This window comes from Electrona antarctica (genome assembly GCF_951216825.1).
Source record: "Electrona antarctica genome assembly, chromosome: 4".
NCBI lineage: Eukaryota > Metazoa > Chordata > Actinopteri > Myctophiformes > Myctophidae > Electrona > Electrona antarctica.
Window position 1 is genome coordinate 15,769,240 of NC_136809.1, and position 58,101 is coordinate 15,827,340.

General features: G+C 45.7%; 3 protein-coding genes across 5 annotated transcripts; all 3 read right to left on the reverse strand.

The window, feature by feature from the left end:
* Nucleotides 1–14,071: 14,071 nt before the first annotated feature.
* On the reverse strand, nt 14,072–42,458 carry kdm2aa (lysine (K)-specific demethylase 2Aa). Of its 3 annotated transcripts, none has more exons than XM_079498602.1 (28): nt 42,316–42,458; nt 35,291–35,429; nt 35,101–35,179; nt 34,426–34,472; nt 34,047–34,231; nt 33,560–33,666; nt 33,331–33,424; nt 32,852–33,005; nt 32,380–32,495; nt 31,940–32,066; nt 31,054–31,310; nt 30,502–30,579; nt 29,320–29,447; nt 28,850–28,973; nt 27,894–28,022; nt 26,432–26,515; nt 25,260–25,541; nt 23,377–23,406; nt 22,992–23,097; nt 22,236–22,582; nt 21,637–21,777; nt 20,776–20,932; nt 18,742–18,907; nt 17,867–18,106; nt 17,307–17,470; nt 16,666–16,812; nt 15,914–16,132; nt 14,072–15,384 (listed from the first exon to the last, which is right to left on the reverse strand). In XM_079498602.1, exons 1-28 carry the CDS (start codon nt 42,319–42,321, stop codon nt 15,203–15,205), a joined length of 4,035 nt encoding a protein of 1,344 aa, XP_079354728.1. In that variant the 5' UTR covers nt 42,322–42,458; the 3' UTR covers nt 14,072–15,202. The 3 variants fall into 3 exon arrangements, with proteins under 3 accessions (XP_079354728.1, XP_079354727.1, XP_079354729.1); XM_079498601.1 differs by lacking the exon at nt 42,316–42,458 and adding an exon at nt 40,776–41,463; XM_079498603.1 differs by lacking the exons at nt 25,260–25,541; nt 42,316–42,458 and adding an exon at nt 40,776–41,442.
* A 696-nt stretch (nt 42,459–43,154) lies between these two features.
* On the reverse strand, nt 43,155–49,551 carry stx3a (syntaxin 3a). The gene is made up of 10 exons (XM_079499271.1): nt 49,206–49,551; nt 48,545–48,622; nt 48,111–48,210; nt 47,767–47,841; nt 46,731–46,801; nt 46,432–46,540; nt 45,624–45,697; nt 45,041–45,175; nt 44,433–44,543; nt 43,155–43,744 (listed from the first exon to the last, which is right to left on the reverse strand). Exons 1-10 carry the CDS (start codon nt 49,233–49,235, stop codon nt 43,667–43,669), a joined length of 861 nt encoding a protein of 286 aa, XP_079355397.1. The 5' UTR covers nt 49,236–49,551; the 3' UTR covers nt 43,155–43,666.
* Nucleotides 49,552–53,569: 4,018 nt separating this feature from the next.
* Nucleotides 53,570–56,284, reverse strand: LOC306921169 (phosphatidate phosphatase LPIN2-like; the record flags this gene model as incomplete). The annotated part of the gene is made up of 1 exon (XM_079498281.1): nt 53,570–56,284. Exon 1 carries the CDS (start codon nt 56,279–56,281, stop codon nt 53,570–53,572), a length of 2,712 nt encoding a protein of 903 aa, XP_079354407.1. The 5' UTR covers nt 56,282–56,284.
* Between the last annotated feature and the right edge of the window lie 1,817 nt (nt 56,285–58,101).

Sequence of the window (58,101 nt, forward strand, 5' to 3'; positions counted from 1 at the left end):
TTAAAGAGAGGGAGGGAGGGACCTGTGTGTACGTGTGTGTGTGTGTGTGTGTGTGTGTGTGTGTGTGTGTGTGTGTGTGTGTGTGTGTGTGTGTGTGTGTGTGTGTGTGTGTGTGTGTGTGTGTGTGTGTTGTTAAAACATTACTATAAATATTACTGAAAAAGAAGGTAGAGCATGTAATGCAACAAATTGTATTGTAGTCCATATGAGCTCAGGACCCCCAAATGTGGGCCATCGGTGCAGTATACCATGATCTGGGGAGAATCATTATCACAGTAGTACTCAAATCTTTAGAAAATAGCTAATCTACAAGCTCACAATGCGTCGCGATTGGAAATACTCGGTAAAGTACAAATATCTCAAAATTGTACTCTAGCACAGTAAATACTACTTAGTTACACCACTGTCTTTTAAGCAGTGATTCTCTATACCTTTTTTATTTCAGGGACTATCTATCTCGATCCATGTTTGACATATGTATGTAAAACCTAGTATTTCACACAGTTGGGTTTACAGAGGAAAGCTTGTGTAACATATTTCGTGAAAAACAGAAGTGAATCTTGTGTAATGTTTGTATAGTCACTATGTTGTCACCGCCAACAATAGATTATTTTTGTTTTGTTTAGCTTTTTTCCCCTGAAAAAGCATATAGTCTGAGCTGTATATATGCCCACCATATTTAAATGAAAGCATATAGTCTGAGCTGTATATATGCCCACCATATTTAAATGAAAGCATATAGTCTGAGCTGTATATATGCCCACCATATTTAAATGAAAGCATATAGTCTGAGCTGTATATGAAATGAAATGAAATGAAATCTATATTTACCCAGGGTATCTGGGCTAAGCTCAAGAACTTGTTTCCAGCCAGGCCCTGCTCATATATGCCCACCATATTTAAATGAAAGCATATAGTCTGAGCTGTATATATGCCCAACATATTTTCAAAGAGAACAGCTCAATAATAACCCATTTAAGTTTTCTGAAATAAATATTTTCACAATTTTTCAAAAATAGCAGACCTACAAGCTCGTAGCTATGAGCTTGTAGATCTGCTATTTTTCAATAGCTAAATTACAACATAATGTTTAAAACACCAAAAGGGGTTCCCGCCCCAAAATGGGATAACATAGTCTTCATTCGGTTCTATGCTTAATGTAGAAAGGTGTGTTTTGGTGTGTTTTGGCATGGGGGAATGGAGTTATCTCTGGTCCATAGTGTTGGTGTGTTTTGGCATGGGGGAATGGAGTTATCTCTGGTCCATAGTGTTGGTGTGTCTTGGCATGGGGGAATGGAGTTATCTCTGGTCCATAGTGTTGGTGTGTTTTGGCATGGGGGAATGGAGTTATCTCTGGTCCATAGTGTTGGTGTGTTTTGGCATGGGGGAATGGAGTTATCTCTGGTCCATAGTGTTGGTGTGTCATGGGGGAATGGAGTTCTCTGGTCCATAGTGTTGGTGTGTCTTGGCATGGGGGAATGGAGATCTATATCGACCTCACTCTGACCGTCACTACGGTCATAACAACGAATGATGCCCTCATCTTCCTCTTCTCGAGACCAATATATAAAAAATGTCATGCCCACATGACCCGGGGAGGCGGTCTCACCGTATAAATTATGCCCGGTGAGGGCGGCTCCGCCTCTTTGCCTCTCTCGCCTCATGAGACCTGTACGGTAGGTGAATGGTATCGTATCTTTTGAGATATATATATACTGTTAATGCGGACTGCTTGGTTTTCGCTAGTAGTCTTTTCCACACTCACTGCTTTGGTAACCCGTACACTTCGGTGCAGGCGCCTTGCGTCCCTGTGGGTTGCAGTGTTGTGTGACTTTATAGCCTACTGTGATTGTTTGCTAAAGCTAAACACGTTGTTGTTGTGTATACTTGTTTTGTTTGGCCTACAGGGTTTTTCCCTTCAGTTAGGCTGCCTTAAGAGTTCCGTTTGTTGCGGAACGGCCGGGATACGGCTACTTATTTTTTTGTTATTGTTGTACCCGTTGTTGCGCTGTCCGCAGCTGCGGGGGTTAAGTGGAGGCTCCATCCAAGTTGGTGGTAGTCCTGTCAATTCCGCGTGGGTTCGCATGCGATGTAGTTATCCACACTAGTATTTCTAGTAGAGTCACAACGTGATATTTTTCTTTAACTTGTCCTCCCTCCATACCGAGTGTATTGTGAGTAGGTGAGAAGAAGCTGTTTGCTTCAGTCACGTGAGTTCCCTCAGACCGCTGTGCGCAGCAGGTGGGATTTGTTTTTGTTACTTGCTATTCTGCTATTCCCTCTCATACGTTCGCGTATAGTGAGTAGACGTTTTGATTAACATTGTTATTATTTTGTGCATAGGCCTACTGCTATTTACTACCCCTGGTGCTACGCTGTCCGCAGCTGGCAGGGTTTCTTTTTGTTGCGTTAATTATTCCCTCTCATACGTGCGCGTATAGTGAGTAGACGTTTTGATTAACATTATTATTTTGTGCATAGGCCTACTGCTATTTACTACCCCTGGTGCTACGCTGTCCGCAGCTGGCAGGGTTTATTTTTGTTGCGTTAGTTATTCCCTCTCATACGTTCGTGTATAGTGAGTGGATGTTTTTGATTAATACTGTTATACATTTGTGCATACTGCTATTCGCTATCCCTGGTGCTACGCTGTCCGCAGCTGGCAGGGTTGTTTTTGTTATGCTAATCCCCTCTCATACGTTTATGTGTAGTGAGTGGGTATTTTGAGTTTCGCATATTATTACCCCTGTTACCACACTGTTCGCAGCGGGTTGGGGTTTGCGTTTTTCTGTTCCCTCAAGTACGTGCGCGTACGGTGAGTAGGGTTGTTTTCCTTGTATATTGCGGCCCCTGATACTGCTGTTCGCAGCTGGTGGGGTTCCTGCATATCCCTCGGGTGCGTTCGCGTACTGTGAGTAGGGCGGTAATTGAGCTACTATGGCTTCCTACGTCTGCTGCTGTTGTCAGGCAGCCATGGACCCCCGTGATGGCCACCGGGAATGTCCCGTTTGTTTGGGCAGAGCCCATGTGCAGCGGGACGTTGAGGACCCCTGTAATGCTGCCATCGACTTGCCCTATGCCGAGAGGGCTCGGCGGGCAGCGCTGGGGGGGGAGTTGGCTCCCCCTGCCCAGGAACCGGTGCTTGGCCGGAGTGACAGGCTTTCTAGAAAACGCCATCGGCGTCGCTCAGGTGACCATGATTATAGGAGGTCTCGTGAGCACACCTCTCGGGCCCCTAAGCGTTCTGCTCACCCCCAGGAGGTCGGGGAGACGCAGGGTGCCACTCAGAGGGAGATTTTGGCTGCTATTCAGTCCCTCAGTGAGCGGATGGGGAGGTTTGAAGCTGAATGCTCCTCAACTGCGGTGTCACATGAGACTGTGTCCTCGCAGGCATCTCCCTTCAGGGGGGTGCCTGGCCCGGAGGATGACCCAGATGTGCTTTACATCCATGCGCCTGGCTCCCTTACTGGCAGTGGTCTACGTTCGGACCACGCTTCAGTCTCAGGCAGCACCAGATCTGCGCTCTACGAGGAGGAGGTGGCAGAGTCCGCTCCGGACGTCTCGGCTAGTGAGACGCTGGTGTCGCACGTGTTATCGGCAGCTAAACTATTGGGTATGACACTTACAGCCCCGAAGTCTGCCTCTTCGGCGGGTGTCTTCAGTGCGGTGTCCCAGGCTCGCTTGTCCCCTACTGTTCCAGAAGCAGAGGGGTATTCGGGGATGCTAATGACTAACTGGGGGAAGCCTGATAGTGACTCCTTATTTAATGCTGGGTGCAGGGGCCTAGCAAAGATGGCTTATCCTCCCGAGTCCGGCTTGGGAGACATGCCACCGGTCGAGCAGGGCATGGCCGCATTGACCGATCTTGGCCCTGACCGAGTTACCACTGTCCCACGTTGCCCCAGTAAGCAGTGCGAAAAGACGGATCGTCTGGTGTGTCGCACGTACAATTCAGCAACCCGTGCAGCTCGCTCGGGGAATGCATTGGTCCTCCTCTTGGCTGCTTTAAGTAAGACAATGGGGGCGGAGGACACAGACTCCCGGTCCCTGATAGATTCCGCGGTGTTGGCTCATTCTCAGCTCACGCGGGACATTGGCGCCACCATGTCATCAGCCATGTTGGCTCGTCGTCAGGTCTGGCTGGCTCAGATGCGTCTCCCTGAGAACATCAAGAAAGAGCTGCGGGAGAAAGCAGTTGTGCCGGGCCATGTGTTCCATCCAGACTTCCAGGAGACACTGGACAGAACTGAACGCTGTGCTCAGACACGGGAGAGCGTTCAACGGTTTCGCCGGTCTGTTACCTCCAGACTCGGACCACGGCGTTCTTATCAAGGCTCAGGGCCCCACCAAGGGTCCTGGGGGCGTGGCAGGCACCAGGATGAGGCGTTTCGGGCCCCCAGTTCGGCCGCCCGGCAGCAACCTCACTGGCAGCAAGGTTCTAGATCCCGAGCCACTAACAGAGGTGGCCCTCAAGGGCGTCGCCCCCGCAAGGGCACAGGGCGCCAAGGGGGCTCTGCATGAGAGTTCGGGGCCGGCCGTCGAACGTCTCTCCCGGCTTTGCTTGGACAGCTGGGTAGAGCGTACATCAGACCCCTGGGTACTGGAGACAGTCGCCAGGGGCTACAAACTCCAATTTCGACGGCGTCCCCCCCCCCTTTTCAAGGGTCCGTATGACTCTGGTCAGGGACCCTATCCAAGCACGCGCGCTGGCGGAGGAAGTTTCCACCCTGCTGCAGAAAGGCGCAATTACAAAGGTGAGTTCAACCGATCAGAAAGCAGGTTTTTACTCAACATATTTTCTGGTGCCAAAAAAGGACGGCGGGTTTCGGCCCGTCCTCGATCTCAGGTGGCTAAACCGGTACATGAAGGTCCTACCTTTCAAGATGTTACAGACAAAACACATACGCCAGTCCATTGGTCAGGGAGAGTGGTTCGCCACTCTCGACCTGAAAGACGCGTACTTCCATGTCCGCATTTGGCCGGGTCACAGGCCCTTTCTCCGCTTTGCCGTTCAAGGGCAGGCCTACCAGTTCAGAGTGCTCCCATTCGGGCTGTCATTGTCTCCGAGGGTGTTCACAAGGGTAGTGGCGGCCGCTCTGTACCCGCTTCAGCTTTCAGGCATGAAGGTCCTCCCTTATCTCGACGACTGGCTGATCGTCGCACCGTCTCGCAGCCAGGTTGCGGCAGACACAGAGCAGGTGTTGTCTCATGTCCAGTCCTTGGGTTTCCGAGTGAACGTAAAGAAAAGCAACCTCGAACCCAGGCAACAGACAGGTTTTCTCGGCCTGTGTCTCAATTCAGTGACCATGGTGGTCTCTCTGTCCCCGGAGAGGGTTCTACGGATCCAAACACTCCTGCGCCACTTCCGTCTCGGCACGCGTGTCGAGATGGTTCTGGTCCAGCGGCTGTTGGGGATGATCGCATCCGCCACAGCAGTCGTCCCACTCGGCCTGCTCAGGGACAGACCTCTCCAGAGGTGGCTGAATTCATTCGGCCTCGATCCCAAGCGGGACCGGCATGTGAAGCTGGTGGTGACAAGGCCTTGCCTTCACGCTCTACGGCCGTGGAGGGACTGCACGATGCTGACACGAGGGGTCCCGCTTCGGGACCTTCCGTTCAGGAGGACTGTGGTGACGACGGATGCCTCCCAGACCGGCTGGGGAGCCGTATGGGAAGGCAGGACAGTGAGAGGTCAGTGGGCGCTTCCTTGGATGTCCGAACACATCAATGTGTTGGAGCTGAGTGCTGTTCACCTCGGCCTCAGGGCTCTCCTCCCCTTTATCCGCGACAAGCATGTCCTGGTGAGGTCAGACAACACTTCAGCGGTCTATCATATAAATCACCAGGGGGGCACGAAGTCACTTCGTTGCCTACAGGTGGCTCAGGAACTGTTGTGGTGGGCCGCGCCTTGCTTGGCCTCCCTCAGGGCAATCTATGTGCCGGGAGTAGTGAACACGGCAGCAGACCTTCTGTCCAGGTCCGGCCCCCTCTCCGGCGAGTGGAGACTTCACCCACAGGTGATCTCACAGATATGGACCCGCTTCGGCCAGGCCCGAGCAGACCTGTTCGCCTCTCGAGAGAATGCTCACTGCGAGCTATGGTTCTCCCTGACGGGCCAGGGGGGCCCCTTGGGCCTGGATGCTCTGTCAGAAGAGTGGCCGGACGGCTTGATGTACGCTTTCCCTCCACTGCCCCTGATTCCTCAGGTGTTGCATCGGGTGAGGCTGGGTTGCTACAGGATTCTGTTGATTGCACCCCGATGGCCAGGGAGACATGGGTTTCCAGACCTCCTTCAGCTGGTTCAGGGGTCTCCATCGCCTCTGCCGGCCAGAGCAGACCTCTTGTCCCAGGCAGAGGGTCAGATTTGGCACCCCAAGCCGATGACTCTGCAGCTCTGGGCCTGGCCTCTTCTGAGCCCCTCCCTCAAGGGCTAGATGAGGCCGTCCTTGACACAATGCGTAATGCCAGGGCGCCTTCCACCCGGGCCAATTACGACCACAAGTGGAAGTGCTTCTCTGCCTGGTGTGCTGCCCAGCAGGCGAATCCTGTCACCTGCAACGTATCCCTGGTTTTACGTTTTCTCCAGTCCCTCTTGGATGCTGGCAGAGCAGCCAGCACCATCAGGGTGTATTCCGCCGCTATTTCCCACCGGCATGAGGAGGTTGATGGGCTACCAGTTGGTAGGCATACTTTTGTCACTCAGTTCATGGCTGGTGTCAAGCGGCTACGCCCCGGACGGGCCTTGAGGGCCCCTGCTTGGGATCTCCCTCTGGTACTGCGGTCCTTGATGGGAGCCCCGTATGAGCCGATGGATCAGTCCGATCTGAAATCCCTCTCTCGTAAGACGGCACTTCTTTTGGCGCTTTCCTCTGCCAAACGCGTCGGTGAGCTGCAGGCCTTGTCAGTCAGCCAAGACTGCATGAGGTGGAAACCCGAGGGCACAGGGGTGTCGCTGTGGCCTAACCCGGCATTTCTGCCCAAAGTAATTACTCCGCAGACGGTGAACCGAGTGCTGGAAATTACGGCATTGCGTTCTGCTCTGGGCCCCCAGGAAACTGTGGAGGGCCTTTCTACATTGTGTCCAGTCCGAGCACTTCGTGCTTATGTGGATCGCACACAGGCCATACGAGGCACAGGCACGCAGCTGTTTGTCTGCTATGGGGGCAGGAGGTTGGGGCTTCCCTTGTCCAAGCAACGGCTGTCGCATTGGCTTGTGGACACAATCTCGGCGGCCTATGTTGATCTAGGCCAGCCGGTCCCTGAGAATGTGGTGGCCCACTCCACAAGGGGGGTGGCCACTTCTTGGGCTGCACTAAGTGGAGTGTCCATGGAGGACATTTGTGCAGCGGCTTCATGGACTGTGCCTTGCACATTTGCGAGGTTCTACAGACTGAACGTGGAATCCCAGCTATCGCTGGGTTCCACCGTCCTGCTTGCAGCTGCCCAGCGAGATGGTGATGGGGCTGAGTACCCTGTTCCTCGCGACCCGGTTGGTATAAGTCATCCGTTGTTATGACCGTAGTGACGGTCAGAGTGAGGTCGATATAGATCGTAAGTTATGGCTATAACTATGGATCTATGAGACCGAACGATGACCGCCACTATCTCCTGTCGCTCGGAACGTTCTGAGGCGTTCGAGGCTGGAGGCGGAGCCGCCCTCACCGGGCATAATTTATACGGTGAGACCGCCTCCCCGGGTCATGTGGGCATGACATTTTTGATATATTGGTCTCGAGAAGAGGAAGATGAGGGCATCATTCGTTGTTATGACCGTAGTGACGGTCATCGTTCGGTCTCATAGATCCATAGTTATAGCCATAACTTACGTTATCTCTGGTCCATAGTGTTGGTGTGTCTTGGCATGGGGGAATGGAGTTATCTCTGGTCCATAGTGTTGGTGTGTCTTGGCATGGGGGGAATGGAGTTATCTCTGGTCCATAGTGTTGGTGTGTTTTGGCATGGGGGAATGGAGTTATCTCTGGTCCATAGTGTTGGTGTGTTTTGGCATGGGGGGAATGGAGTTATCTCTGGTCCATAGTGTTGGTGTGTTTTGGCATGGGGGAATGGAGTTATCTCTGGTCCATAGTGTTGGTGTGTCTTGGCATGGGGGGAATGGAGTTATCTCTGGTCCATAGTGTTGGTGTGTTTTGGCATGGGGGAATGGAGTTATCTCTGGTCCATAGTGTTGGTGTGTTTTGGCATGGGGGAATGGAGTTATCTCTGGTCCATAGTGTTGGTGTGTCTTGGCATGGGGGAATGGAGTTATCTCTGGTCCATAGTGTTGGTGTGTTTTGGCATGGGGGAATGGAGTTATCTCTGGTCCATAGTGTTGGTGTGTCTTGGCATGGGGGGAATGGAGTTATCTCTGGTCCATAGTGTTGGTGTGTTTTGGCATGGGGGAATGGAGTTATCTCTGGTCCATAGTGTTGGTGTGTTTTGGCATGGGGGAATGGAGTTATCTCTGGTCCATAGTGTTGGTGTGTTTTGGCATGGGGGAATGGAGTTATCTCTGGTCCATAGTGTTGGTGTGTTTTGGCATGGGGGAATGGAGTTATCTCTGGTCCATAGTGTCGGTGTGGCATGGGGGAATGGAGTTATCTCTGGTCCATAGTGTTGGTGTGTCATGGGGGAATGGAGTTATCTCTGGTCCATAGTGTTGGTGTGTCTTGGCATGGGGGAATGGAGTTATCTCTGGTCCATAGTGTTGGTGTGTTTTGGCATGGGGGAATGGAGTTATCTCTGGTCCATAGTGTTGGTGTGTCATGGGGGAATGGAGTTATCTCTGGTCCATAGTGTTGGTGTGTCATGGGGGAATGGAGTTATCTCTGGTCCATAGTGTTGGTGTGTTTTGGCATGGGGGAATGGAGTTATCTCTGGTCCATAGTGTTGGTGTGTTTTGGCATGGGGGAATGGAGTTATCTCTGGTCCATAGTGTTGGTGTGTTTTGGCATGGGGGAATGGAGTTATCTCTGGTCCATAGTGTTGGTGTGTCTTGGCATGGGGGAATGGAGTTATCGCTGGTCCATAGTGTTGGTGTGTTTTGGCATGGGGGAATGGAGTTATCTCTGGTCCATAGTGTTGGTGTGTTTTGGCATGGGGGAATGGAGTTATCTCTGGTCCATAGTGTTGGTGTGTTTTGGCATGGGGGAATGGAGTTATCTCTGGTCCATAGTGTTGGTGTGTCTTGGCATGGGGGAATGGAGTTATCTCTGGTCCATAGTGTTGGTGTGTCTTGAGCATTCGCGAAATATTTCGTTTATGGGAGGTTTCCTACTGGCAAACGGAGCTGCAGAACTTCATTTATGAACTCCCACAGGGATCAAAAGGTCCCTGCGGGTTTAAGAGATGTGACGTCAGGCGCTGTGCCCCCGGGGTATAGAAGGCGCGCCTACGTCACCAGCTCTCATTCGGAACTTTTTTCTCCTGCCAATAGCAAGACAGAAGGGTGTTCCGCGAAATATTTCGCTCACTTACTTAAATAACCATGGTTACTAAAGTAACCTTAATGTTATTTTAAGTGAGCATTCGCGAAATATTTCGCTTATGGGACCTTATCAACTCCCGAATCCTGAACCAACGAGTGAATGTTAGGACCGGAGGTAAAAGGTGGGCTGAATGACTACAATGGTCATTTGCCCGGTCCCTGGGGAGATGTACAGGTTAACTCAGAGTGTCGCCTGAGCACACCAGTGACTCACTGGTGTGTTCCGCAATCTCACACTGGAGGGCTGCCATCTCATGGTTGAGGCGGCGTAGCTCTGCCAGCTGAGCTGGAGTGGAAGAGTCCTTCATCTCCAGGAGGAGAGCCTTAACAGAGCCCTACAGGATGGCAATGGCGTTGGTAGCCTTGGCTATGAAGCTCATGTGGGCATGGAGCCACTTGTTGAGCTTGGAGGCCTCCTTGTCCATGGTGCTGGTGAAGGCTGGTTCCCTCTCCAGCGGGATGACCCTGGGAGCCTGAGGGTTGGCTAGGTAGGCGGCCATTGCCCTGTCCATGGTGGGCATAGCGAGGAGGCCCATCTTGCCAATGTCCACCATGTCGGGGACCGCCTTTGTGGTGCGGTGTTGGAACTCCGCGCTCACAGAGGGGTTCTTCCAGGGGCGGAGCATGGTGTCCATGAACTCCGGGGCCTGAGGAAGCTTCTGCTTCTTCGGGGGTGGGGGGGGAGTTGGTCCACAGACATCCCCAGCCATGCGCGTGCCTTGGTGGTGCATGTTGGCCACTCTAGCTGGCAGCGTATGGCTCCCTTCCTGTAGATCAGGGGTTCTCAACCCGTGGGTCGCGACCCCTCGGGGGGTCGCCAAATTATTTTACGGGGTCCCCAAATTATTTAAAAAAAAAAAAAAAAAAAAAAGATTTTTTAAAAATGTATTTTCACGATTTTTCAAAAATAGCAGACCTACAAGCTCATAGCGCGCCACTCGGTGGCGCGCTATGAGCTTGTAGATCTGCTATTTTTCAATAGCTAAATTATAACAATGCTTAAAACACCAAAAGGGGTTCCCGCCCAAAATGGTTTAAGGTTATTGTAGCAGTCAATTTATATTGGGGGTCGGGAGGGGGCGGGGCGGGGGTCCCGAGACATTGCCAAAGCATTTCCGGGGGTCCCCGGCCAAAAACGTTGAGAACCCCTGCTGTAGATGTCCAGAATGGGGGAGTCGTCCCTCATTAACACCACAGGAACAGCAGGCTCGTCCTGCTGGGGTGGGGGGCTGACAGGTGCATCCACCTGTGGCCCCTGAGAGTCGACGTCCATGTCATCGTCATGGAAAGTGACACGTGGATTGAGCTCGTCATAATCCTCGTAGTCTCTCTCGTCACCCTCATCATCATAGAAGACGTTCACTTCATCCAGAACGTGAAAGTCCTCCTGGCGATACTGGCGTGAAGGGAGCTCCTCATCAGAGAACTCACCTTCCTCTTGTTCGGCCCATTCTTGGTCAGAGCGATAGCTCCTCTGTGGAGATGGGTCGAGGCGCTCCTCCATGGCGCTGGACACTGTAGGACGCCTACCGTGTCTCGGTGCTGGTATGGGAGGGTTTCGGTCCCCAGCCCGGGGCCTAGCCTCCTCACGTGGAGGAGCCTCTGCGGGGAGAGAAGCCGGCGGGGCCAGGTAGCGAGGCTTAGCTGTAGCTTTTGGCCTAGCTCCGCAGACCTCGTAGTCGGTAGCCCTGACTATGGAGGCCTGGGAGCTAGAGACCGTAGCCGGAGCGCGGCTCCGCGGTGCTGGAACAGGCCTCTGTCCGGCTGTCGAAGAGGCTGGGGCGCTGCGTGTTAGCGGCGGGTAGTCCAGCTTCTTCCTTGGAGCGTCCCTTGGTCCCCCACCGGTGAGAACTTGGGAGGGCCAGGGCTCTCGAAGAGGAGGAGGAGGAGGGGGTTGACGGTTTGAAAGGCGTAGCTTCTTGGGCCGCCTGGCGTGCGTGAGCGGTTCCAAGGCAATAGAGACAAACAGCGTGTCCGTCGTCCTTTGCCATGGTGTTGCCACATCCAGAGACGGGGCAAACCCGCCGCGGCTCCTCTCCTCCTGTGGCTTCCTTTTTCCACGCCGAAGCAGCCTTCGTGCGGGGGTAAACCATCTTCCTTCTGAAGAAGAAAGCTACGCTACACCCAGAGCCGGACTTACCGTTGGGCTAGGGTGGGCTGAAGCCCGGGGGCCCCCGACTAGAATTATAAAATTGTAAAGTGAAATCCAATTCAAGTGAAATGTGTGTATTGTTATTGTATTTAGTTGTATTATGGTTAAACCATTGAGAGCTTCTGCCTGCCTGCCTCTCTTTTTAGGGGCCTGGGTACCCCAAAATGAAAACAAAATAGCCCACATTTTTTTCGGCCTCGCGGCTGCGCCGCTCGGCTGCGCCGCTCGGCCAGATCGCGGGACGCGCGGCTCTGCCGCACGCCCCAAGGGGGGCCCTCAAATTTGCTCCAGCCCGGGGGCCCTCAGCAAGGTAAATCCGGCTCTGGCTACACCGGCAACCCGGTGTAAGCTAAAGCTAGCTGAAGCTAACAACACGAGAAGCTAAGCGTTTTCTAAACGCTGCGCAAACAAGTTTGGCTAGCTGGCTAACTGTATTTAGGCAAAGCTAGTGTGTCGCTCGAGGCTAACACTAGTTTGGCTAAGCTAACAGCGGGAAATCTTGGCTAGCGCCGAGAAAGGCTGTTAAACAGCGTATAATTACGTGAAAATATTCAAGAAGCTTTGAAGAATGCGTCGAACCTCACGGTACTCAAGAAAACTCGTTTCTCTTGTCCGGCTTGTGAAGCTAAAACATTCAACGCACTCGAGTTCAGAAGTCTTGCAGTCCTCTATTGGCAGAGAAAAGTAGAAGTTCCGAATGAGAGCTGGTGACGTAGGCGCGCCTTCTATACCCCGGGGGCACAGCGCCTGACGTCACATCTCTTAAACCCGCAGGGACCTTTTGATCCCTGTGGGAGTTCATAAATGAAGTTCTGCAGCTCGGTTTGCCAGTAGGAAACCTCCCATAAGCGAAATATTTCGCGAATGCTCACTTAAAATAACCAGGAGGTCTATAGCTACGCGGTCTTGTGTAATAGCACTATTAGCAGCGTAGTAGTAGATCTAAACAACAGCATCTAGACTAGATCATTCGGATCCATGGTCGCTGCTGTGCTGAACGTGAACGTCATCATCCATATGAAGGAGCATTGGTGATGCTAAGCTAACGTGCTAGCAGCCGGCTGTGGTTAACTCTCAAGGACTTTGGAGTAAAGAAGGTCGCTTTAGGTTGCGTGCTGCAGAGCGAGCCCGTTTCAAAACCAAACGCGTAGTGTACGTTGTCACGATGTGTGACACATACACAATTACATACCAGATGAATATAAGTAGAATTCTAGTAAAGTTGTTTATTTGACTCACCAGCAGCTCGCTATTTGGCCTTCTAAAACAGCGGGCGATGATTGCGGAGCAGAGGAACGGACCTGGCGTGCACGGGAAGTGACGCAGGGACGCAGCTCTCTGCAGTTATTTATTTATTTTATTTTATTTATTTATTTGAGCTAAAAGCTAAAGCACGAATAGTATTCTGATGAGAAAAAAAATCCAATACACACATTTCTGCAACCTCGCCTCCTTCTCCTCATCTGTGTTATACCTGTTAGTGTTAACCTCGCGTGACCTAAAGTCTATGGTGATGCGTCGAGTTAAAGATCTAGGCTTAATAAGTGTTGAAGTGTTTAATACAAACTTTCTAGCCCAAACATTTAGACTCTCGTAGAGGTTTTTTCCGATGACGAATCGAAAAAAACCTCTACGAGAGTCTAAATGTTTGGGCTACCAACCTTCCATCATTTAGCGGGGACCTCAAGGACCCACATGTCAAAGACAAAGACTACAGTAGCCTATGTTGGATACAGTGGAATTCTATTCATGATGTGAACTGGTGGGCACTAAAACAAAATGGGCAGTGGGCACTGACTGCACTGGAGAAAAGGATATAATAAAACCATTAAATTCAAGCATAATTTCTTGTTTAAGGCTGAAAATTACCACACCAGATTGAAATAATGTCCTGAAACCTATGATTAGCGAATATAATATAGTAATAGCATGTTATACCACCAAGCCAGCTGATGGGTATCTGGGCTGGGGTTTCATGCAGGCTGTATTTTCCTATAGGCCTACACAGGTTTAATGTTTGTCTTTAGTTCAAAGTTTGTTTTGTAAACGCATTGACAATAAAAGGAAAATGTACAATGTGTCGTTTACGTCATATTGTCTCTTTGTTAATGGCGTTTAATGTTTATGTTTGCACCGTTTGTTTTACATGATAATCACCTAATCAACATGAGATAGCGCCCCCCTCACTTCACACGGGTGTGATTTTTTGAATGTGACCCTGTGTTTGTCTATTCTTGCATTCAGCCAATCGTAAGTAAGCAGGCTTGAGTTTAACAGCAGTAATAAAGAATGTCCACCAGAGGTTGCTGTGAACAATGAACTCACTCTGGTGTCAAGTGTTACAAAAAACGATATTGTATTTGTGATAGTAGCCTACTCAGTTTACTGGTGTTGATTTCTTAATTCAATTCAAACAATTTGGACAATGGACACAATTAAATCAACCACATGTTTTACAATTTATTTTTTTCTTTGAAAAAACATTGAACATATCAAATGGTCAAAATGGCAAAGTCAAACTATGACACTACTGACAAGAACTTAACTGTGTCTGTGATGTTTCAGATCATGGCAACAGAAATTGTCTTCCGTTCAATTCCACACTGAACTGTCCAAGTTTATTCACAGACCGACCCTGTACCAAACATTTTCTAGCCTTCCAATTCCTGTGGACATCTTTATAGGGAGTTAGGACAAAATACCTGAACTTTCAACAAAGAAAAACAACTTAATTCACATTCATGTTTGTGCAAAACAAGAGAACACGTGTATCCATGAACATGTATACCTAGCAGATAGTGGTCCGTTTGTTGGTATGCTGGTGGTTATTTCTGCTCTACCGACCGACTTGATTTCTTAAAATATAAGGAGACTGAAGTCTCCTTGTGATTACCTTGTGTCAACCAGTGTGAATGTAACAGTCAAATGATTGAAACTTAAGTTGTAAAAGCTGCCTGTCAGTTTAATCCTCTCCCTTGTGTCTCCCTCTTAGCTTTCCTACTGTCTGTCGCTCTTAAGGACTTTTAACATAGGCAGCAACATTATCCTTGCATACCCGTTTGGATACGCCGAGGAAACACTGTGCTCTTCATGTGAATAGATGAGTTTGTTACGTAGAAAGAAACGTCTACACAATTCAACTCCTGACACAGGCAGGCGTGGCATGAGATGCGATCAATTTCAGAGGATCGCACATGCTTGTCACTACGCCTGTCAGATTGCTGGAACTCCACTACCTGAACGCTGGCCTCACACTTCAGTCGCTTCCAGTGGGAAAAGCCCCATAAGATGTAATACTGTGCATCTCCTACACCGTTTCTCTCTCAGCTTTCCTACTGCCTGTCTCTCCTACACTGTCTCCCTCACAGATTTCCTACTGCCCGTCTCCTACATTGTCTCTCTCACCTGTCTCAGTTTCATACACTGCTTTGTTTGGAAGGAACAAACATACAAGTTGACATCCTGCACCAAAAGTCTCAAATGAATCCACACTGTGGTTCTCTTTCCCAAAATGGAGCAGAGTGACGCGGGACACAGAGACATTATGGTGGCTGTGATGACCGGTGTCACTCCATCCTCTGGATGAGTTTCTCCTCTGTCATGCAGAAGAGTGCGACGTGCGACAGGTCTGAGATGAAGGCATCGCAGCCTCGCCTACTGATGTTCTTGCAGCCTCGCAGGTCCAGGAGAAGCAGAGAGGACAGACGCTTCAGGTAGGACAGACAGCCGTCCGTCAGGTTGTTACAGCCTGGAGGGACAGGGCAGGGGGTACCATGTTTAGTTTTATACTAGCATTGATCTGAGACCCCCACTGTACCAACCACTGGAGGGCATTGATCTGAGACCCCCACTGTACCAACCACTGGAGGGCATTGATCTGAGACCCCCACTGTACGCAACCACTGGAGCGGATTGGAAGCATTAGATATGTCAATGAATGTATTATTTAAAAAATGTATATGTCTTAAATAAAATCAAGTGATCATTGTAACATTAATCAAAGTAGTTTAGATGACTTTCACTTTAAACACTCCTTTTCACAACTACTCAAGCTTGTGTGCATATCAGACAGTTTTTAAGTTGCTTGATTCAATATTTAGATGATATTCATTTGGTCAGACATGTGCCCGCCTCCTACAGTATATAACTTCAAACTCCATGTTAAGACTTAACACACGTCCCTGGTTCTGGTGACTGATATCATCCTGGTGATGAAATGGCAGACCTTCCATTTTTATTGTTATTTTTATTTAATTATAAACCAGGCTGTTACCCACCGGCCAGCGTGAGCTCGGTGAGGTTGTTGCGCGTGTGCGTTCCGCTGGCCGCCAGCAAGGCTATGGAGGCATCCGTCACCTCCTTGCAGTGGGCCAGGTCCAGTCTCTCCAGCTGAGGCATGTGACGCTGCACCAGCCTCAGCGTGGCCTCGCTGACATCCAGACCGGACAGACGCAGCGTCAGCATGTTCCTCAGCCTGCTGCGCGACGACTCTGAGCCTGGACAAGAAAGAGACAGACACGTCTTTTTGATCCAGATCTGATAGAGGTTTACTGGAATTACTTGGCAATGCTGGTAATAGTCAGGCTCACATTCAGAGACACTGAAAAGCATCAAGAGTCAAGAGTTTTGGGTCAGATACAGTTCCAAATTTTGGGAGAGTCACAGAACACCAATTATTGAAGTTTTGACCGATATGTTGCATATAAACAAAAATAACTTTTTGTTTTAGTGTAGGCAACATTGTAGTAAGATATTGTTAGAATCTTTCACACAACTGTGCCAGCTCCGTATTTGGCCCATCTGAAATCTCGCTATTCCTAGTATCCTTCAACCAATCAGGGGAGCTCTATGGCCTCATGCACATGTTCAAGTCCATAGAGCTCCCCTGACCCATCTGTTCAGTTGTTTACAATCGCTGAAAAGCCAGCTTCCTAAAAAGTTCCTATTCCACTGCTGCAAACCAAAGTTTCCGGCCGGACAATGACGGTATCTTCGTCTGTGTGCGCGTGTGCATGTGTGTGCTACTAACCCGGTGGTGAGATGATGTCTTTGATCTGTGCATCTTTGATTCCATCACACCAGCGCAGGTCCAGCAGGCGGAGGCAAGGCAGCGTGGGAGACACTAGCGCTGACACAGAGAACCAGGACAGACCGGCCACACTCAACTCCCTCAAACCTGAACACAGTGACACACAGTGGTACTGAAGCATGCAGAATGGCACAATTATGTTTAGTAGTTTGCAAAGTGAGACGACTCCAGTGCAATGCATATGTTTGCTTGTCTACAAAGGCTAAGAATATTATATAATAGAGGATATGCACATGCATAAAGTGAGTGTCAAAGTGAGTTTAACGTTGTTTAATGCAATCAGACAGGACTTTTCTGTTTGGATGTATGGGCTGTCAAGGCCAGAAAGTAGTTTTTTGCCACTCAGTAGGCATAACCTCCAGGTATGATGATGATGTCACGTGCATACCCTCTATTTTGGGTGATCCTTGACATGAAAAAGTTTGAGCACCACTGATATAGCAGCACAGGTTTTTCAGACATTAAGTAGAATCATCCTCAGGTCTTAATGGGTTAATCACTCTAATCACTCTGGATCAGCTAAATGCCTAAATGATACAATGGTTAGCGTGGTTCTAGCAGGGTATGTGTTGGTTCACTACCTGGCAGTCTGGTCAGCAGACAGTTTAGCTGTTTCTTGGCCAGGGGAGTCCAGGACAGATCCATGGAGGTGGGCTGACGTTTGATGAGTCCAGCCAGGGCGGGGTTAGTGAGAGGACTGCACCTGCTCACATCTACACGACTCCACAGCCTCTTATCAAAGCTCCTGGATGCATGGATGGATAGACAGACAGACACGTTATTATTGAGGCCTCACAAAAATGTACTGTTGTGCAAATGTAGAATGTTTTCCCCTTAAAGTAAGTGTGTGTGTGTGTCTGTGTGTGAGCTAGGAAGATGACTTAGAATTTAATAATAATACATTACTGTATATTTGTATTGCACTTTTCATTCACAGGAATCTCAGTGTGTTACATGGTCAAAACAAATGTGCTTGTGATGCAATGCGAACATATCTTTGAAGGATCTATATATTTGTTTCTTTTGTTCAATAAGAAGGCAGTATAAACATGATTTTTAATAGTTTCAGAAAATCGCATGAAGATTTTAAAAGGGCTAAATAAATGTCTATTATCGTTGTTTTTTTTTTTAATCAACGTACCATTTGTACCAGGCCTTGCAGACGGTCATGCAGGGCAGCAGATCAGCTCTGTTCAGGTACCTGAACACAGACACCCACACCTCCTTCTCGCCTCCTCTCTCGCTGCCTACATCCTTGAAGGAGGTCAAGGACATGAGGGAGTGAGGAGAGATGGAGGAGGAGGCGTGAGGAGCGGGAGAGTCATCAGAGGAAGACGAGGCTGAACGATCCTTGGCTGCCCGGTTACCCCGCAGGCGTGGCCTAGTGGACAAAACACACATTGTGGACATAATCTGGTCACAATCGACGGGGGAAGAGTCATCCCCACATTCCAAAATTAGAAATAGAATATAGCAATATTAACTAATTTACTTTCTCTCCAAAATACGTCGGATATGGTCAAATACAATGCAGGAGAAGGCCGCTGCTTTCGAATGTTGTTTTTAATGGTCCGAAGTATTCTTCAAATTATGTTTACGTTCAAGTCGGATAATTACACCTCCTAAGTTTTACTGTATTTATTTATCTGACCAACCATCTCCTTTTCTTAAAAGAAAAGAAGAATTCAGATTAAAAGGACAACTTTGCTTTTTGTAATGTAATTTCTTGGGGTCTAGTAGGACTATAGTAAATAATAATAAAGAAATTGCCGTAACATGTGGTAAAAAAAAAGAAGCACACTTGTTCAAATACCCCCGCCCCTCTGTCAAAAATAGCTTAAATCGTTAAAAACGAAAGAAAGCAGCAAATAATTAAAAAAAAAAAAAAAAAGAACACTCATCTTTTACTTTCTCTAATAACCACCTGAACCTCTGGTTGAAAAAAGCCAAAGTTGTCCTTTAAAATCTTAAGAAACATCTTACTTAGATAACAGGACATAGGGTTTGGGGTCGTACCTGCCGGGTCCTCTGGTCGTTATGCTGTCTGGGGTTCCCTCGCTCTTCAGCCGGGAGGTTTTGGTGAGAGCAGACTTGCGCTGGACGAATGCCTGCGGTCCGCCCTGCAGCGCTACAGTGGACGGTCTGGGACCCACGGCCGCCTCCAGCTTAGGCACGATGGAGCCTGGAGAGGGGGAGGCCGTGTCGTTTCAGGGTGCATTTGTTGTCGACGTATATTTAAGCCTGGTCGATTATGCAAACACTTTCGAAATCAGTAGTCCTCAAACCTTTCCAAGTACCAAGGACCCCCAGAAGAGATGTTTTGTGTTTGCGAGACATGGCCAAAGCATTTCCGGGGTTCCCCAGCCTAAAACATTGAGAACCCCTGCTCTAAAACACTGTTCTAATTCCTGAGTTCTCTGAAAAACCTATTCAAGCCGCTAGACTCAGGCCTCTTTTAGACAGTGACCATCTCCAGATAAAATGTTGCATTCTCATTATTTATTGACCCTTTACACGAGCGCACACTATATGAAAACGCTATAATGTCACTAGGTGGCGGTAACGGGCTGCCAAATAGACCAGTCACCCACGTACAAGAAGAAGAACCAGGTAGCCAGCTCCCCCTTCACGCAACGGTTCGCAACCCTATCGGGGTTTTGCTTCCAGAACACAACGTGGTTGTGGACGTCGCTCGCTGCCTGCTTTCTACTAACGCATCGAGGTGACACACAGGCTGACAGGCAGCACAGCGCTGTCATGCAAGCAGAGCGCGCCATGGGATGGTTATATATTTTATAATACATTACGCTACATAAACGCTGCTGCCACCTATCGCAAGGCATTGTATTTACATCATGGTTTTACATTCACCATCGCTGATGAGCAGCACTTTGTAGGCGAGGAGGGAGGCTTGTTCAGGAACTCCATTATATCATATATGGCTCTGCATCAATGTAATAAACATATGCGCTGTGAGCCAACGTGAGCCATGATGTCATAAGTTTTGTGGATTTACCGTTTTGCCTGTTTACATGGAGAAGGGATAAAACGGCGTTCTCAAAGATTTCCACTCTGGAAGGCGTTTTCACCTCCTGAAAATACCACATTCTCGTGTAAAGACCAACACAGTCTGTGGTGGTGGACAAACTGGACATGTACTATAACCAAGGCACTCGGGCACCCAAATCTTATCAGGCTTTTGTGAAGGTTTAGCAAAGTGCATCTAGTCGGTCGGCAGTGATTCTCAACCTTTTAATTCTAAGGATTTTATATGCGTTAGATTAGATAAGTATCCTAGATGAATACTTGGTTTCACAGCCTGTTCAACATGGAACACATAAGAACTTTTTAAAATCTATATATCTGGGACAGTGCACATTAATCAACATTTCAGTTTTCACATAAATGTAAATGAGCCAGTTAGTAAACTAAAGAGCAAATTTCCATCTGTAGTCTCTGAGCGACGAAAAGAGAGCTGAGCCAGAAGGCAAAGCTCTCCGTCTACCGAGCAATCTTCATTCCTACTCTCACCTATGGTCATGAAGTGTGGGTCATGACCGAAAGAATAAGGTCAAACACAAAAATAAGTGGCCGAAATGAGTTTTCTTCGACGGGTGGCTGGCATCTCCCTTAGAGATAGGGTGAGAAGTTCAGTCACGCGAGAGAGACTCGGAGTAGAGTCGCTGCCTCTACTCGCTGCCTCCCTAGGGCGTCTCCCTAGGGAGGTCCTCAAGGCACGTCCCACTGGGAGGGGCAGTTACTAATGTTGCTCTGGAGAGGGAAGTCTGGAGTTCTCTGGTGGAGCTGATGCCCCCACGACACGACTACGGATAAGCGGTTGAAGATGGATGGAGTCTCTGAGCTGGCTATTAAAAATGGTGATATAACCATCAATACAAAACAAGACAAGCTTGATGACCAGCCACCACTTTCCCGTCACCCTATGAACTGGCTCAGTGGAGGAGGTGAAAGCCCATTTAAAACCCTACAAAATGAGATGAGCAGCATCTACAAAATGTAGATTTTGTAGACATTACGTATAGTCAGTACCTGCTTGCCTCTTGGCCTTCTGGGGGCGCTGCAGAGTGACGGTGAGGTAGGATCCGCTCAGCAGATCATCGTTTAGGTCGGACACCAGCAGGACGGGCGGCTCCGGGTCCGAGTCCCAGCGTCCTTCCTCCTCCTCGTCGTCCTCCCCATCCTCCTCCTTCAAACACAATTTAGAGTCAGTCGTATACATACTGTATGCCACCAGACAGGCAACACAAGGCCGGTTTTCTCTTCACAAGACAAAAACGAATTACTCGAAGCGCACAATAGAATATAGAGAAATGGAAAAATTGAATTCTTTGCCACCGTTAACCAAACTTACACAGAAAGCGCCCTATTCAAAAAACAAGTAAAGAGACACCTTGGAAAATATTTGTTTTAGGATGCATGCGTTATTTATTTTTTTGTGCTTTTTAATTAGTATTGTTTTTATATGTGGACCCCAGACTACCGTGCTTTAGGGCAGTGGTTCTCAACCAGTGGTCCTTGAGGGGGTTCCAGGTGGTCCCCAGCTAAATGATGGAGAGTTGGGAACCAAAATAGACTCTTATACGGGTCCATTTCGTTTCATTTTATGCTCTCAAGAGTAAAAAAAAAGATTGTTAAACATCTGTATTACTTAATTTACAAGAAGTCTACACAATTCAATAATCTAAAAGAAGAATGTAGTTATTTTGATCAACGTTTGGTGGTCCGTGGCTCAGATGCCGAAAAACATAATGGGCCTTAAACAAGGTTGAATGGGGGTCCACGGCTAATTAATGTAATTTTGGGGGTCCTTGACATGAAAAGGTTTGGGAACCACTGCTTTAGTGCACATCTAATGGGGATCCTACCAAATAAAACCATAAAACCATGAACCTCATCTTCGTCCTCCAGCGTGTCCATCTCGTCCTCGTCGTCGAACTCCTGGTCCTCGCTGTCCTCCTCATCCTCCTCGTCCGTGAGGCGCCGCCGGCGCCTCCGTCTCCGTCCGACGTGCTGCGGCCGCACCTTCCCCATCTATGGGATGAATGGATGGGACCGTTATGTATGGATGTGGATGGAAGGGTGCTAATACATGATCAATCATTTTATTAAAAAAAAAAAAAAAAAAAAAGATTGACATAAAATTGTCAACCATTCATTGTCAATGGGAATTTAATGTTTGTGTAGGACGGAAATAGGAATTCAATGTTTGTATTAGATGAAAATCTACACTAGTAGCTGAATATAGCCCATCAGACGCTAATGTAATAAGGTTGGCCTGGGCCGTGGCTCAGCGGTCCAGGCACCTTGGCCGGTAGTCCGAGTCTGGCAGTGTGCCACGGGTTCAACTCCCGATGGCCTTCACTGCATGTCACTCCCCCATCTCTCTCACCCATTTCCTGTCAGCCTACTGTCTGTCCCTCTATAAAAAACATAAAATAAGGCAAAAGCCGCAAAAAAAGAAAGAAATTGCAACAGGCGACGTTTCTCACCTCGTCGCTCTCCTCGTCTTCCTCGTCATCATCATCCTCGTCGTCATCGTCGTCGTCGTCGTCGTCCATGTCATCGTCGTCGTCCGACTCCTCCGAGTCGTCACGCCTCCGTGGCCCGCGGGAGCCTCCTCCACGCAGCCGGACGCCGCGGCCCCGCCGCCCGCCCTCCCTCTCTCCTCCCCTCATGCCGCCACGCTTCAGCTTCATGAGGGAGGAGGAGGAGGGAGACATGCCACCTCGGCTCCCTCGGTGGGCGGAGGCTCCCCGCAGCAGGTTGCCCCTCCTGTTGGCACCGTAGCCCCGTCTGAGGCCGCGGCCGCGCAGGGCCAGCTTCCTCCTCCGAGAGGCTGCGCGGGACGACAGTGAAGGACAGGGAGGTGGGAGAGCAGAGAAGGGGAAGAAAGGGACAACGACAAAATGATGGTCACGACTCAAGAGTGTGGTCTGGAGTAAGAATAAAGAAATGGATTCATTCATGTGGATCTCAGAGTCCACACTATTCCACTGTTCCACTTGGGACCGGTGTGGCTCCAATGTGGATCTAGGACTGATGCGACCAGCCTCTAAGACACTGTTTCCCAAACATTTGTATGGGTCACGAGAGAATCGCCCTCTTTTCTTTTCGGCTTACTACATTTTAATTTAATAACGCAATACAATAATATTTACGCTTCAGTAGTGAAAGTAGCAGATCTGCAAGCTCACAATGTGTCACATGTGTAAAGCACCAATAGTCTAGACAGGCCAACCACAAACCTTCGTCGTCTTCGTCGCTGGCCGAGTCGTCGTCGTCTCGGCTGTGTCTGTGGCGTCGGAAGATCTTGGCGATGCGTGAGTCCAACAGGGTGGTGGACTTCCGCTTCTGAAGACCAGGCAAAAGCGAAGGAGGGCACAGTGGAAGACATGAGGGAGGGAACAGAGAAAGGGAGTGTTCTTAGTTTAGTAGAACAGGTAAAGAAGATCGTGTGATGGAGAGAGTTGTAATACTGGCAGAAACCTCATAATTCAACTTTATGTTTTTAAGTAAATGAAGACCGTACTTCATCATACAAGAGTGTTGCACAAAAGTAGTGAAAATAGCAGATCTGCAAGCTCATCAACAAAATATGTAGGGCTTCAGTACTAAATGGTCTTAACTTACCAGTGGTAACACCTTGTCTCCTTTAGGCGGCTATGAGGAGAGAAAACATCTGGGTGAGAGAAATGTACAGTACACACAGCAAACCACCGACAGGAGAAAAAGCCTTTCTGGGCTTCGTTCTCGAATGGCTCTTTTCCACTACAAAGCGTTAACCCAAAGCCTTCAATGTGTGGGGGTAATAAACTCACAATTTCTTTCTGAAATATTTTGAAAGTACAAGTCCTCAATTCCAAGGTTAGTACCATCACCTGAGCAAGGGCCCAAAGTAGGTTCTGAGAACCTTATGGGAAACCGAGACGTAGCGTATGATTGATTGATTGATTCTTCCGAAGAAGCCCAGCCCATATGGACTTACAGGACACTTTTTACAGTTTACATAAACAATTACAATTACAATAAACCGACATGACGGTATGTCATGTCACGCGTATGTTAACAAATCCAGAACATGTGAAATGTGTTTCACAGCACGGTTCAGTTCACTTAGTTCTTGTAGTGGAAAACAGCCATTAGTGAGAAGATCCCAGGGCTCTCTGTGTGACAGGGCATCTTTTGGGACACATACATGTATGTATGTATGACTGCTGCAAACACAAGAACAACCGACAACCAATGGATGAGCCGCCGTTAGGTTTCCTTTAGAAACCCTCTAGATCCCTCTCCCTCCTTCATCCTCCCCCTCTTCCTCACTCTCAGACAGCCAGCCAGTCAGCAAGCAGTGTGATGGGAGAGCCAATGATCGGCAGGACCAAGTTGTTTTCCCCAGGAGGACTGGGGCGGTGGAGGCAGGAGGAAGGGAGCGCCACTGTTCTTGTCAAGTGATTTAAGGATATTGAGTTAACAAAAACAAGCGCTCCTCAAACCCAACCCTCCTGGGGAAAACAATATGGCGAGTGGTAGCAACAGCAAGCGGATGGACGCGCAGTGATGATGTCACAACAAGAAGCCGTTGAGGGGGGGGAAAAAAATCGCTGAGCGAGCAGCGACAGTGACCGTTTTCCAAGCTTCAGAGGTTGTAGCACTCCGACCAACTGAGGAAGTTCCTCAGTTGTAGACAGAAACAAAGGCCCTTGAAATGTACACTTTAAGAAGTGGCCCAATCCCCAACAATAGCAACCTAGTGGCCCAATCCCCAACAATAGCAACCTAGTGGCCCAATCCTCAACAATAGCAACCTAGTGGCCCAATCCTCAACAATAGCAACCTAGTGGCCCAATCCTCAACAATAGCAACCTAGTGGCCCAATCCCCAACAATAGCAACCTAGTGGCCCAATCCCCAACAATAGCAACCTAGTGGCCCAATCCCCAACAATAGCAACCTAGAACTGTACATAGTATCACCGTGAAATGTCCACTTTGATGTTAATATTGTAGGAAGATTATGCAGGGAAGTGAAATGACTTGATAGACAAGCTGCAAAAGCAATCAGTCTCATCCTTCTGCGATGGATATTTCAGCAGTTATGTATGTACGCCTGTGTTCATCAACAATGGATGGAAATTGGAATCTCATCAGAAAATGTATCTTCTGTTTACTAAAGAGCCGTAGAGGTGGGGGAACACCGTTGCTGAACAAACACTCTAGCAAGGATTACTATCTTAATATAGAGCTTTCACTTTTTTACAGCACCTTTAACATTCCAAGGGAAGACCTTTGAAATTGTCAACGTTACTTACAACATCAATTCACTGTCAGTTAGATGTAAGACAAACGTCCAAGTTGAGCCATTTAAATAAAGAATCCCATTCTTTATGGGGATCTTGTTAGCCTCTTCTCTTGGAAACTGGGGGGAGGGGCAGGAGAAAAAATAAAAATAGCGGGGGGGACAAAACACGCAAAAATGTACGGATGGATGTAACGGAGAGTAGGCGGGGCCTCTCACCAGTCTCGAGCTGATAGGCTGAGAGGTCAGAGGGGCCGCCACCAATAGGAGCGTGGAGGAGGAGCAGGAGGGAAGAGGAGGAGGAGGTGGTGGAGGGAGGAACCCACAGCGAACCACCTCCCCGTCCTGCTGGGAGGAGCCTCCGGGGGCCCCCACGGCAGACGAGGGCCCGGGGCCCAGCCTGAGGAGCAAGGGGCCGTGGTGGGGACGGAGTTGATGCTGCTGGGGCTGCTGGTGGTGCTGGTGGGGGCTGACCACCAACGACTCATCACTGCCCGATGACTGACCCACCGGTTATATTCACATACACAAAGTACGTAAAGGAACACGGAAAAGAATAGAATTGGGAAAATAAAAGTACAACATTTAAAATCCCAAATAAACAAAATCAAATGAAAAATATACAAAGAAATGAAATAAAATAAACAATAGTCAAAGTAAAATGGGAGGGGGGCGGGGGTATTAAAAAATAAATAGTAAGTAAAATAAAAACAAGAACAAATATACCAAAGAATAAAAGACAATTACAAAAGTCAGACGGGAAACATTATATCTGTTAGTTTCACACAGTTAGGATGCATGCATACCGAGATCCAGAAATCATGTGAGATGAGACTGTGTGTCTGGTATGTTAGCATGTTTTCCCTCATTTGAAAATAAAATCAAAGAATGTAACTTTTGTGTGAGTAAATGGTTGCTTGACAGACATTGTACGTACTGTACTTGCTAGGCATGTAACGATTCACTCAACTCAGGATACGATTCGAATCACGACATTAGGTTCACGTTAGGGTATTAAGCAACTAGTCGACTAGTCGACCTTGTTGGTACTATTTGACTAGTTGATAAGAAAAAAAGAAAAAAAGTTTTATTTTTTATTTTTTATTTTTTTCCCCCGATTTTGTAGGCCTCAAGATCAGGTAGATTATAGTTATAGTCACCATGTACACAGTTTTTCAATGTACAAATATTAATTAAAATAAATAAATATTTTTTTAATTTATTTAATTCTTTACATAATAGGTAGTTAAACAACTAGTCGACTAGTCGACTAGTAAACTAGGCAACTAGTCAACTAGTAAAAATGACTAGAAGTGAATGCCCTAGTTCACGTAACGATTTTTCCCCACTCACAGGTGTGTGTGTGTCATCAACATAAGGTGGTTACGTACCTCTGGGTCAGTGATTCCTTGAACACACTTAGGACACTCCCAACAGCTGGGCAGGTCTTTATTCACCACACCTTCACCTTGGACCTGGAGAGAGACGCACAGAAAATAACATTGAACCCATTTACAGTTGGGTGCCACCGATATTGTCCCTTATCATTTGACCCATTTAGGCCTGACCTCAACATTTTAAAAAATCCTTCTAAATCCTCCAGTTTTCTGAAATAAATATTTTCACGATTTTTCAAAAATAGTAGATCTGCTATTTTTCAATAGCTAAATTATAATGTTTAAAACACCAAAAGGGGTTCCCGCCCAAAATGGGTTAACTGTCCATTTGCGAAGATCACGCAAACCTCAGCAAAAAGAAAAGGACAATATCGATGGCCTCCAACTGTAGGCCTGAGGCCGATTCTGGACAGTTTTCTGAAAAAACCCATGTTGCTATATAGTCAGGGATATTAATACAATCTGGGAATACATTTCTTACCATGAATTGTCTTCACCAATGTGTTTGTAAGGGTGTCTACTAACATACCCCACATTGGTTTCTATTCAACCACCCTAGGGGAATTTTTGACAGCTGCTGAACGTTGGGGTACCATATACCAATATATGGCAAAATGTTCTAAATTCCATGCTGTAAAAAAATCCCCTAGGGTGGTTGAATAGAAACCAATGTGGGTTACGTTAGTAGACACCTTTACAAATTGGTGAAGAAATGTATTCCCAGACATTCTGATAATATTCCCTGACTATACTGTATATTGTTGCTGTCAGACAGAAACCCTCTTTCCTCCATATTCTAACTTTTTGTGTTTTCTCGTGAATTAACATCCTACTTGACCATACAACAGGGTCGCACAAAAGCATCAAAAGTAGCACATACTCAAGCTTGTTTTGAGATTGTCGATCTGCTACTTTTGCAGATGTTTTCAATGTGTAGGTGTGAATAGTGTGTGTGTGTGTGTGTGTGTTTGTGTGTGTCTTCCCACAGATTACAACCACACACAGAGATTTTGAAAACATGACCAATGACAAAAAACTCCCATATCTGCTGGGCGAAGTACAACAATGTGCAAACACAGCAGCAAGATTTGTGAGTTGCTGTGATAGGAGAAGGATATCAAATGGAACACAACCACCCTAAAGACTAATCATTGTGTATATTCCTGCACTATACCTGCATCCAGTGATCTTGGTACATAGAAATTGATCTATTGAAAATTCTGACTTTCAAATGTACATCATTTTTGTTTTGATTGTATTGCTGTATTGTTGTATTGTGCTTTGGCAATGAGTGTTTTCTCATGCCAATAAAGCCCTTTGAATTGAATTGTGTGTGTGTGTGTGTGTGTGTGTGTGTGTGTGTGTGTGTGTGTGTGTGTGTGTGTGTGTGTGTGTGTGTTTGTGTGTGTGTGTGTGTGTTGTGCGGTACCCACACACACACGTAATCATTACCCACCGTGAGGCAGCCAGGATGGACAATCTGGGCACAGTTGGAGCATTCCATCAGCGTGAAGGCAGAGTCTCCTGCCTCCTCCTGGTTGGGCTCCTTACAGATCTCACACACCGCTGACAGGGGCAGGCCAGGCTGACAGGACAACACAACACACCACATATTAATAGATCTCACAGACCACTGACAGGGGCAGGCCAGGCTGACAGGACAACACACCACATATTAATAGATCTCACAGACCACTGACAGGGGCAGGCCAGGCTGACAGGACCACAACACACCACATATTAATAGATCTCACAGACCACTGACAGGGGCAGGCCAGGCTGACAGGACAACACACCACATATTAATAGATCTCACAGACCACTGACAGGGGCAGGCCAGGCTGACAGGACCACAACACACCACATATTAATGTACCAAATATATAAATTTTTTATCATTGGCTGCCAAATGTATTTCTCTCTGCGCTTAGCCCTTGCCACAGTGTTTTCAGAGCAAGCTCTTATTTTTTGGAAGACGGTAAATCCATGCAATGTTATAAGGAATAGCCACGTGCCCTGGAGAGATATTATGCTAATGAGGTTCAGGCAGTACTACTTGTCCTACCAGGGTCTAAATGTATGAGTAGAGGAGTAGAGAGACCTCCTCCAACCACTGCAGATGTACTCGTTGTATTTGTTTTAATATACTCTACCATATGGTAAATGGTGCATTTATGTAGCGCTTTTATCCGAAAATCCGAAAAACGCGCTCTGTGTGCAGGGAACTTTACTCTGGGGAGCCCAGGATCGAACTGGGAAGAGAACCTCACGTTCCCAAACGGCTGCTCTACCCGGCCACTCTACCCCTGAGCCACTGCCACGCCATACAGATGGGTTACACTTACAATAAGTTACGGATTGCAGTTTTAAAGTCAAATTAGAGAATACATAAAACGTCAGTCAGACACTCACAGCGAGACATTGGCGCAGGACGCAGGTCTGTTTGAGTTTCCCTGGCCCGCCAAACTTCTTCATGTCCCTGCAAAAGTTACAGTCCCCGCACTCTGTCCTCATGCACGCCTCACAGCGCTTACACCTTTAGAAACAAACACACAAGCAAACATGAAATCACAGGAGGAAAGCACAATCTACAAAGTGACTCTATGCAGTATATCAGTGGTTCTCAAACAGAGTGCGTCTCAGGGCACTGTGCCATGACACGAGTAGGTGTGACTAGGGAATTTGTGACACACATTAATATTGCTGTATATAATGCAGTAAAACTATCCAAACGTTACAGATTTGTTTTACTGTATCAGTGGTTTGTGTGCATTCAAGCTAAATAAGAGTGAGTGTGTGTGTGTGTGTGTGTGTGTGTGTGTGTGTGTGTGTGTGTGTGTGTGTGTGTGTGTGTGTGTGTGTGAGTGTGTGTGTGTTGTTACCGGACTCTGCGTCTCCTCAACACCGACATGGAGGAGGCTGGTTTCTGTGGTCGTGGGATGACTGGGGTGGTGGCTAGTTTAGGACGAGGAGGGGGGGGAGGAGGAGGGGGAGGCTGGTACCACGACGGCTGGAGGAGGAAGAGGACCAGTTTTAGTATTAAACATCAACAGTCAAGGTAACAAACAAGGTCACAGTTCAATGTACAGATTATAGATTTTTCGATCATGCTGCTTAGACTGATTATAGGTTCTTGGTTTAATTACCTATGATCCTAGCCATACTACCATTTCTATGCATTTGCTGTATTACCTCAGGTTTTCTTTGCTTAGTGTCTAGCACGGATGGGCAATTAAACATAAAATATATCAAAACAAGATTTAAAATGTATATATTGTGTCTTACTCGCTTGCTGAATGTAGTTCCAATGCTTTGTCTTCTTACACTAGACTAAAGTTTAATAAACGTATCAAAACAAAAAATAATATATAGGCAACAAAAAGGTGTGTGCAAATCAGTTTGCTTCCACCCTGACTGTTTGCTCTGACTCACTGACTGAATGACTGCCCCTGTTTCTAATCAACATAATTAACAATCAACAACAGAAGGCAGGGTACAGAAACCAAGGAGTACAATTATATTTCAAGATGGAGAACTGACAGAAATAACATCCTAAGCCTGAAAGTTTGCATTTTCACTCATTAGTGCCGGGACCACTTTTCCATTGTGTCTTATGAGCAGGTTCTATTGTGTGCATTATTAAAAGGTGTATTTATTTTTGTATTAAAAAGTTAAAGCTCTATATTCTGATAGTAGTCATTGTTATAGAGTGTCTGTTTACTAAAGGTCTAGAGAGACGGGGGAGATCCCCGTTACTGAACAGTCAGAAAATACACTTAATGTGGGCTTACAAATTTACAGTGTTCCAATTTTGCATGCTCATCTTTTTTTGTTTGGTTACGTCCAATTGAACTTGTTTATCCTGTATGAGTTCTCTCTCCTGATTGGAATTGGTATCCCGACCTGAACATAACCTGAACATAAATTATGTTTATGGGCGACCGTTGTTACTGAACAAACACTATAAACTGAATACCATCAGAATATAGAGCTAGCTCAACCTTTAATATCATCACCAGCGCAAGGGCTATGATGATTTGGATTATTTTATATGCTGTGCTCACCCTCTTGGGCCATGTGATGAGGGGTAGCCCCGTGTAGGACAGCTTGGGGATGTCATTGGCGTGTTCCCTCAGCAACGCCTGGAGGAGAGACAGAGAGGAGATGATTACAACTGTAGTCCATAAAGTATGTCAAGTTCTCCAGTGTGAGATATATGTTCTTGCATTCAATATGGTTTTTGGTTCCATTTGTACACTCTCAGAGTTAAATTAACATTGATTTTACAATATAGATTGGGGTCTATGAGATAGAAATGCCATTAAATGGGAGTCCGTATCCTGTTGCATATCAAACTGGGGGTCCTTGAAATGAAAATAGTTGAAAATCACTGCTAGAGTTGTAAAAGATATTCTCTTATGGGGCCATATATTTTGTAATGGGGGTCTGTGGGCTAATGAGTGTCATTTTGGGGGTCATTGATATGAAAAGGTTTGGGAACCACGGCTGTATACACACACACACACACACACACACACACACACACACACACACACACACACACACACACACACACACACACACACACACACACACACAGGTTGTCCATGTGGTACCTTGACATGTGCGAGCAGTGCGGGGGCGTTGTGTATTCCTGCAGGGACACACTTCTTATTGGTGGGCAGTGACTCCAGCTTTCCGAGCAGGTTCCACAGACCCTCCAGTTCGTAGGGTGTCAGATGAACTTTGACCCCAGGCTTAGCGGGCAGCTGTGACACAGCTGTGCTCTCCTCATCCTCCTCTTCCTCTTCCTCTTCTTCCTTGACCTTCACCTCCTCAGATGCAGATTCCGACGGAGGAGGCTTCTTCAGACCTGCAGCAAAGAACCTGAGGTTACCTTTAATACAATTTCTCAAGACTGCTGTATCTCTCGGTAGCTCTCGCCGGTAGAGCTCTCGCCTTTGGACCACAAGTTCATGGGTTCGATCCCGGGCACCGCCAACTCAGCGAATGAGTAGCACGGCTTGGTGCAGCAAGTCGTGCGGGTACTGGCAAGTACTGGGAGCTGATGGTAGGTGTCGCGCTCCACCTCAGCAATCCATCTCCCAGGGGTCTAGCGCATTGTAACGGGGATAGACACCCGCGTGTTACCGGCTGAAACCGACAATAAGCCACTCCTGACCTACTTCTTGCTTGTTTTTTGGAGTTGCTTGTAAACACAGCTGTTTGCGAGGTGTTTTACTGGTGACATGCAGTTTCCTATACATTCTAGTTTGAAAATGCAACACTGCCCCCTAGTGCATACACCAGTGCTACATGAAAGCGTGTCAGCAGGCAGCATTTTTCAGGCACGACACCTGTGCATTTTTACAAGCAACACTTCATGGGAATGTTTCCAGCTTGACCTTTCTATAGCCCTTACTGTACTGTACACAACACATGGTTGCTTTGGGTAGTTAGGTTTGTGCACATGTATTTTGCTGTGTGTGTGTTAGTGCCTACCAATGCCGAGGGAGTGTTTCTGGAACTCTGGTGTGAGGTAGGAGGTTTTGGTGACGCTGAAGACGTAGCGCTCCAACACGTACCAGCACATCTCATAGTAGAAGGGATACCGGAACTTCACTGGTACCTGGTCCAAACACACACACATACCATTAACCACAGCAATTGAACTGGTGCCTGGCACAAACAGACAGACAGACACCACAGCATTAACCACATCAACAACATAATCTTCATGGAGAAAAGCCAACCGGGTATTCACAGGAGATACAAATGTCTTAAATGTGTATGGTGCAAAAATAGGTGATCTATGAGCTCAAAACAGGTCACACGGCAACGCGTTTTGAGCCTGTAGATCACCTAAAAGTAAAAACTAAGCATTATTGTTGTTCATTCTATGCGAAATTACATGCGTGTACTGTGTGTGTGTGTGCTCTAACCCGCGTGCGGTCTTCGATGTTGCAGATGTTGAGCTGCATGGGGACGTTGAAGCTGTGAAGGAAGTTTCCTCCAAACACGATGGTGTCCACAGGGGTGTACACTGCATGAATCCAACCTGAATACAACACACGTGCACGCACACATACACACACAAATTGAAGGACTGTACCGGTGTATGGTGACACACCTCTCTCATATCAACAGAGAACAGTGGTTACAAAAATAAACACACACACAACGTGGTGGACCAATAAAAAGCCTTCACATTTGGTGAAGTAAATACCAAATATTAGAAATTTGTACGAGGAAGAATTTACATTTGGGGGAGGGAATAATGTATTTGAGGAGACTCAGGAGAAACACAGCTACGGTTAACCATAAGAGAGAGAGTGTGTGTGTGTGTGTGTGTGTGTGTGTGTGTGTGTGTGTGTGTGTGTGTGTGTGTGTGTGTGTGTGTGTGTGTGTGTTCACCTGAAGGAATGATGAAGGTATTGCCCTGCTTCAGTTCTATCCTCTGGCAGTCTGTGGCTCGGTCTCCCAGGAAGAGGTCTCCCTGCTTCCCTGACAGCACCCAATGCTCATACAGCTCCAGGTTGTGGGGGGTGGGGGGGATCAGCCAGAACACCTGAGGACCACAACAACCACACCATCACACTACTGAACACCTGCAGCCCATACACTGGAGATGCTACATTAGCTTGTAGATCTGCTATTTTTGGCAAACACACAAGTATAGATGTAGCCTGGAAACCAGACTAATCTCCCAGAACGAAATCCTTAGTTTGGCGATGCCAGGCTAGCATAAATTGGGCACCACTCCTGCCGCCCCGGGTCAATCCCAGTAGGTTTACTGATATAAGAAATAATAACATGGTAATAATTTAATCTTAGGCGGAAGGAATTTGATTGGCGAGTTAAAATGAAAGGCTTCCATAAGTGTGACTCCCCACCTTGCATCCACTTAGTATGTGGTACCAGACAGAAGTCCCTCCAAAATCAATGTGGAAGTCTGTGTAACATCCCTGAACACTCATTAGACAGTACCTGAAGACACAAAGACACACACATAAACAAGAGCTGTAAAATCCCCAGTGTTAAGTGTTAAGTCAGAGTGTACAAATATTTGTTTTTTGTTGTCAAATTGCAACTCTAAAAATGGATGTGGATGTGTCTTCTTACTTCTGTACTTTGGGGTACTGCATGTCTGTGATGGAGTTGGTGGAGTCTTTCTGTCGCTCTTTCAGGTGACGGGGCCACATGTTGTCCACCCAGTCGATCAGATCCACCTACACACGAATAAGATTAACAACATGCATGTGTCTGCAAGTACCTGTATGGATGTTTCACCCTGGCAGCCCTGTTAAGTGGCATGTCATAATACAGTAGGTGAACATTCAGCACAAGTGGGAAAACATGTGGCGAAAACAGCCTGTCTACAAGCTCACAACACAATGCATTCCGAGTCTGACACCTTGTGAGCTTCTAGATCGTCTATTTTCGGCAAAGGCATTTGGTGAAGAGGGTTAAACCCATAGGAGACCACGGTCAACAAAGTATACAGAGTTTAATTGGTTAAAGAAATGTGACACTGTTTTGAAAGCTCATCTCCATGTCTTTAACTATGAAAGGAAATCATCACTCGTGTGGTGACTACCACCAGTCATACCGTGTTGGGTCTCTGCACCAGGTGTGGCTGGTCCATCTTGGTGTGGCTGAACTCCAGGCTGATGACGTTGTAGAGCTTCTCCCGCTGGGACGGTGGCGTCTCGTAGTAGCGTCTCCACTGGGCCATGGACATCTCTGTCCCCTTCTGCGTGCTCACGTCCATCACGTCGATCATACGTCTGCCGCCTGGGGACACCGGAGAAGCAGTGTTGATTTTTGACAGCAAATTTTGATTTTAGTTTTAATCATTGTCTGATATCGGGACCAATTAAGGTTCTCAGGAAAAGTAAATGATCGTTCGCAACAGTGCGATATGTTGTTAATTATAATACAAATAGCTTCTCAGGAAATATTTCCGAGCCGCTGAGTGGAAATCTTACCAACGAAGTTCTTGACGTCGCTGACAGTGAAGTCTGGGCCTGGAACCCTGTAGAGTGGACAGCACAGCGACAAGGTTATACACCCAACACAGTTTCCCGTCGCACAGTACCAGGCACCATCGTTCAACCAACACAACAACACCCACAGCAACATTCATTCTCAGTGGAATGTCCCCCTGAGATTATGTCAGGACACTGAAAGGAGCAATTTGCCTTTTTTCCCCACATGGGCAATATGGACCATATGGCATCACTAATGCTCATTATGAGATGGTGTCATTTCTGTATATATGCTCTTTGTTCGTAGTTTTACTATTGATGCTAAAATCATGGCTTCTATTTCAGCATGTATGCAGCAAAACGCTGATGAAGGCCAGAGGAGCCAAAATGTTTGTCAGACTGCTGTTCAGGGCCAATTTCAAAATCTTGAAAGTGTTCGTCGTTAAATTGACTATAATTTATTTAATTAAGTTCCTATTTATCAGTATCATGATGAAAGCTCATTTTCCAACGTTGTAAAGAAAAGAATACGATGATTTCTTTTTTTTAATTAATATTTTTAAAGTGAATGTTATATTGTCATTAAAATCGTATTGTTTGGCCAATTATTTGGAGGCCCACGACGTGCAATATTCTGGTCTAGAGGACTAGTGAGTGCAGAGGATGAAGACCTACTTGATTCCCAGGCAGTCAGGCTTCTCAAAGATGATGGGATCCCTCAGCCCTCCTCTCTGGACATACTCGTATGTGAAGTCTGAAAACATGAAAGACGTCGGACGCATGTGAGACATCTGCAAGATAAACCTGTGTGTGTGTGTGTGTGTGTGTGTGTGTGTGTGTGTGTGTGTGTGTGGTATGTCTATACCTTTCCCCTCCAGGCGTCGGATCCTGTCCGAGTGGAACCTCTGGCTGTGGATCTTCTCCTCCAGGTCAAAGGTCCTCCTGCCATCGATCTCCTCATCCGAGATGCCGTCGTCATGGTAGCGCCGCCGGGTGCCCGCGCGCTATGAGGAAGAGTTGATGAGCAGAGAGGAAAAGAGAAGACAGGAGAGAGAGAAAGAACGAACAGAGTCACATGGAGACGAGAGATCAGGGGTGCGACAGTTAATCGAGCTAATCAGTTGAAATCAATGTTTAATAAAATAACATTTTCTTTAAATAAAATAATCAATTGATGGTTATTATATGGCAGGAAGGCATACGTTAGAACCGCATGGAGCCATGCAAGGGTATTGATTTTGTCTAGGGATGCATGCATGTGATAACAATTTAAATGCATGGTCAAATACAAGCTTTCATACACAATTCTAGTTGCAGACTTCAGAAAAAACAAAACCCCAATGCATTCTTATTAATACATGGTATATTAGGCCTACTGATATGCATATTCATTCAAATTAAATGTAAAGATGTAACCTTTATTTTTTACTTCACATTATTCCAACTTGTTTGCTTTGATTTGTTCCAAAGGGCTAGAGTCCCATTTGAAAGCTTCCCCAGAAAACACTGATGAAAACAAATAATCTAGCTGCTACTGGAAGAGGATGACTGTGTATGGTGGGGCAGCGAATATGGACACAACATTACATCAAATATTTTTTGCCAAATATCTCAAAAGCGATAGCCCCAGTGCTAGTGCTGCACAATTAATCAAAAAAAGATTGTGAACTAGATTCAGACACATGAGATGATGATCATCATTTCTAAACTTGAGCAAGAATTGTGCAGCATTGTTGGCTGTCCAATTCATTTTATGTTTTTGCTACAAGAGAGAGACTTTTAGAGAGGTCCAGCACATTTAACTACAGACTAAAGACAATGCATATTTGCATGGACAAAATGAGTGTGAGAATCGTAATCTCAATACTTGTGGAGGAAAATCGAGATTCACATTTGAGCAAGAATCTGCTAACTGTCTGTGGGGGTGTAGGGGGCGTGTTGACGGGTTGGTGTCACATACATAATGGAAAGATGCTACTGCAGACACGGATTTTAGTCTCTGCGCTGCTAACCAAATCAGTCTTTGGTGGTGTGCCTAGAGACTGAACTAGTCTGGTGGAAATTGGAATCACAGTAAATGCTACACTTTGAGATAAGACCAGTGAAGTTACTGCAGAGTTCCATGCCATGCGGCTGTTGGAGCACTGAGCCCCCAGGTCATGACAGATGAACAAGGGATAATCACCCTCCATCTCTGCATCAGCAAGACCCCCAATCCCCATCCCCCATTCCACCTCCTCCTGGCCACAAGCTGTCCCACCAATCCAATTAACTGAAAATATCTGGCCATTGGCCAAAGGGTGGCGCTATAGCACTCAATTGAAAATTCAAGCTTTGACCACACATAGCTCATGAACCGTTTGACCGTCAGCAATAACACTTCGATACACATATACGTCTCCTCATGCCTCCCAACGGTTTGACTTGTTGTTGTTACTGTTGTTGTTACGGTTTTGGGTGCGTGTGCGTGCGAGGGTGCGATAGCCAATCGCTACAGCGTGTTCTTATTTGACCTCTGACCCTTAGATCACCCGCCATTTTGAATTATATGAAAAACAGTTTAAATCTATCTCCTCCCGGGATCTTTGATCAAAATGCACGAAGGTTTCTACACGTGAACTTTGGACCAATACAGACAAAACATCGGAAGAACGAAAGTTTTATGAGTCAAATAAACTCTTATATTTCAACAAAGCAACACGAAGAATGTAATAATTGCTCAGATCTATTCTCCACTCCAGTGTGCTGAACAAACACTGCCTGACTGCATGCTTCATCTCCTCAAAACATTACATTACCTCACTTATGAAGTTATGACTATGTCAACACAGCATTGTCTGACAACTGACATGTGTGATGATGAACACAAAAGTGAATGCAGTTAAGCCACTTAAACCCTATTGAGCCGGAGTAGGCGAAAATATTAGTCGATATACAAACTCAACAGGTTGAATGGTTTGATGTGTGATTTTAATAAATACCACACCACACTTTTACATGATGATAATGGTCCAGCTCTCAAGCTGTCTTCCATGTGGTCCTTCCTCCATTTAGTGTGGTAAACTGTGTGCTGCTGCTGCTGTCAGGCCTAATCAATAATGTGGTCTGCTGGGCTGCGAGCCAACTCAGAGGACGCAGTGACACAGCACCTTTATAACAACGCTCACCCTCTTTGAGAATATGTCTAATAACATTCTTCTATTGACGTGACAAACCTAATCCTGCACCTAAATCTAACATAAAAAAACAACTTAAATCATAATAATAAAAAGTTGGAAAATAGCCATCACAACCTTTCCCCTTTTTTCAGTCAGGAATCAACACACGCACGTCGTACACGCATGCACTCACAGTCTCACACGGTTGCTAACACGGTATCAGCCTTTAGCATTTATCCGAGACATTTACTGTAGCTGTCACCTGCTGAATACACAAGTGTCAAGCTACATTAAGCCTGATTTATACTTCATTGCCAGACAGTATGATCATGCACCAAAAATAAAAAGATCTACAAGATCACAACGTGCCGCAATGCAATGTTTTGTGAGCTTGTGTTGAGATGACTTTATGTCCCATTGCCTTTAGGGAGTGAGCCAGTCTCACCCAGCAGTTGCTGCTATAGCACAAGACCAGCTGAGAGACAAAGTGGCCCAAGCACGTTGCTTGACAGCAAAAGACATCAAAAACAAAAAGGAAGCAACAATCAATCGAGGATGAAAATAAGTCAGTTTTACTAATACTCGCCTGAGTCGCCTCGCTTCTTTTGTAATCCACAAGTGTCAACTATATTCCTCCACTACAGATATCTTTTACCATCCATACAAGGCGATTTAACCCACCACTCTTACCCGCTTCCCCCTCATTCTCCAATGCTATCCATCAATCTGAGTGAAATCAACACTCAGGATATATTACCGTCTACTAGACTAGAGAACGAGATGAGATACGGTGAAAGTTGGAAACACCTGCCACCTTCTCTGTTTGTGTCTTTCTCTTCCTTCCTTTCGCCTCTTTCCGTCTGTGCCTCTCTTCCCACATTTCCCACTGCTGTGTTGCGGAACTCCAACCTGCCCAGTCTCTCCCTCTCTGCCACTCCGAGGGAATGAGGGAGCAGTGGCCTGGGCTGGCTGGGCTTGTTGTTATCAGTGTCCGCTGTCACCCTGCCCCTCCCACCCCTCAGTCTGTTAGCGGATCTCTGCTCCATCACTGACGTCTTAACACACAATTCTCTCTCTTTCACACACACACACACACACACACACACACACACACACACACACACACACACACACACACACACACACACACACACACACACACACACACACACCCCGCCCCCCCCCCCCCCCCCCCCCCCCCCCCTTTGGTCTTGGGCGATAAAACTTCAAGTCAATATCACTATTACACTTTTCCATGATTATAATGAATTAACTTTTTTCCCCCGGCTATTTTCAGTATTTTTTTATACGCCACCATTGTTGTACAATAAAGTTTAATACAGGGTTAGGTGGTTAATCAGACTAATCCATTTAGTATATTATTAAAAAAAAGATTTAAGCATTTCTGGATTATTCAGTTATAAGTGGGTTATTATTTAAGATTTTGGTTTTAAATATCGGTTTCAATATATTTTCAGTTAAAACCACTTAAACCTCAGCAGAAAACAGCAGATCGACAAGCTCTCTGCTTGTAACTTTCCCCACAATAACAGAAAAGACGCAGCCTATTACACACATTAATCTCAACAGATTCTATGCCATGTGTCCTTTCCTGTTGTTCATGCTTTCACAATGTTAAAGCCGTGTTGGCCGCATGTTTGATCTTTTGCACAATAACTGCGCTTGAACATGAAGCATGCTTGTTAGTCTGTCTGCACACACTCGCCTCTCTCATGTACTCATCAATGTACAAATTCACTTTCTGCCTCAAAAAATCATTTTTCGTCTGGGAAACTCTACACAAAGCCACACAGAAGCCTCCACAACTAATGAACTGTGTTACAGCACGGAAGTCAACAACTACAACTACAACTTTGGCAGCGGTGGCCGAACGAATTGTGAAGCGGTCTTGATACCGGAAGGTCGCCCGTTCGAATCAGCGGTCCGACACGTTAAAATGACCACCGCTGAAGTGCCCTTGAACAAGGCATTGAACCACTACGATGAAATGTTCTATGAGCAGGGCCTGGCTGGAAACAAGTTCTTGAGCTTAGCCCAGATACCCTGGGTAAATATAGTAATCATGCCTTTGGTCTTGGGCCTACCGGCATGTGCACTGAAGCCTCTCCAACTGATCCAAAATGCCGCAGCTCGCTTGGTCTTCAACCAGCCAAAATTCTCACATGTCTCCCCCCTGCTCCGCTCCCTGCACTGGCTCCCGGTCGCTGCCCGCACAGAATACAAAACTCTGATGTTGGCATTTAAAGCAACCAAAGGTATGGCTCCCCCATATCTTGCCAGCATGATTGAACCCTACAAACCCTCCCGTGCACTCAGATCAGCCAACGCAGGGAAGCTGGAAGTACCCTCACTAAAAACGCCGGGACAACGCTCCACACGTCCCAAACTCTTCTCCCTTCTGGCCCCAAAACTGTGGAATGCACTTCCCGTTGCAATCAGAACTGCAGCATCACTCCCGATCTTCCGCCGTAGTCTGAAAACCCACCTTTTCAGACTCCATCATGGCCCATAGCACTTACCCTACCCCCCTTAGACAGCACTTCTTAGACTTATATAGTATTTGAAACAGACTTATAGCATGTCATGTAGACAGCACAATAAGTGCATTGTATGTAGTCATAGCACTTCATAGTATATATGTACAGCATAGTATAGCATATATGTGTAGTTTATATGTATAGTGTCATTATATAGATATGTTCTAGTTATAGTTTATATGTATAGTGTCATTATATAGATATGTTCTAGTCACGTTCTTAGCTTACGCATGTTTCGCGATAAATGCATTTTTTACATATGTGATGTATTCCCATGCTTTTTGTTCTTGCTTATTGTAAGTCGCTCTGGATTAAGAGCGTCTGCTAAATGCCTAAATTGTAAATTGTAAATTGTAATCATTTCAACTACAATATAGGGCTAGGCTGTTCCCAGAATGTTCTCATTCTAAATGTGTTTTTGAGACCCAAAGCTGGGTCATGGGGTCAAACTGGTGCCAAAATAATAATATGCTTACTTTGATCCATACCCAGCGGTTTATTGTAATTAACCTAATAACCAAATCAAATTACACCCTAAACTGTATACAGTCAATGAATGTGCAATCTTCTTGGCTAGTATACAATTTGTGTGTTTTGACTGTCAAAATTATAATTTGGTTTGTGTTCAACTTACCAGCCGTCTGCTGAATCGTGCCTTGGAGTTATCCATTATGAGCAGATATCTGCATTTACTTTAGCTCTTCTTGGCGTTTATATATTTCTACAGACTGGTGTCTATTGATGATCTGTAAATACTGGTCTAATGATTCTCTAATAACCAGTAATAACGTATGTTTGGTACCTGAGAGACAAGGAACTGTCCAAGTCCTGAATATGCAAGTTAAGACAAAATAGGTTGTTTAAAAAGTTACAATGCAGACGGATTGTACTAGTATGAAAACGGACCGAAATCATTCGTCTTTTCAAATAGAAAAATAAAAATCTTTCCCCGAGCCTTTAAGTAGATAAATAAGCCAGCCGGCTTAGCGAATAACCTGTAACATTGTTATTACTGGTGTAAGCCAAACCTGTTCGTCCATAAGGACAGTATAACAGTCTACATTTCTGTTTTGATTGTATCGAATGTATAGAATTAAAGCCTTCAGCCTCCAGAGAGACACACATGAGCATTGTTCACCTCTATATTAATGTTGTTCAAACTCCTACAAAAGAATGCCTTTTCAGCAAACTTTCAGCTCATTCTGCACTTAAAATTCGACACAATTCAATCGAATATTTAAAATATCTATTTTGATTTAAAACAAGACTCTATTTAAATGGTGTATTGTTAAAACGCTCCCGTTCATGCGTAAACGCGGCGAAAGTTGTTGTGGTCTCCTAACAGCCGCCATGTTCCCCCAATGCCGAAAAATAAGCAGATGTACAAGTCCGACATGGGTTCCGAACGCGACGTGGTGTGGGCTTGTAGGTCTGCTTTTTTCCGTCGTACGACGACGTCGTACGAAGAAGTGTAAACAATCGAGCTTTAATCCAAAATACAACTGATATAAGCCCAGCCCACAGGCGTAAAATGGACCAATCGTAAAGTAAATAGTAACTAAAGCTGTCAAATAAATGTAGTGGAGTAAAAGTACAATATTTGCCTAGTCTGAGATGTAGTGGAGTAGAAATAAAATAAATACTCAAGTAAAGTACAAATACCTCAAGTGTACAGTACTTTAAGTAAATGTACTTTATAGTTATTTTACGCCACTGAAAAGGACAGGTATAAACAGTTATATGTCCGGTCTACTAAAGTCTAGAGCGGATACGGAACAAGTCTTTGTGAGTGTACATGAATGCATGTAGAAATTGACCGGATACGCTAGGCGTGCTCTAAACCGGATTTGAGGGCAGAGCAGCAAATGTGAACCAGGCTTTCCACGGCCTTGGTGACGCAAGATTACCGTCCAATAGAAAAACGAGACAGGTGGTGGACTAACCAATCAGCGCACGAGTTGTAAAAGGCGCACCGTTAGGATTGGTCAATAATATCGGCGAGCAAAAAAAAAAAAAAACATATATAAAAAAAAAAAAACAATAGGTCATAAAGGAGGCAGCCAATGAAACGACAGAACAATGTACTACTTACATCGGCCATTATTCAATAGAACTTGACACGAATCATAGATCAACTAAAATGTCGAGGAAATTACGCTCCTTTGTCTACTCACCACCATGCTTGAGCCGCACAGCGCCGTTTAAAAGGATGTCAGTGTAAACGTTATGATTGTCGGGGCGCTATTTGCGATCCACGAATAGCTTCTCCGCCGAGGAGGACACGCTTTGTAGCGACTTCCTCAACGCGGAAGTGTCTGTTGTCCATACATGGAGTTTATGTTTCAGGAAACGCACGTCTATTGGCCGTGGAGCGCCGTAGCTCTGCCGTGATTGGCCACGGGGCTGTCGCTCAAGCACGGTAGAGTCAGCAGACAGCAAAAAGGACAGGACATAATGTGTGATGTGTCACGTGGAAAATATAGACCGTGAATTGAAATGACTGTAAATACATATAGAGTTGGTAAATAGTAAATACACATAAACAAGGAAGCAAATAAAGTGTTGTTTTATTATTTTTTCCAAACATAAGGGCTAAACCTAAATGGAAAAAAAAAATCAGTGGATACAAGTCTACATGTCGAACATTCACCAAAATAGATGAACATTTGGTGAATAGCAGATCTACAAGATAACCATGCGCACACAGTTGTGAGCTAAAAGCTCTCTTGGTTTGGCTCTTTTCGCGATTTGACCTACAGCGAGGTAGGTGGTATAACAATATTCTTGATAAATGTCTACTCTACAGTATGACATACAGTGCAAGGACAGACACACTTGAACTACACACACAAACTGCTATAGGCATGTTTCCCTACAATTAAAAATGGTTTGTGAAAAGGTTTGTCTGCTTTGGGCCAATTGCCATGCAGCTGGCCGCACGTCTTTCCTAAAATGAATGCAAATATTAATATATGAAGTAACATTTTAAAAGATAAGTAATAATATTAGCACAGTATTAGGCTAATATTAAGTTTATTTTTCCCAGGCAAGAGAATATCAGTTATTACTGTATTGTAAATGAAAACATGGGAAGCAGGCTTATGAAAACCCACTGCTATTAACCACATTCAAACCAGTGTCACTATTTTGTGCATGTTAGGAGAACATTTTAAAAATAATTCAGAAATGTTCTAAAATGTCCCCAAATTACAAAAATATAAAAGATAGCCGGTCTACAAGTTCACAACACAATGTAAGCTTGTATTTTCACTGTGTGCCACTGTCGTAATCATATATGGTAAAGTATAAAATATGGCTCACAAGTTTAAGGGGAAGGGGGGAATAAACAGACAAAACAGATAAAAATATGCTGTGGGCCTGTGGCCATGAAAACAAACAAACAAACAAACAAACAAACAAACAAACAAAAACAATTACAAATCATTTCAGCTCCTGTAATAAATTACAAAAAAAATCAGGCTCTGTTCTATTGTTCACTCTGGATTCCACAAGTTGACACCTCGACTATTTAATCCAGCTGTACAGGAATGCACCAATGACGACGACCAGGATCACAACGCAACAGAAGATCATCATTTGTTTCTGTAGAACAGAAAGGCAGAGAGAGGGCCAGAGAGGTGAGACATTTGAAACAAACAAAATAAACAAACACACGTAAATAAGGAAAACACATTTGCTCAAGCTTCAATTTATATAATCTAGACAAATGCTAGGAAGTGGGATGACTTTAGACAAGATTTAAACACAATCAGTCTCATCCTTGACATGCAAATACATACAGACCTGATGTTATAGGTCTATGTTCTGAAGTTATGACCTTCTTGACTTTTCTCTTTGATCACCAATGATTATGGTGTATTGGTGTTCACAGTATCTGGGAGTGCAACGTTACGTAATGCTTTAAGGCCAGTGGTTCCAAAAGTGGAGACCCCCAGGTCTCCTTGAGGGAGTTCCAGGGGGTCCCCAGCTAAATGATAGTTTGGAATCAAACAAATGGAGGTCCGCGGGCTAATGAGTGTCAATTTGGGGGTCCTTGACATGAAAAGGTTTGGGAACCACATGCTTTAGGCCAGTGAACAGCTCCACTGGAAGAGTACAAAATCACACCTGTGTGAAGTGAGGGGGTGCTCGTATCATCATCATACATCACATTCCATGCTCAGCCAATCAAATCATCACAAATGTCATTCTGGCTAATCACTTTTGGCGTCTTCACTTCACTTAACCTTGTAGTGAATGAACTGATCATGTGATGTTCTCCAGCACTCACCCTGCGAGCCTCCTGTTGGAATTTGGCTGCCTTCTTGGTGTCAGCCACGGCTCTCTCCACGAAGCCCACCGATTGGTCCATGTTGCTCTCGATCCTGTCAATCATGCCACCCTGAAGGAGGGCAGAGGGGTGATCACTGGACAGCAATGCATGCATGTTTGTTTGATATCTATCTATCTATCTATCTATCTATCTATCTATCTATCTATCTATCTATCTATCTATCTATCTATCTATCTATCTATCTATCTATCTATCTATCTATGAATTTATCAGGGACAGTGCACATTAATCAAACATGTCTTGTCAGTTTGTTTTTACATTAATGTAAATGGGCCAGAGTTAGCCAGAAGCTAATTGTCATCTGAGCAGGCTGTTAAAAAATGGTGTTAAAACTATCCATACAAAAACATATACAATACAATACAGGTAAACATAGGGGACAATTACAGTGAAATATGAGAAGTGACACCAGTGAGCTTGTACATCTGCTATTTTTACAGAATATATGCCCCCATAATGGAGATGCTATAGGGTTCAAGTTGTTAAAAATACTTGTCCTCCGTTTGTCAAATAGAAAAATGTTCTTGCGCGTGTGCATGTTGTACTTGGTTTTCAATCAGCATGGCGATATCCACAAACATGTCATGGAGTTCCTTGATGCTGCTCTCCAGCCTCACGATGTCTTTGTGACGCGCTTCAATCTCGTTCAGAGCTTGCTGGCTGATCTTGGACTCCATGATCTGTGAAAATATCAAAAGAAGGGAGATAGTTTTTATTATATTTAGTGATCTAGGGAATGTGTTTTGTTGTGTCAGCTATTTTCAGCATGTGTCACAGGATGCGCAACTACAACCTCAACCCCTAAATCTAACCTCTCAATACCTAATCCAAACCAAACATTAAGTTGGGTTTGTTTAACTTGGGAAATTGGAAGACAACAATTTATCGTGTATCACTCTACACAGGCACTCTTCATTCTAACCACAAAGGTGTTTAGTAACATACAGTCTTTAAACAGAGTTTTCTTTCGAAATAGTGTGAAGAGCGAGCTGAACGTTTTCTGACCAAGATGCATTTTGTGTTTGCTGCTTGGTCCATCAGGCACCAAAACATCATATCATCGCTAAATCTGTCTGTATTAACTGATCTGCCTTTGTCTACGTTGAAGGATTGAGATTGATCACATACCCCAGCACTGAAGACAGCTGAGTTGCCTCCTTCCAACATCTCCTCCAACTCATCGTCTGTTGTAGCTTTCCCCGCTAGGACAGAAAGACAGACAGAGTTACAGTACATGTAGATATACTTGAAAACAAAAGTATGACAGAATAGCTGGCCAGGCAGATTAAATAAAGTATAGATGGGTCAGTAGACGGACACAGACCAGCAAGAACTATACTGAAAGTAAAGTAGTTTTTTGGTCGATCAACGGAAAGTAAGTAGTATCTAAATAAAGGCCTTTTATACTTGACTGCAACAGAGTGCCTTGGATCTCCTTCTTGTTTTGCCATTTTCTAACCCTTGCCAACGAGCACCTGTTTATAGTTTTTATAACCACATCAGCGCTTCTTCTTCTTTGAATTCAAGGAAACTACGGTAAGTATAGCCTTGGGAACCAGCCCAAAGCCAAGGCATAGTGAGGACACCCCCCACAACCTGGAGCTGTTTGAGCACTGGGTGCTGTCAGGGAAGCAGGGAGACCTCTTCCTGGGAGACCGAGCCACAGACTGCCAGAGGATAGAACTGAAGCAGGGCAATACCTTCATCATGCCTTCAGGTGAAAACACACACACACACACACACACACACACACACACACACACACACACACACACACACACACACACACACACACACACACACACACACACACACACACACTCACACACACACACACACACACACACACACACACACACACACACACACACACACACACACACACACAATGTAACTCACTGATCTACAGAACATGTTGCAGGTGGATGTAACTTACTGATCTCCAGCTGTCGGGCGATGCGTCCTTTGCTTTTGTCTCTGAAGTCAACCTGAGCCTCGTTGTATTTGGTCATCACCTCCACGAACTTCTTGGCCAGGATAGCTTGCTGGAAGATATGAAAAGGAGAAGCAACTTTAAAGCTGTTTCATTTCATAAGCTGAACTATAGAGCCAGACTGATATATCAATCTGGCCAGTATATTGATGATTATTTGACTTTCTTGACAACATCGGTATTGGCAATTATGCAGGCATTGTGTGTTCAGCAAGAGTGAGTTCAAATGAGAGGTTCTGAACCTGTGACTTGCGTATCCTGACGTCAGCCGATGACCTCTCATCTGGGGTCTCTCCTAGTTGTTTCTCTATAGCTGAACGACAAAGACACACACACACACACACACACACACACACACACACACACACACACACACACACACACACACACACACACACATACGGACAGACACAAATAAATCTACTGGCACTGCCATCTAAAGACACTCATTTCTCATGTGCACAACTGCACATGCAACAAAAACAAACAATAAAGCATGCACATCCACTCACTAAAAACCAAGTGCTGGGCTGAGGTCAGATTCCACAGAGAAGAAAAATCACACCTATGTGAAGTGAGGGGCGCTCTTATACTCTCGTACATCATCATGACGTAACATGTCGATTTGCTCATCCACATAATATGACGTACATTCTCCATTCATTGTCAATGGGAATTTTGTGTAAGATAATAATACAGGCACAGCTCTGAATAGGCTATAGGAGGTGCTAGCGCCCCTCCATAATATCCGCGCACTGGGTCATGCTCCAAAGCATAAAACATTTTTTGGTTCCTTTTTACACCATTGGATGTGACGTTTTGAACCTATACCGGCTATTCATCAGACACTGGAGTACACACACAATGTTGTGCTGAGTCAGCTGGCTAGCTCGCACCCATAACACCAATACACCATAACAAATCATTTAAATACATGTTTTAAGCCAAACAAGTGGCACACGTGACAGGACATTGTCCCCTTACACCATCATAAAAGTCAAGTGAACAAAGGGGGGAAAAAGAAAGAAAACACTCTCAAAGAGTTTCCTTATACTATTTAGGGGCGCCTCTGCTACTACTGAAAAAGATACATTTATGCATGATGCACATCTTGATAGCTCTGGTCCATAGTGCGAGCTATGCTCAGCTGGTCAATCTACATTATTTTGTGGAAAGAGAAACCATACCAAATGTCTGTAGGCCTACGTTTAGTGTGCAACTCAATCCCTGAAACCACAGAACTGGCAAAGACTGAAGTACAACATGCGGCTTACTGACCCTTGAGTTTGTTTCGCGCATTGTTGGCAGACTTCTTGATGTCATTGGTGAGGGTCTCAAGTTCATCTTGTGTCTCTGAGAGAAAGAGAGAGAGAGACGGAGAGAGAGAGAGACAGAGACAGAGAGACAGAGAGACAGATTAGAATCAAGCTTCATTTGATTGGCTAAACAGCTGATTTAAACAGGAAAAACACATGATTTAATTTGCAAATTAAGCTATGGGACACCAAACCTGAACAAGTGTGCCTCCTCTGGAAGCCTGGGACTACATTTATGCACAAAGCCTATAATATTGGCAGGTTAATAACAAAAATAGACAAAAACATTGCTAGAGAATCTATTACTCTGGTCAGACTGGGGCGCAGACAGGATGGTGGAATAGACTTTCTTGATGGTTACGATGTTCTCATCGATCTTGTCTACGCTGGTACGAATGTCCTCGATCTGACACACACACACACACACACACACACACACACACACACACACACACACACACACACACACACACACACACACACACACACACACACACACACACACACACACACACACACACACATTCACGTGAGTCAGTGAGCCATTTACACAGACAAGCCAAGACACATACAGTATGTGCGCATCACAAATAATGTACATGCATACACACATCCATTGTTCTGATTTAGCGTGTGCATGCGCAAAACACACACATGCACGCACCCATGCACGCACACACGCACACAGAACATAGGGACACAGTAATCACACAAAATAAGAACAGAGATGTGTAAAATACCTGGGCGAAGAAATCATCCATGAAGGCCTGGTTCTCCACAGGAACCTGGACCTCATCTCCTCCTGGTGCATCACTTTTCTGTTCGACACACACGCACGCACGCACGCACGCACGCACGCACGCACGCACGCACGCACGCACGCACGCCACGCACACACACACACACACACACACACACACACACACACACACACACACACACACACACACACACACACACACACAGTGTCAGTTCAGTCTCACTGGGTGATCAAAACGTTTAAAAATATCAGGGTCATTGTTATAGACTAGTGTTTATTCTGTAGCAGGGGTCTCCCTGCATGTCTCTACAGGTCACCATAAAATTTATCTTCAGGTGGGGTGTCAATTCCATCCAATCAGGAGAGAGTCTCCATTTATAAGCTTCAATTTTATAATGTTCCAATCTCGTCTGCTCACTTCTTTGTGTTATGAGTTGTGACTTCCAATTTCATTTGTTTACATCCTGTATGCGTTCTGTATCCACAGTATTTACTATAATGCCTAAATTGTAGAAACTGTGAATACTGAAAAATAAGCTACAACCCTCAATAGTAGGCTTGTTATGGTTGCCCATAAATGCCTGCTTTTATTTGTATACTGTCATCAGTAGCATAATGTATCAAAGGTCTGCCTACTGTACCTCTTTCAGCTGTGCCAATCTGTCCTTCATCTTGAGAACTTGGTGATTTCTTAGATCACAATGAGAAAAAATTAATAAACTCACTCACGAGCTGCAGAAAACAATGGCCTAATCTACACCGGCTATTAAAATGGCTACCAAATTAGCCTCGGTTGGGTGATTATAGCCCTAAACAAATCCAAGGTAATCAGTCCTATAATACAGATTTCAGTGCCAGAAGAAAAAACTAAAAACAAAGACCAAGGCAAATAATGACAGTCACATGTATTAAAAAATGAAATCTCTTGCATTTGGATCTTTCTCTCCCTAACAAAGTGTGTCCTGTCAATATGGCAGCGGAGTGGCCAGTCTACTAAGCCTCTGTTCTCTAAGAGCGGATTAGGACAACGGTAGTGTCCAGTCTGCCCACTGCCATACTGTAAGTCTTTCTGCTGCACACGTTTAAATCCTCTGTCAGTAGCAGTGCATGGTGGATGCGACCACACAATGCGATGCAACGCTTTGTGAGCTTGTAGATCTGCTATTTTCAAAAGATGTTATACATTTGAAAACTTGTACTTTTGGTACCTTAAGTACATTTTGATACCAATACTTGTACTTTTACTCAAGTACATTTTGCATTCCAGATTTCTACTTGTAACAGAGTATTTCTACGTTGCAGTATTGATACTTTTACTTAAGTAAAACATGAGTATTTTTCCCACAACTGGTCAATAGAACTCTGAGCGTGCATTCGGACACGAGTTAAGCAGAAGCTTTCAAAGCAGATCTACAAGCTTAGCTCACAAGGTGTTGCGCTGACCCATTGTGAGCTTCAAGCTCAATCAATCAATCAATAAAATCAATCAATCAATCAATCAATCAATCAATCAATCAATCAATCAATCAATCAAATGTTGGGATTCTCATTATGCAGTGAAAACTGAAAACCACTCATTACGGTAATGTAAAAAACAACAAAAATTAGTTTCTGCTTAATGAGAATCCAAACATTTGATTGTTGCTAAAAAGATAACACAAAAAACCCTCTGAGTTTGTTTCCATTGTGGTCCATTGTACTCAATTCATCATGTTGTCGAGTATTTGTCCCTAATAATACTGATTTCGAATACAGTTCCAAACTCTCTCACACAAAACAAAATGTGTGGGAAGTGATTCCCTAAAATATCATATGTCGAAAATTGACAATACATCTTTATTGATTGGGAAGTAATTTACTATACCTAAAGTTCCTGTCCCTAAAAGATACTATGGCGAAAACTGTCAACTTGTTTGACGTTGGCCTATTATGACAGAAAGGGGTTCAAGTTCAAGTTTTACCTTAAGTGAAAAATCACATAAACATAATTATTACAACATAAAAAATATAATAAAAACAACATTTAGAAACAAAACGGTCAAATATACAGTAAGATCATGCACAATTGCTGAGATCAATGACAACGTTGTGTATACTGTAAGTTTGCAGCCAGGACAATGCTCCAGAGACAATGCAAATGACCAGATTCAGGTCAAGTAAAGTTAGTGCCATTTCATGTCAGTGTCAAAACAGAATGTTGTTGGTAATGTCACACACAACTGAAACATCTGATCCTTTTCCGTTCCGGTTGCTGTATAAGAAACAATTTACATTTTCAATCAAATGTTGTCATTACCACTGTCCTGAAGGCATATTTCCTCTTTTTGTACAATTACCACAATTTATTAATTTAGTCATGTGGGGGTAATTATCAAAGCTGAATAAATCCATTATCATAGTGAAAATAGATCTACATTTTGAACTTTTTGCCTGTGATACAGTATAGGCTATGCCCAAAACAGGGACACCATGTTGAAAGTGTTAATAAATGGTAAATGGTGCATTTATATAGTGCCTTTATCCAAGGCGCTTTATTGTGCATTACATTCACCCATTCACACACCGATGGTGGCGGAAACCATGCAAGGCACCAACCAGCACATCAGGAGTTCAGTGTCTTCGACACTAAAGGTGGCCTTACACTAGCCGATTTTTCTCAATCTGAAATCAGCACCACACACTACAGGATAATCTGAGCGGAGCAGAGCAAATATCAAACATTCTTGATGTTGATCGGGCCGATCCCGATTTGAGCGGTCGGGCACCCCCCGAGCGTCAAAATGCCACCTTAACTCTGGGGGAGCCCGGGTTCGAACTGGCAACCTTGCGGTTACCATCCAGCCACTCTACCCCTGAACCACCGCCGAGCCATGCTTTACTTCTGTACTATGTACAACTTGGAACCCTTCTGCATAGTCTTCCTTACGCAGTTTGCCAGCTATGTATATTGTCCATGATGTTTAAAGAACTGAGGTGCTATATCTCTAGGCCCAACGCCTTATACAATCCGGAAATTCTTCAAGATGATGAACGAAGTACTTAGACAGCAGTGCTGCTGGCTGGGGTGTGGCCCAGACCAGTACTTATAAGACAGCAGTGCTGCTGGCTGGGGTGTGGCCCAGACCAGTACTTAGACAGCAGTGCTGCTGGCTGGGGTGTGGCCCAGACCAGGACAAAAACTAGAAAGATGCAATTAAGGTGCTGCCACACTATCGAAAGAGCCGCACACGTTCTCGGCTGCGCGCAGCTTAAATTCTGAGTTTTTAGACAGCTGGTGGATGGAAAAGAAGCTCCACCTCCGCGGACTTTTTGCGCGACGGCCAGATTCCCGGAAACGCTCTCCTCCGCGCAAAAAGTCTGCGGAGGTGGAGCTTCTTTTCCATCCACCAGCTGTCTAAAAACTCGGAATTTAAGCTGCGCAGAGCTTAAGAAGTGCGCAGCTTAAGACCGTTTTGCGCTAAGGTGTGGAGACGGTGTCAGTAATTGAAAGTGTGGTTGTCTCCTGTAATACATTTCACCAGACAGGTTTATATAAGTGGAGATGCCATATGTCATTTATAGCCTAATGTGGAAAACCCCATAGACCCCATAGATTATTATGGCAGCATCATGCTGATGCCAGTCAGAAACACAAGAAGTGACTCTAACTTCTGGCTGATGCCAGTCAGAAACATACAATAAACTGACAATAACAATTAGTGTGGTTGCCCTGTGGCCAACCGCACTAATGAAACAACACGGGATGTGAATTTCTGACTTCCATGTGGCCAATCTGTGATGTCAGTCAATTCTACATTACATAAATTAGGTCCTATTTTATTATGGGACATAAATTACATCTATGATGTATCTATGACGTATGACAAAAAATCTGGGTACAGTTCAGCCCAAGCCAATGCCCATGGACTTCCGTTACAAAATGAAAGTAAATTATTGCAAAAAAATCTAAAATGTTAAAATGTCTAGAAAAAAATTGCATGGGACGGATGTATTTCAACTACTCGGTTTGCACAACACATTTAGAACCGATCTACAAGCTCAGAACCGGATGCATAGCGACCAATCTCAAGATTGGCAAATTTTCTAACAGCCAAAAAATAAATTAGGGGCTTATAAGTGTTTGAACTGTAACCTTGTTTTGCTGGACCCCTGGGGGTTCCCAGACCGCTCCAGCACGTTATGGGGGTCTTGATGGGTCTTTAACCGAACCAACAATTCCCAACAATGCCCAATCGAGAGACCCTTACGGGATGTGTTGTGTCTGTGTTTTATTCGGGTCTGGGTCCTGCATGGGTCTGTTTATCATTATGGGTGGATCCAAGAAGACCTGTACTCTGTACTTATCAGGAGAGAAATACATGATTCTGTGTAACTCGAGATGATTGCGAACGCCAGTGAGCCGGTCTCGGCGAGTTGGAAGAGTGAATCAAACGATACATCGGATTAAGCATGCACAATCATGGATGATTCCTTCCTCACCAAGGTGAAAAAATGCAATTAAATATAATTGCCTCTTATTGTAAGCCCGCTAGGCTGCTAGATTCCATTAAGGAAGTAGCCTATAGGCCTATTAGTAGAATGGCATATTTAATAGCAAATGTTAAATTATTAAGTTGTCATGTCCATATAATACCATACAGTATAGGGTCAGTATTGTAATATCACAGAACAAATTGGATCTTGGAACAAATTCCAAACACAAGTTCAAGTAGGCTTTGGGTCCAAAGCATGATGGGACCAAGTGGATCTCAGAACAAATGTAATGATTTAGGTCCGTCATTTAAAAAAAATGTCGGAAGCAATCGGATGTCGGAACAAGTTAAGTGCCCATAGGTTCGGTTCCGTCATTTTGGACCTGTGAATATCTAGCCACTGTGTGTGTGTGTGTGTGTGTGTGTGTGTGTGTGTGTGTGTGTGTGTGTGTGTGTGTGTGTGTGTGTGTGTGTGTGTGTGTGTGTGTGTGTGTGTGTGTGTGTGTGTGTGTGTTCTCTCTCCCTGTGTTGGATCAAAGCAGTTCGTCAGGGCTAAAGTCAGGTATGGGCCGTCTCCAGTAAGTGAACGAGCTGTAATCCGGCAGGACAAAAGCCGCGCTCTGTTCTTTACCTAACAGCGGGAAGATGTGCTCCAAAAGCTCACTCAGCCTGCTGTAGGAGGTCTTGTTGCCTTTGGTCTGCTCCTGAATCAGTTCTCCCTTAGGGTTGACTGTAAAGATCCTGCCCTCAGGGACTCCCACCTCCTTATAGGCAAACACATCATTAGTTCTATTCCCGAAGGCAGCATAGAACGGCTGCTTGTTCTGCTGGAACAGGTTCTTGATTTTGCTAAGACATTCGATCTTAAAGATCTCAGGTTTCTTCTCAATGACGTCCCTGTGGAAAGCAGAAAACAGACTGCTGGGGGAGAGCATGAGCGGGCCTTTGGGGAGGGTAGCGCCTTCGTCATTAACCCACCTCAGGTAGCCACGTGTCATGTCGGCCATGCCGATGGCCCGTGCAGAGCAGTACAAGAACTTGTAGCCATTCTCAGCTACCGAGTGGTAGAGCTTGGCGATCCCCCGTTGGGTCCAGTCTTTCCCCAACTGTGGCAGGATGTGTCCAAACACATCCGACTTTGTGATGGTGCCGTCAATGTCGCTGATGACAACCTTGTCGTCCCAGTTCCACAGGTAGATGGTGCCCTCGAGGCGGCATGTGCCCTGGTACTGTGTTGTGATGCTGAAAGTCACTTTGTTCTGCCCTTCGTTGAGCTTCAGGCTGGTTATCTGATCAGAGTCGAGACATAGCGACTTGTAGCTCTGCCTCTCCTCCGATCTTGATTGGGTTGGAGGCTCCTGTGGCTGCAGTCCCTCCTGACCGGAAACAATGCTCACCTCCTGGTCTGCGTCATCACTGGACAAGTGCAATGCTTGATTACATGGTACGACCAGACTCTCCTCAGACACTGATACTCCCTGCCCCAGCTGAGATGCCTCCTTAGTTGTCAGCTTGGTTTCCGACTGCTTGATTGTATTAGCCCCCCACGGCCAGATACGATCTCCTAATCCTGATTTCTTTGGCAGTTTCTCCTCCACCCTGGCTTTTTCTGTAGCCTTTGGTAAATTCCTCTGAAGAGCTTGTAGACTTGGCCTCAACGGAGCGGCTACCGTCCAGTTATAGTAGTTCTTTCCTATCCTTACTACCAGGTTGGGATTAGACAAGATGGCTGGATTTTCAGCAAATGTATTATAGGTAAGGCTATGAGCCATGAACGTTTCATTGGATATTTCTGTGTTCTCACTAAGGCCCCCGCAGAGAGAGAATGCAACATCGGTGAGGTCACTGGCCGAGTCAGACGGACACTCTGTGATGCTGCTGACTGCCACACTGCCCACTGGCTGGTGTAACCGTGTCCCAGAGTGAATCTCAGAATCCATCCCCTCATTAGCAACCATATCAGATTTACTCTTAGGAAAATGTGCAATATCCTCAGGTTGAAGTCCATTAAGTTCATCCAGGTGCTCTGAGTCTGGACCCTGGTGCTGGCTCCTGATTGGGGCGTCTTTCTTTTTGGAGTGAGTATCACTCTCGGAGCAGACCTCTCCCATGCCCAAGGCCCCGTTTTCAGCATCGAGGCTGTCTGTCAGGGTGGAGGTCATTGTGTTGGAAGGCAGAACTTCCGGTGACTGGGGCTCTGAGGGGATAACAGGACTGACGGATGTTGCAGAGCTGTCAGGCATCAGTGGTGCACTGACAGTCATTAAAGTAGTGATGCTGACATCCTCAATCATGGGGCCCCCTGTCATGGCCTTGTTCTCTATGGCCTCAGAGTTCAGGATAACGTGGAAGTGGGTGCTCTCAGCAGGGGTGTTTGTTACAGCTTTTGGCAGCTCCTGTCTCTCCTTCTTGGCGACCCTGGTCGACTCCGGGAACTCTCCCCAGGTCCACTGCATGTGGGATTCAGATCTGAGCATGCTCTCCAAGGGCCTCCTCACCTGCAACTCTGAGTCACTCTTGGAGGAGGAATTCAAGAAGCCATGCCTCGCGGCTGCATAACACTCACTATCAGATAAGGCATAATTGTCCAGGTGTCTGGCTACATTTAGTTTAGAATGTATGTCCCACATCATGTTCATTGGCAATGACCTTGATGCGCGTGCTGAATCCTCCTCGTCGGAGCTGATCAGCTCCTTGATCTGCCGGGAAGCAATTAGAGCAGGGGTTGTAGCAGAAATGGTACAACCAGGTACATTAGCTGCGCTGGGTGGAGCCAGCTCCTCTTGTCTCGGGTCTCCTTTGTGCTTCTTACGGCGTCTCTTCTTCTTGGTGGTCCCGGTGGGCTCGGGCGGGTCCTCCTCAGTGTCGGCCAGGTCATCGTCATCCATGTCCTCCACCTCCGTCTTCCAGAGCTGGTGATCCTCGGTGGTGATGGGGGAGGTGACCAGGTGGGCTGGGACGATACCTGGCGCTTCATGGACGAAAAAGGCCTCTCCTTTGTTCCCGAGCTTCATGAAGAGAGCCACAGGCTCTTCGTTCACCTCGATGTCAACCACCTTCTCTTTGGAGCGCATCACGCCCAGCTTGCCAAAACGCACGTGGAAGGGTGAACACTGGTACGTGCCGTCTCTCTGGCGGACCACCACCACATCGATGCAGCCCGACAGTGTTGCCTGGTTGATGCCATCGTACAGCTCCTTGACGGTCACCAGCACCTGGCCGGCCAGCCGGCCCACGTAGTTCATGGTGTCCGCCTCTCAGATACTTCACGAGGTGGTGAGACCAAGCAGGAAGATGTACATGTCCGCCGTGTGAACCTCTGCCACGGTCTCCTTTTCCCTTGTGTCTCTGTTGTTCGAATGACAATGCTTGTGAGACCTGATGACACTAGATAAAGATAGTTTTGTGTCATACCGTGACATCATCAGCCGTACCCAGTTAAGGAGGTACATGTTCCATCATGGTGGCCTTATCTCCGCCGGGCCAGGATAAAGGATAAAGGGTACAACTGATGACGTCACGGCCACGACCAGACCTCACAGCCATTTAAACCAGTAAGACGCCTGAGGGCGAGAAGCGACCTCGCCCAAAAGGGCGATGTCGCGCTGAAACAACAGAGATTCTTAATACGGCACAGTTGAGAAGCAGGAGTTAAACTATTCATCTGCTGTCAGTGAGGTCAGATGTAGAGTTGCTCCATATATGCATATCTATATGTCAAACCATGTATGGCTATCCAGGGTTTGATGAGGTCAGTGTCGTGATCTTCATATATGGAGATTCAGGTGATGATAGTCAGCTCCACATATATGGAGATCCATATATTGTACTAACAATATATTGTACTAAACCCATATGGGCTTAATATTGATTTAATCAGGGATCTCCATATATGGGCATAACAGGGATTGTATTGGCATCGGATGTCACGTGATTTCACAAGGCATGACCATATATGGCAGACCAACGGGAAATGCATGTTGGGGGCGTGACGGACCAACGTGAAATACACGTTTTCATATAGCCTAGTAAACAACAGATACTGATGTCCCAGATTAAATATAAGGTAATTGAGGTTGACATTAGATGATGATAACTGACCACAGTCCAGTCCAGTCCAGTCCAGTCCAGTCCAGTCCAGTCCAGTCCAGGCACGGGAGTTGGAGGAACAAAATGCGTGAAGAGAAGGAAGGCTTGACTACTGCAAAGCCAAAGTGCAGTAATTCATGTACGCAAAGATTATAATATCAGGCTCGTGTTAAAGTCATATTGCAGTAATTGTATTCTGTTCATGACGTAATAGCTTATTCACCAAATCATGAAGGCTGATTTGACCTTTTTGCAGTGGTGGAAACTAGAGTACTCAAATGTTTTACTGAAGAAAATGTATAAATAAAGCAATGTATAGATGTAGAAGTCCCGTATTAAAAATGTACTCAAGTTAAAGTACAAAAGTATCTGCATCAAAATGTACTTAAAGTAGGCCTACTAAAAGTAAATAGTAAAGTAAAGTTGAAAATACAAGCTCACAATGTGTCGCATCGCGACGCATTGTCAAAATTAAAATCTCCGAAGTAACTAGAAGTTTTCAAATAATTGCAGTGGAGTAAGAGTACAACTTCTGGCTCTGGTAGTGGAGTAAAAGTAATATTGGAAATTGGAACTACTCAAGTAAAGTACAAATTAAAGTACAAATACCTAAAAATTGTACTTAAGTACAGTACTTGAGTAAATGAATGTACCTACACCACTGACCTTTTGAGACAAATAAATATAAAGTCAGTGTGTCCAAAAATGTATTTACTACACGTGGGCTTTGTAGGGCAATGGGAATGAATCTTGTGGAGAGTAAAAGCAGCAAGCTAAGTCTCAAGTCTGCACCTGGGCGTGCACATCCTCAGGTATGGACAAGTGGTTGAAATAATGTGTGCACAGAATACCAAGACACACCTGGATTTGTCTTTATACCAGTGGCACACTTTTTCTGATCTCTTCCCTCTAACTCTATTCTCCTCCTCCTGACCCTACAAATCAATGGTTCCCCGGCACGGCACGGGTCCAGGGA

Coding starts and splice junctions, on each gene's coding strand:
- kdm2aa (XM_079498601.1), bottom strand. CDS start 40,811: ATGGATAACTCCAAGGCACGATTCAGCAGACGGCTG. Junction 28,023..28,849: donor TCCTGCGCCAATGTCTCGCT/GTGAGTGTCTGA, acceptor TTGTCCTGTCAG/CCTGGCCTGCCCCTGTCAGC. Junction 16,133..16,665: donor AGACATCATCTCACCACCGG/GTTAGTAGCACA, acceptor TTTCTTGTCCAG/GCTCAGAGTCGTCGCGCAGC.
- stx3a (XM_079499271.1), bottom strand. CDS start 49,235: ATGAAGGACAGATTGGCACAGCTGAAAGAG. Junction 46,541..46,730: donor TCAGGATACGCAAGTCACAG/GTTCAGAACCTC, acceptor CATATCTTCCAG/CAAGCTATCCTGGCCAAGAA. Junction 43,745..44,432: donor TCCAACAGGAGGCTCGCAGG/GTGAGTGCTGGA, acceptor TCTGTTCTACAG/AAACAAATGATGATCTTCTG.